Source organism: Hyposmocoma kahamanoa, unplaced genomic scaffold (genome assembly GCF_003589595.1).
Source record: "Hyposmocoma kahamanoa isolate Upper Pololo Valley unplaced genomic scaffold, ASM358959v1 92, whole genome shotgun sequence".
NCBI classification, from domain to species: Eukaryota; Metazoa; Arthropoda; class Insecta; order Lepidoptera; family Cosmopterigidae; genus Hyposmocoma; species Hyposmocoma kahamanoa.
In genome coordinates this window covers 5,351,191-5,423,279 of record NW_020654748.1, presented here as the reverse complement: position 1 = coordinate 5,423,279, position 72,089 = coordinate 5,351,191, and the positions used below count along the sequence as shown (strand labels likewise).

Genomic DNA, 72,089 nt, shown 5'->3' with positions numbered 1-72,089 from the left:
TGGCCAAAGTATTTAAATACGTAAGTACCCAGAGAAACACAACTACAATATTATTTTTTGAGAAAATAATTTGTAGCAAATACTTAATGAGAAATAATAATTTATCGCCAATGTACTAAATATCATGAAATAATACGCATATTTAAATTTACTCATTCCGAGAAGTCCCGGGATTTGTAGAAGGGAATGTCCACATTATTCTTTAGTTTAGCTAAATTGACTCCCTCAATTCCGATCACTGATTATTTATTACAAATGTAATTTCGCTCCGAAGGCGTAATTTCGACACCGTAGTTCTCATAGTATGGAGAATCTTCTAGTATGATTCCAGGTAATTGGTTTCTTAAAAATAACCTATAAAGTTCAATAATAGAATTATTGAAGCAACTATGTCGCACACCAGCTTCAATAGAGTTATAAGTATTTTTACAAAAATAGTATTTCTTTAGTTTTGTTAGAAACGCGTACAAAAACTACCCTACATTTCGGTAAAAAAGTGGGTAAATCATGACACCATTAATCAGTCTTAAGTCAGTTCACTATTGACGACTATCGACTGGTTATTTGTTATAAAACGTATCTGTCACATTTTCGAGTTGAGTCAGTGTTGAAGCCGATGTCCGATATAATCCTTCATATAGGACAAGCAAACTCACTCTTTGCAAAGCATGTCCACAGTACCCTCCCAGGTGCGCGCCTAGTGAGTGTCCAATAAAATGGAAGTTATCCAGGTGAGACAACCCTAGTACATCCTGCAACATAAATAACAGATTGTTATTAATAGGACATATACATTACTGTATCTGCTAAGGGCAATACTACAAAAGATATAATACCATAATTAGCAATACTCACGTAAATATTCTTAATCAAATGGGCAGTCATAACCCCGACCAGCCTGATGTTGGCCGTGGCTTGCCCGTAAGGTGGCTGTGAACCACCACGCCAGTCCACAGCCAGAACCGTTGCAGGTTCGTTGCCTTCTAGATTTAGGAGGGCATCGACCATATTGTGGATCTGATTGAAGAATAAATATGTCAGTAAGTAACTAAGTAACATAAGCTTAAAAAATCCTAATAAGGGTAAATTTAAATTGACAAAAAGATTGGACGAGAAAGCCAGCGACATTGACGGATGGAAGAAACTGCCCGAGATGGACTAACTGCCCGAGGAAAAACTACCAAAAATTCATTTATATTTCAATTAAGACCATGGCGGCCCTGTATGAAGAGTCCAAGGAAAAAATTATCAAAGTCAATTGAGTATTTTAGGAAAAAATAATTTTTAATTTGAAGAACTTCTAAATATTGGTGTAAAGGCACCCGCGGGCAAAGCAAGCGAAAGTGTGCCGTAAATAAATCAAGACTTTCTCGCACCCATCTTCTTACATATTTTTTTGATTTAAGATAATTTGGTGCTTCTATAAAGTTACGTCTGCTCTGGTCGTCGCTTAGTTCAAAACCGTAATATTCTGCAATACTGCTTTATTAATACTGCGTTATTGGCAGCGATTTTTGAGAAAGTTTGTAGCACCCCTGGCGATTAAAAGAAGAATTAAAATTTTCAGTACAACTATTTTACTGCGCCCATCACCCTGAGACATAAGTGAAGTCCCATGTGCCTGTAATTTTAACAAGCACCCTTCAAAATCGGACCACAATAAAGCTGTCGTTACTGCTTGGCGGCAGAAATTGGTAAGGTGGCACTACTTCCCTGGACGAACTCTTTCACAGGGAGCTCTACTGCTGCTGAACTTACGCGCGATTAGTAACAAAAATTATTATTACTCCAATAATCGTGAAATACAAATAATATTTTCTTATATTATCGATGATCTTATACCTCTATAATATATACTCGAATATTTAAATAATAAGAATTGCCACAGAAATTAGGCAGAGAACACTAATCATAGTATGGACCCGTTGGGGTACACAATATTATGACCTCATCAAAAGTATAACTTACCCAAGTTTTATGACCACCTTCAAGGAATCCATGGGAGATTAAGTAGAACGGTCCTCGAGCATCGAAGTTGGCATTCTTGATCCTACTAGTATCGTCTGCCTGAAGGAGAACTGGTATTTTCCGGTTTCTTCTGGTAAATGCCGCGTATCTGTAACAATAAAGACATTAATAATAACACTTAGTATACTACTGAGAACATAAATGCATACACGCTAGCTTAGCTATTTCTGCCGACAAGCAGTAACGTTAGCATTACTGCGATCCGGTTTAGAAGGATAAGGGTGCTGATGAAATTACAGGCACATGGGACCTGTCAACTTATGTCTCAGGATGATGGGCGCAGTGGCAGCGCCTCTCAGATCTTTGCGATTTAAAGCTCTCAGTGGCACTGCAACTGTTATGGACAGGTTTGTAGCCTATTACCAGGCGCACGACTTATTAGTCACTTGATATTATAAAAAATGTCTTTATAAAAGCTTCATTAGCTTCTTAATGAATATGTTTCACAAAATAATATGTCCTTTAAATATGACCCTCTCCAAAATTCACCATAATGTGCCTTATAAGGCCCCTATTATTAAATGGCTCCTAAGTTCGGTGTCCATAGGCAGAGATATCACTCGGATTTTGCGGTGCATCTTAAGTTTTCTGTTACTGATTGTAATCATCGGCACCTTAGATGATACCATCTCAAGTAGAGGTAGGCGTTTAAACGAAAAGCACTTTTAAAGTTTGCTATTTAAAATAAGTAGTTAAGCACGCTTTTTTAAATAGCTACAACGTTTAAACGTTTAGAAAAACAAGCAGCTTTTCCCATCTCAAGTGACCAAAACGCTTCACTTGATTGATGACTTCATAACTTCTACTAATAGCAGTAGAACTCCGTGTGAATTAAATTGTCCTGGGAAGTGCTGCCACCTTACCTATTTCTACCGCCAAACGGATTACCGTTTGGCGGTAGAAATAGGTAATAAGTAATTCTTACATTAGTAATTTATTAATTACTAATGTAATATTAATTACATTAGTAAGAATTACTGCGTTCCGGTTTTGATGGGTAAGGGTGCTAGTGAAATTACAGGCACATGGGACATGTCAACTAAGGGTATCACCACACTTATTAATGCAGAATCGCATTAAGCGGATCAGAGAAAGCTTTATGTCCATGAGCGAAAATGATTTGTGCATTTCGCATCGGTTCGTAAGAACGTGACTCGACACAGGTCGACAACGAATCTGCTTCCTGCGAATTTCCGGTCCTGTCTTGCGACTTGGGCTTTTTCAAGACGAGAGTAAATAGGATTATTTAAGTGTGCATGCTCCATCGTCGACCTCATCGTCACTTCCCATCAAATGAAACGGAAGTTAAGTAAAAAATAACCTATTTATATAAAGTAACAGAAGTATACCAAGTAAAATAGCACTCGATATAAGATAAGTACGTAACGTCTGAAATTTAAAAAAATATAGAAATAAAAAAACATGGACATAATCGCGTATAAAACCGTTCGTCAATTTGTTTTCGCTTAAAGGCATAAACGTCATAGTGCAATTAGTGGACATATATAGGTACATATTTGTTTTGTCTCTGGGCTGATTGATTGATGTCACGGACGAGCCCCCAGTCTTATCTCTAGACATGACACGGGGTGAAGAGAATTGGACATCTTTTTGTTGGACATGTCGGGCAAAATTAATTACGTACATTGTCGCTCGATGTTTTTAAAAAGTAACTCAGAAAGTTACTTAAATATACTAAACATATTTTAGTATTTTTGAGAACATGCCACACACGATACGTATCGTGTGTGGCACGTATCGTGAGTATATAATCTTTCATATTAGACACCATGCCAGACAACCTAAAGAGCAAGTTTCACCAGTCGCATACGTATGCGGTAATTTGCTCTTTAGGTTGTCTGGCACGGTGTCTAATATAAAAGATTATATTTCAAAGCTGTTCTTTGCGTGATGGTATGAATCATAACATATTTGGTAGAAGTAGGTATACACAGCTACTCGCAATATAATATTGGCTGACATTAGATAACCAATAGAAAAATAATCTATCAAACATGCAAGTACGTAATGCTAAATAAGCAATATCATGTCATGAACAATTATGTATTTTCCTGGGCAGCCTGTATAAACATGAAAGCGGATCTCAGCATAAAACGTGGACTTTGATGTCAACAACAAGGGCAATTAATAATATCAGTACAGAATGAGAAAAATAACATCTTATCTATGACATATGCAGTTGCTTGCCACGCCCCCCAAGTACCATATTATTATCATATAATAAGGGTCTCTATGAATTGAAGCTTTAATCTAAGACAGTTGGTATATATGTATATTGACTTTATTTAAAAATGGGTTTATTTACAATTAATATAAACTTACACCCCAGTTTTTAAATGTGAGATTACTCAAATGATTTTTTACTTATTTAAATGTAGCTACAAACAATGATAAACTAGAATGGCGTATATTTTTTTGCAAAGCTTAATCGAGCCATATGATATAATTAATGATATGCCATAGCCTGTAGCATGCTTATCTCTTTTATTGTTGCGGAATCATGTTACCAATTATTGTGAACGTATGTGCTTATTACGCAGAGATAAAATACTATTTTGGAAATAAGAGTTTTATTTAATGTATGTGCAATAATTATAAAATTTGTTATGATACGTAAAAGAGACCGCTCGCCCGGAAGGTGGGTTAATGACACCTATTATTAATGAGAAACTAAGAACTCGATAAGTAAAAATAGTTAAAGTAAATTTTTATATTTGTGCAAACGAAACCGAGTATTGATCATATGAAAGCGTGCACTTAGTGAGATAGCGGGAGTACCTGGCCAAATTATAATACTTTCCAGCCTATACATACAACATATAGCTACCGCACTAAACTTGAAAAGCTCTACTATAATAGTATTAAATTGTAATTTCGATTTAATGTAATTGCTAATTATTTACTTCATTAATAATAATAATAATTTTCCGTTAATAAAATTCAATTTAATTGTTATGTAATGAGTGTAATAAGTAATGTTAAATTTATTAATGGGTATATCCTAAATAAAGAAACATTTTTTTTACCTTAAACCTTATTAAAACCACTTTAATAAGGTTCAATACCTATTAAATAGCCAAGCTAAACAGTCTGTGCTACAAGAGTACCTACCAGTATATAACAAGATCTTTATGGTTGCAGCTTCCGCTAAAGAGGTCTAGAAAACTAACTATAAAACCAATTTTACTACCTATAAAATTTCTTTATTAAATTCAATAACGTAAAACTTATTACTATATATATTTATTTATTTTATTAGGTTTTTTGCATAATGTAGACCCCGCGACTTGATTTTATTATTTTTTTAACTATTTACTAGTATTAAATGATTTTATTTCGATTTTATTTCACATTAATCATCGTACCATCATCGTCATTCTACGTTCTATTACTGCTAGGCCCTTAACCGCCACGCTACCTCAATGCGGGTTGGGGCACTCGACATGTCTTTCTACGTGTTCTGAACTTTCTCCTACAAGCAGGATGATGTTTTTCCTTTACAATTTACCGAGAGGTATTGATATTAATCATACACAAATGTAAGTAACACAATAATTAAAGCCATACATGACGCTACAGGGATTCGAACAGTCAACCTCTCGATTGAGACTAAATCCGCCGTTCTCCCATTAGGCTACCAAACTGGTGCATATCAAATATGTACTACGGGCATGTTTTTACTAGCAGAAGAGTACTAGTAAAGTACTGCCAATTTACCTATTGTGAGCGTTTGAAGGGTAAGGGTGCGGCTGGTGAAATTACAGGCACATGGGATTTGTCAACGTCTTCAGGGTAACAGGCGCAGTAGTGTCCCTCAGGACTTTGCGATTTAAAGTTCTGAGTCGCACTGCAACTGTCATGGACAGGCGTGTCGCTTACCACCAGGCGTACAACTTGTTCGTCCCGTCACTTGGTATAATAAAAAAATACTAGCCAAAGTGAAAACTACCTACTTTGCCTGTACTATAATAGTATTAGAAAAACAGTGCAAACTCACTTTACGCCCATAGCTTCAGGTGAGACAGGAAAGTAGTTGTCAGGTCGGTGCTCCAACCAAGGATAAGCCTTGCTAAAACATCCGTACTCGCCGTAGCATCGTTCCATTTCCGCATCGTCTAATAAAAGAGGAATTAGCATTAGTCCATTGGATTTGTGAGATATAATTATATGATAATGATGTGTAGACATAATGATAACTAAGCATTGAATAAATAAATAAATAATAAAAGCATCAAAAATAAGTTTCTTCTATTTAAGTAATAATCACCAATCACATGTATGACATCAATTACACAATCAGATGTAATTCTGTCTTTTTCTTGTATTTTCTTTTAGCTTTGACTTTTCTTTACATTTTACTTGTTTTGGGTTTACCTGAATTTATAAATACCTACCATTGATATTGTTTGACTTATTTTGCGAAAAATCCTAGGATCCACTCAAAGGGAGGATGGCAGGTAAAGATAAAAAATGGACTTGGAAATCGAGGATGTCCGAGCACAATGCTACTCGTACAAAGATCGGAAACATGGAGAGAATGGTAGTAGATCGTGCTGGGAAAAGAGCATACTTGTACTGTACTGGTGAGCACGTGCAGAAGCGAGGGGCGTAACGAAATTTGATGTCGGCGAAGAACTATAGGCAATTGCGCTACCGAAGTATAGGTAACGTTTTTGCCAATGGTGATTATGGACATCACCATACTTACAATCACAGAATCTGCTTAAACCATGGGTTCTGAAACTTTTTGCCCACCACCATAAAAAATAATTGAAAGAACGTATTTTTTATATTAACATATCACAATAATCTCAGTACTAAAAAACTAAAAAACGGACCTCAAAAGTACGTGGAATTACGTCTATTTATCAAGTTTTATTGAAATATCCCCTAGTTCGCCACTATACGGGACTTGACACAGGAGATTATAAAAATCGGTTCTCACTACTCAAAGCATATTGAAAGAGAAAAACGCCTTGAATTGGAGAATAGCAAAATCAACCATTAAAATAATTGCTCCTTATAATAAAATGAAGGCGCTATTTATAAAAATGAATCTTTTGAAGTTACCTATATTATATTAGAAGGTGGAGTAATATTGGTATCGTTAGTAGAACCAGTATTTTAAATTTTCATCCGCATGGCAAAGATCATTAATAATAAACAAACAAACAACGTCTTACAATCGCTTACAATGCAAAAATGTCATTTATGCAATTACGTGTAAATACATTTATTACTTAGTAAACATTCGTCTGAAGTTCGTGTAAATTAAACGCATCTTTGTTTTTGAAATTCTAGTAATCTTTTATCAGCAATTCTTAAAACGTAAATTAATTTTATTTTTTCAGTTACGTTAAATATTTTACTTTTCATTATTATAACATAGATAAATAAGATTTTTTAAAATTTAGTTTAACATTTATAGTACCTCTTGTTACATATATTTCTTTTAAAATTCTATTGAACATTTCTCTGTAAATGTTGTAATATGTTTTTTTATTATGTGTGACTATATGCACAATTTTAATTTATTATTACAATGCTTATAGTCAGTTTTCTCCGGCAACCTACTGGAATGAACAGTCATCTTCAAAATAAGTTTTCAAACACTTTATTGTATTAAGTATAAAATATTTCACATTTTTTAAATTTAGTTTGACATTTGTCAGTATTTACCTCTTGTTACATAATTAAATAATTCTTTTTAAATTCTGTTAAGCATTTCTCTGTAAGTTTTGTAATTTTTTTTTTACTGTGTGACTATTTGCGCAATTTTGTATAAAATATATTTGTCGAATGTGTGTGTTTTTTTCCCGACTACCTACTGGAAAGAGCTGTCGTCATCAAAAAAGATTCCGATAATCAAAAACGCTTGCCAGGCGCACTTCGTATGGCTTCAAATGTATAGTATGAAGAATAGCATGAGTAGTCTAGAGGGAAAAAAGAAAAAAATACTTGCATTATAATTACTAATGACAAATTAAGAATAAACTATTACTGACAAATATTTACTGAACAATAGCCAAGTATCTTTATAAATGTTTCAGGAGTGAGTAGTGCATGACAGGACACATATCGTTTTCAGTGAAATATGAGCCGGTTTCATTTGCAAATAACGTTAAAAATATGTACGTGTGTGTAACACCAAAAATTATCAAAAGCGCAAAAGTTGGTGAACAGTAAAAAAATACTAAAACCAAAATACTAACCATATCCATTTGGAAAATTGGTGACATGCGTAGAGTTCTGTTTATCCATCAAAACCATAATGGTTTGCAGCATCAAAGTCGCACTTGTAGTTCTGTTCATTTTTATCAAAAAACACGTCTCACTGTTAGTCAATTCCAAACCTCACTTTACAAGGAAATAAGTGTGTGCTGTACAACAGTGTACGTCAATGTGTTATCAAATTTTGTTTTAGTCTGTAATATGATGTTTTTAACCCGTTAGACAATGGGACGTTCGCGCTGAAGAGTTGAATTCGTAATGCTACTGCTAGACATGTTTACTCGCTTATATACTCTTTATAAAGAGGGTGTCAGATAGATCTATACAAAATATATTTTTACGCGCGAATGATTATATAGACTATAGTGTAATTAGACTTTTAAAATAATAGGCATACATGATATATAGTTCAATAGAATAAGTAATCAAAATATGTATCGCTCGTTGAGAATAACATTGTCACTAAACGTAACTGACCTTAACCCAATAGGTACTTCACTTATTTCTTCAACGTGCGTTATATGTAAAAGTATATTATTGTATATTGTGCTTCTACTACTTTTTTCGGCCCTGGACTTATTCAATTGTTGAATGACTTTGTAATAAAAGTACCAATAAGTACCTAGCTGAGTGAAGAAAAACTTTCATTGATTTCTCACAAATGGCGCTATGGAAAAAACAAAGATCTGCAACAATGTAACAATCAAATGTAAAATTCGTAAGGTCGGGTAGTTTGTTCCGTAGCTTAGTTGGGAGAGCGTCAGGTGCGGTATGGCGAAGTCGCTGGTTCGAGTCCAGCCGGATTGGATGTTTTCATATTATTCGATATTTGTAATTAATCATTATAACAGAAAAAAACACGTCAAAACATTTAATAAAAAGAACACCACGCGTTCAAGTCTATCTACATATTTATTTATTCCTAGGTGAAAAACCAATATATACCTTCATTACTGTTCAAACAACCTTTGAACATTCCAGTCAGCAGGCAAACGACCCAAAAATAGACTGCAAGAAAGTGCTTCAGCAGCACTACTCAGCAAGACGAACGACCGAAAACCAGGCTGAAAGATAATGCTTCAACGGCATTTTACACCGACGAGACACTTCGATTTTAGAGACTTTTTTTGTAATAGTGTGGGTTAATGTAAATTTGTATATATATAGCAATTAATTTATTATTAAAATTAGTATTTGAATAGCAGTTGAGTTTAATTTATCTCCTGCTAGCATCCTCTCACTGTGGCCAAGAGACCTTTAGCCATCAGTAGATCGGTCTTGTGAGTCTGTGTGACCGGCATTGAGAATATCCATCCCAGTACACCCTTATTTCCTTCCCCAAGTCCGTCTGTTGCCTTAGGTCTAACGGCGCAGATATCCCGTACTTATCTATATATTTATTCAGCACACTTACATGGTCAGGGCTAGGGCCTGTTAGGGTACTTAGGGTGATAGGCACACACCTAAGGACGCTAGGGTTCTTCTTGCCATACCTTATTAAGTTCATTCCTGTACAGTTTGTCGACAACCACAGACATGCGCTAGTCGACAGTTTGTACAATTACTATTAATAAAAATAAGAATAATAAAAACATTCAACCAATTATATAATAAGAATTCCGATTATAGTTCCATAAAAATGAAAGAGGAGCGCTAAATATGAACAAACAAAAAACACATACACAACAAGGACTAGCATAAAGAGCAATACCTGCGTCAGAAGAGTATGAATTATTCAATAAAATGGCTGTGAATTTTCGCTTTATTACATTCACAATACCATTGAATACGTCAAAATCAAGATCATGATTGCTCATCACACTGGCCAAGTCTTGCTAGCTCTACAAAGAAAACCTATGTACGCGCGAAGAGGGGTGCGGGTAACGTCTACTAGAACCCCGTAGGCAGGTATATAGTACACAATAAGTCTGGGCAATCAAACTCACCATGTGTAATGTCAGAATATATGGACAATGTCAGCGAATATTTAGGGGTAATAGATGCTGATCCGTATCGAGACGTAAGTACTCGGATTCGTCTTCTTATCCTATCGATAGCATACACTATAATTGCCATTGTGTTGAAAACAATTGCCAATCGGCGTAAGCCGTTGGCCAGGGAGTACCAGACCTACAAGAAAGGGATGATCCGTCGTGCAGGGAGGCTTCTTTGGTGCACCCCATACTCGAATTAATCACATCACTTACTCATTGTATAGTATAGAGGAAGTAGTTCAATAAATTATTTCGAGATAAAATTAATATCTCGGATTCTCGAATTTGGTATTTATCTTTAGTAGCCGGACTTGTCGTCACATTCTGTTCATGGTTGACCATCTCCAAACTTAGTGAAGCTGCCGACACAATAACACGTGCAGCTACCAGTTTTTATCTGACCATTATTGGTTCAACATGAGACGAAAACAAATTTTTGTTCTCCTCGGCTTTACTTTAAAAGAAACATTTGACATTGTTAGTCTGTCGGCTTGACTTGTCAAGGTTTCCATTCTTAACTTTTCCATCTTCTAAGGTTCTTAAATGCCTAAACATCATCTTAAACAGTTGGCCATCGAGCTTTGCAACAACTATAACCTCATTGTGTTTATAGAGTTTACAACAATTTCTATCAAATAACATTTATAAGCTTTTATCTAGCGCACTCATTGCAGAAAAGAGATTAACTTTTAGGTCTGGAACATACAAAACCGATTTTAAATTAACGACTTGCCAATCAGAGCCATTATAAGCCTGCAATCGGATGCTCCCTACGCCAAGGGCTTTTATACATGTTCCATCTCCAAGCTGCACAATATGTTCATAATCGAAATCCTTATACTCCGACATGTTTTCTTGGTTTCTGCACATATGTTGGGTGCAACCACTGTCTATATACCATATGTCGTACGAACTATTATTATCAGAAACAATTAAAGCTTGTTGATCATCATTGCTCTTATTCTTTATTTTATTTTTTCTGAGGAAGCAAATTTTAGTCGGATGACCCATCTTATTACAAAAACTGCACTGTTTAGTTTTGTAGCAGTCCTTTTTAGAGTGGCCCGTTTTGCCGCACACTACACATTTTACTGGCACTTGGCTTCCATTGCTTTTGCGCTGCGCCATAAGAGCAACTGCTACATTGTCTCCAGCGTCAGCTCGTTCTTCTTCCAATAGCAAACGTGGAATCAGCTCTTCAAGTGTCTGTCTTTCAAATGGGGCAGACTCCCATGCTGAACGAAAATGTTTAAACCTCTCAGGTAAAGACATCATCGTATTTTGGTGATAACCATTTTCATCAATAGGATGACCAACTTGTTTCAGTCTTACACGAATGTCTTCAATTTTTGACATAAATGTGGAGACAGAGTCAATGCCAAAAGCAAGAGAAAAAAACTTCTGTTGAAGTAGATGGACGCTTACGACAGACTCTTTGTCATATACTAGCTTTAACTTCGTCCACATCTCCGCCGACGTCTTACATCACTGGATGTGGGCGAGCGGCCTTTATTGCATTCGCGTGACAATAAGCTCTTGGGCCTAGCTTAGGCAACCAACAGATCCCACTCATCACGTTCTTTTTCACTGTCGTCTTTACTTCTTTTCCTTGTCCCCGAAACAATATTAAATAATCCTCGATCTTTTAATAATACTTGACTTTCAAATTTCCATAACGGCCAATTTTCGCCGCTGAATTTTGAACTGGTTGACAATGAAACCTCCATTTTGTTTTTCATCCGTTGCTCACAACATAATACCATTGCTCACAACCGTCGCTCACAACGTTTTATTTTATTGAAGTCACGGTTTTATTTTTATTTCCAGTAATCCTAAATATTGGCCTGGGCCCATAACCAGTTGTAATTTAGGGAAGATTTAGGATTACTTGAATGAAAGTGGAGTTTTAATAATAGATTTAAATATAATTCTAAGTAAAGATGTACATTATGTAGCTATGTAAGAATGACAGAAGGATATTATTTTTCTTATTACACTATTGTCTATTTATAAACTAAACTACTTTTATTTAAATTCCAACAGTAGGCATTTTCCAATATACTAAGAGCATACGCACAACATAGTATTTGGAAAGTTTCTTGGCCTTCAGAAACTGACTAAGTAACGCATTATGGCTCCAAGCGATTTAGTAGCCTTTGAGACTGTCTCTTGGATTCATGGATCATGGATTACACCCAAATTTTGTAAGATGAGGAGGTACATACAGTTTTGAACTTACATGAAAAAGCCATTGAAAAATATTTGGAGGGGTTAGTCTTTGGTTATTGTACGGCCAGTAGTCATCTAATCGCCATAGGTTAGATTTCAGAAAATTAGATCGTCAGTAAAGTGGTTTTGGCATAAATTTTTTGGCATCTTATCATCAGCAAAGCTAAGCAAATTAAAATAGCTTTAACAATTACCAATGCCATTAAAATATATATTAAAAAGTAAAGACCTTAACATAGAGCCTTGGGGCACTCCGCTGGGTATGGTTACCCAACTAGATACATTATATTCAAGAGCTTTAGATCTATTATTTATGTACGAAGAAAATCACTTGAAGGAATGATGAAAACCACAAGATTCCCTAAGGAACTTCTATCCAATTTGCAAAAAATAATATTTCAAATTGTGCGAGATGGTTGTGGGTGTCATGAATCAAGTCACATTATGAAATTTCAAATGTATTTCTTTCAGCTGTATAAAGGTCGGCAAGGTTCGTTCACATCTTTAATGCTTTCCAACTCATGCGATCTCAGCAAACTCGAATCTAATTCTAATTAAAAAACAAAACTGTTGCTATAAATTAACCCTTACGAGTTGCAAGAAACATGAGTTACCTAAGAGGTTCTAGTTCGCAGACATTCCGGAATACGCAGATAACAGGGGTTACGACGTTATCAAGTTATTTGTTGAAAACCGATTGACGCACGAACAGTCTGGCCGATTGTTTCATATAGAAGTAACTATGTACGTATTATGTACATGTTATAATTAGTCTGATATAAACACAAAAAAAAGTTATATTGTACAGTCCGGATATAAGATGTTGTGTCATGATTAGAATATTGTAATAAAAAAATTCGATTTCTATTAGCAATCAGAAATAGACAACATTGATGACAACCTTAATGCCGCCATGCCATCGCCATTAGATCGTTTTACTAAAAAGGGACGAATTTAGATTTATTATCTTCAGCATGTTCATACGAGCTGATTTGAAGTATTTTTTTTTTAAATCACAACACCCTATTATACTTTTAGTGGTATCTCCGATTAATCAGGACAGAATTATTTTTGCAATCTTCACATTTCTTCTACTTGTGCTTTTTTTAACTTACATTTATTTTTATGCACAGTATACTTTTTTTTATCAACATGTTTTACGGATTTAGGTTTCTCGGTATGAATATCCAAAGTATAATATGCTCTTAAAAAGTGAAAATACGCCAAAATGTCAAAAGGATAGAGTAAACAAGATTTGGACTTTGAGCTCAGTGTCGATAAGTGACCAAGACAAAGTAATTAAGTAAATATTTGTTAATTACTGTTTACTACTACGACATTAAAGGACAGATATAAACGGTAGGCGATCAAATTAAACAGAACCTATAACCCTTTAAGATGATCTATGACATAAAGCTGCAGACATACAAAGGCGACGATGCGATATGACCAACGTCTGTAGAAATAAAAGTGTAGACCGGATTAGCGTCCAGACGTCGCTTACATCCTGAAACGTCGCGAGACTTCGCAACAACTCTTATCATCATCATCAACCCACCTATACGTCCCACTACTGGGCACAGGTCTCCTATCAAGCGAGGTCTTAGGCCATAGTTTCCCAAAGGGGGGCCTAGGGGGGCTAAGGGTAGGGGCCTCGGAACTAATTGGGGGTGGGATGCTGTCCAGGTGGTACTGTACCGCATTTGAAAAAAATAACTCGAATTATCTGTAATATAAACTACATTGCAAATATATTTTAATTTCCTTGTGTTTTGTTCTGTTAAATTAATATAAAAAATACGTGTTTTCAATTATTTTTTGTGGTGATACGCGTTGAAATTTTTTTATCTAGCTTTTATCTAGCGGTGAGCCAAAAAATCTTGGGAATACATTGGGAAACCTTGTTTGATGTCACGATGTTTTCCTTCACCGAAAAGCGCGTCGTAAATTTTCAAATTAAAGCATCGATCTTGTATTAATAATTATACCAAACTAGTACTAGTTCCCATAAAAACTAATTTAATATCAATTCAATAAAATTTAAATACAATGAATAGCGACATACCTAGCCAGAGCAGGTAAAGGTATCTAACTGGGTGACGAAATATTTTCTCATAGATGGAGCTACGGCTAAAAAGTCGTTGAAAAAATCAAATACAAAGACACGATAACAAACACAGAAAAACTCGTGAGGTCCGCTAGTTCATTCCGTTGCTTAGTTGGTATAGCGTCTGGCACGGTATGCTAGAAGACGTCGGTTCGAACACGGCCGGATCGAAGGAATTCGATCTTTGTATAAATAATTAAAGCAATAACTTTAGTCTCTAGTAATCATCTCCCAGTAATGAATTTAGGGTGCATGAAAGCAGCTACCCCACAATTACTTACGAATCGTAATGCCTGTATGTCTGGCGCATCTATATAGGAAAAAAGGGGAGATTTGGTATGGGGGCGTGGTTTGTGTCGTCTCGATATTATCAAAATGATCACATCGAGGTGACACGCCTACAAACATCGCCCCAGTGACATGGCGATCGTTGTACATACAAGAATTTGAACAAAAATTTTAAAACCAGTGAGATAACATTCCACCGGCTATTTGCATTTTTAGTTACTATTTCTATTATTATTCTATTTTTTCTTTTTGTCTCCATAGAAATTTCTAGACTCAAATATAGTGATGTAGTGTTCATTTACGATGACTGATGTTTATCGACAATAAATTTTTACTGAAATGTTTGAATTTCTTACTATGATTTTTGTAATTAATGTCCCTAAAATATCGAAGCGAAAAGCATTCACGTTAAATTGATTTCTTTTATTTTATTATTATTATCACTAAACATTTTATTTCCAGTAACTTTAACAGAACTCATATTTCGGAAAACCGTTTCAATTTCATGTCAATTTGTATGTCGCTGTTGCTTGAAGAAAAATGTATGTGTATTATTGATTTAGATATTTAAGTTCCATTATACTCGTAGATTAAACGTAGAGTATTTTTAATATTAAAGTTTTTCCAATGAGTTCAAAATAAAAGAAGGTTGGATTGAAGCTGCAGGAAAATCGAAAGATTGGTTTTCTTATTACTAATTCTGACTTTGTTTAAATTTCCATAGCAAATGCATTTCAAAAATTAATAAAATAAAATCGGCTTTATTTTGCATGTGCATGCAAAATAAATTAGAAACAATTATAGAAAATTACATAAATCCTTCATAAAACAACAACATAATTTAATTTATTAAATTCGTTGCCGGTTCGAGTTTACAATTGACAGTGACAACCTCACCAACCCGTGGTAACGTGTAATGGAAAACTGACACTGGCGACAATCGCCATATTTTTTATAGTATTCTTATAAAACCGACATTGGCCCAAGGCTAGTGGCCGCCATTAAGAAAATAATAATAATTGATATAAATATATTAATTTAATAATACACCAGTACCAGTGTAGGTATAGTATGAAAAGTGGAATATTTTTTTAATATTAAAAACAGCCACATGGTTTCTAACTATCGATTAGGTAGGACCACATCCCTCGTTGAGTAGAGTCAGTTTAAGGTTAATATGGTTAACAATTCGTGGAGCGGTTTCCATCTGCGCCCGCCGGTGCTGCTGGACAGCGGTTTTATTTCAATACTCCGACCCTGCAAGTTTGTGCGGGCACGTAGCCGCCACGATTGCGGGCACGAAACCGTTGCGATTGCGGAACGGACCGCGAAGTTAGTGGGAGTTAATCGCAAGTCCCGCAGTTAACAGAAAACTAACCCCGCGTGCGCCTGCACCACATTGCGCCTGAACTGACCGCCCAAGTGCGCGGGCGACGACGGCCGCCAAGCGCGCAGGTGATCGCGTCCTGCGCGGTTCTACTAGTACCCCGCCGCGGCAACCGCGAGAAACCGTCACCACTACAGGCGTAAAACGCGCCGTGAAATGTGCTACTAATTTTACATACTTAACTATTACATTCTACAGATGCCGTGGTCCCGCGGCAGACGCGGGTGAAAACCGCTCCGTGAGTTCTTAGCGTAACGGAAAATGAGTTTCAGCGCTATCTAACGTGTAATAGTTAGCTATTATATACTAGTAGCACTTTTCCTAAAACGCCACCTGATGGTGAATGGCTGAACCAGAATGAAAAAAAATACTGAAATATTGTAATATAACACTTGCTCAAGTGACTGTAATTTTAATTTTGTTAAATTTTAAAATTGTATTACGTCGTTTTCACATTTTAAACCCCACCCAATCAAAATCTTTAAGTCATGGTAGTAGATAATAGACCGTAAAGTTTGAATTGCACACAAGCTAAAAAGTGGCGACATCGGTACCCGATCTTACATAGCGTCGTTAGATATCTCCCCTTTTTTCCTATATCTATGCATTTGGCCGATTATCAAATCCTTTCAACACGATGTCAAACATATCTCATGAACAGTTCAGCATCGCGGCTACTACGTGACGCGGTCAGTGTGGCCAAGTTCTGTGTCGCGATAACATAGTGTATGCTATCGATACGTTAAGAAAACTGAGTTGACGGAGACTTCAAAATAAAACAACAAAATCAAAATAAAAACAAATTGGGGATGTCTGTAAGATACCTTTCTATTGATGAAATGTTCAAGAACAACGATGTGTGTTTGTATGTTTGAAAAAATTTCGCGTGTAAAAAAGGTGGGAAAAGGCTAGCCTTAAAAAATCCGATTACACAAGTATAAAATAAGTAACTTTATGAGACGTAATAATATCACTTACATACAACATAGGCACCTAGACGTCGATTTGCGGACACCAGCTCTTTTACACTATATCTACGATAACAATATAATTTTGATTTTGTATATAAACTTTACAAGACAATGCTTCCCTTTTGTCTCCATCGTGAAAAATCACGCAAAAGTAACTTAAATTTTGATGACAAAAGTTATTTGCTCAGTTCTAATCAAAATGTCATATTCTATGATGTGAATTATTAATTTTCGTCAATTTATAAATGACGCCCATTTGTCTTGTAAGGGATAAATTGTCAGAGATCATTTTACGTTGGACGTTGACACGTAGTTCCGTACTATTATTAGCACGGGTAATTAATTTTAACAAGTCGTTTAAAGGGAAGCAGAATTTATTATCGTGATGAACGGCAATATTGGCTTGCTAATTAAACGGGTCATAAGACGGCTAAGTACGGCTACGCAAACTATGTTACAACACGTGACAATACAGCTACAAAAGTATACACGATACAAAAAAAATTAAAACATACATAGTGCAATTATGATGAGGATGGATTGTACATATGCTAATTGAACGAAAGAAGAAGCCGTGGTAGCTTAAGGGCGCGTTCCCATTATATCGTGACGTTAGATAGTCGTGCAGTTTAAAGTGTCGTGGCTCGTATATTTAAATGAAGTTGTTCACATATACTACAACACGATTAAATGTCGTTCACGACTTTTTTGTCGTTACGACGACAGACTGTCGTGACAATGAGAAGAGCTAGAACGAGGTCGTCTGACGGTAAGTAAGACATCACGATAAAAATGTGTCGACAGGTAATCCCAACTTTAAACGATTCTCTTGTACAAATGACAAGGCGGCTGAATAGTCGTCACGATCTAGTGGGAACAGTTAGACACCACAGTCGTTCGACGATAAAATAAACGTCCACGACAGTTACTCGTGACTTGCGAACAAGCTAGACGCGACAGTCGTCCAACAATTAATAAAACGTTATGACACACATAATGGGAATGCGCTCTAATGGTTTGACCTACCGACTCTCAAACAGAAGCCGTGGTTCGAATCCAGACTCGCACATCTGAGTTTTTCGGAATTTATGTGCAAAATTTAATTTCAAATTTACCATGAGCATTTCGGCGAAGGAAAACGGTATGGAACTTGCACGTCGAAGGTTCACATCCCTCGGAAAACGTGTGAAGTCCCCAACCCGCAATGGGCCGGCGTGGCGGCCTAAGGCCTAAAACCTCGCCTGAGAAAAGATCCGTACGATAATGAAAGAGGAAAAGAAAGTGGAACAAGTTATGTATATGGATTCTATGTTTGAATGTGATGGAAGATATGAAAGTGATATTGAAAATCAAGGGAATGCCTTCATGAGCAGCCGGAAAGTCTGAAAAGGCATGACTAGCTGAGCATAGAGGAGTGCTGGTTCCAACATTTCAAGTATTGTGGTGAATGTTGGGTTCGCCAGAAAAAGCACGAAAGTAGAATTTGAGAAATATGGCCGGAGCGACTCTGGTGGATAAGTTACGGAACAGTGTGATAATAGAGCGTTGCGGTGTGGACGATGCAGTGCTTAGATGGTTTGGACATGTAGAGGGGATGAATGAAAAAAGATTGACGAAACATAAGGCGAGAGTGAGCGGGAAAGTTGATAAGGGCCGACCAAGGCGAACATACCATGACCATGGATCGATAAATCAAGAGGATTATTAATCGCGATACAAGACAGCGCAGTCGTGTATTTAATACCTTTTTGTATACCAGATGTCGCGACAAGTGCCAAATTTGACAAGTGCCAGTTTTACATCGACGACCTGCAATTTATATGTATTTGAATAATATACAAGCAAAAAACTGACTACTTATATTTCATTTTAAATAGGAATTAATTGATATCCATGGCCATTTACATAATAAACTACTTGCAGGCTAGTGATCAGCGGAATTTGACCTTTTTCAGAGTTACGATCTGTATTATGGAGATTAGCAGTCCTCTTGACTTACTGGTCTATGCCATGACCAAATTGAGGAGGTTCTAAAAAAGGCCAGGTAAGACTAGCATGAAAGCCCTGATACGTGTTGACGAGTCGTAGGATGTATGACAAGACCGTAGCAAGTGGAACGCTCTTGGTCTCTATCTAGCCCGATGGGAAAAGGGCTTGTTATGTAATACAATATCAACCCAAACAATGACCCATTTCACTCAATAAAGTTTTGAAATATTCACGCGACATATGGGACTGGATGGAAATTTTTACTACAAATCCCTTGACGTAGTGTCAAGGGATTTGTAGTAAAAATTTTGTAGAGAATTTTTTTGACAGTCGATGGATTACTAACAATCTTATACAGAAAACATCGCTTCAAAGTAAGATTACTTTATTAATTTTCACTTGCCTCAAGTACAGCAAACAGGGTATCAAAAGTCATTGACTTACAAATAAATGGACGACGGGTCTAATACAAAAACCACGAAAAAAATGTCCCAAGTCAACCTATTCGAAATTTAAATTGTAATATCATCGCAGTATCGCGCTGTCAGTCGAACAAATGAAGACTAAAGCGGAGTTTGGCGCTCTGTATAGGATTTAGCGCCTTACAAGTGCGGACACTTTTTAGCGCGGACCCGACGTCCATATAATTGTAAGTCAATGTCAAAAGTTATAAAAATAATAATTTCATGCAAAATATTAACTACTTAGTCATACATACCTAATTTAAAAAAAAACAAACGTACATAATTCTTTAAAATTGCCTACAATATAGCGTCAAAACAGTCTAGCCTATGTAAATGCATCTAAAATTCATAAGTCTTATAAAAAACGCACTCTATCAAAAACATAGTCACTCATAGGCATTTTCGAGTTTTATTTTTGGAGGGAGTCGACGAAAAGTTGCAGTTGAATGTCATGTCGTCGGAGAAAATATCAGACATAGACATCGTTTCGTTTTTACCACCGGCCTGAACAAGGAATCTGTCAAAGTTTTCCGTTGCCACATTCTCTTTGTGATCCAAACGTGCTTCGGAAAAACGGAAATTATTACCAGCCTTTAACGAATTCTCATCGGTAGAGTAAAAATGCATACTATCTGCTGAAGTTTCGTCTTTGAAACCGCTATCGACTCTCATCCAAGGTAAATTAGAGATCTCTTTCAAGGCAGTCTTACTTGAGTTCAACTTAGAAACATTAGTTACAGTTAGTTCTGAAGGCTTTATGGCACTCTCGTAATAGCTTGAAGCGTTTGCGTAAAATGTATTTTCATTGAAACCACTGTCAACTCTCTTAAAACTAGTTGAGCTATTATTATCGACTTTAGTTGTGTTGCTAGTAAATTCAAAATGCGACACATTATCAGTCAAAAATTTGAGATCAACGGTGTTAAAGTCTATCTTCTTATCTTCTAAACTTAGTGGATTGTCATTTTCTATACTATTATCTAAAGACATGTTCAAAGGACTCAATGCGGGCGCACGAATTTTTGTAATATCACGTGACAGTATTATACTCTTGCATTTGTTCTTTACGGGTGTGTCTTCAAGGATGTTTGCATGTAATTTTGTAGACGACTGTATGTCTTTTGGGATGCGTAATTCTTTTCCTAAGCTGGTCTCTTCTACGATAGACCACGTGTCCTCTGGTGAAGCACTTTTTAGGTTCCTGTCTTCTATAGGGCTGGATTCCGAGTCGGCTGTAAATCAAAATATAATAATTAGGTATCTCTTTCCATTATGGTGAAAACACGATTGTCAGTCGAAGACATTTGATTGTTGTTGTTGCCATATAACTCAGCTGTGGACAACGCACCCGATTTCTTACTATGACTGTTGTTAAAAAGAACTAACAGGTATATCCATCATGATAGAGAACGAGATTTATTGTATTTAATTAAATAATTAAATATACAGGGTGACCTGAAAAGATTACGAGATTTATAAGGGGTGACTTTATTCATCAACACGAATCACTTTTACTCTTGTGAAATCTCCCAAACAAAAACAGCTTTTTTTTAACTAAGTGACGAGATGAACAAGACGTGCACCTGATGGTAAGCGAATCACCTGTCCATAATAGTTGCAGTACTACTCAGAGTCACAAAGATCTGAGGGGCACTGCCACTGCGTCCGTCACCCTAAGACATAAGTGACAAGTCCCATGTGCCTGTACCTGTGTTTCACTACCTCTCACACTACTATTCGGCGGCAGAAATAGGTACGGTAGCAGCACTTCCCTGCATGAACTTTTCCACAAGGCGCTCTACAGCTGTTTCATATTAAGTATGTATACGTACTCGATCCAAAACCGCCATTGTCAATTCGCATTGCCTAGCGTAGCAATTATTGCCTTATACTATTATATATACTCCTATACTATAATAGTTTCATTGCCACTCAGAGCTTTAAATTGCAAGGACCTGAGACGCTGAAACATGAAGTTGACAACAGCACGTTTCACACGTTCAGCGCCACGTGTATACCTTGATATACACCCAATATTTTTGTCGCAGGCCAGTGTATCCCTGACTATAATACACAGATAAGGCTCGCCTCTTTTGGCCGGCGTACCTCAGTGTATACATAGTTTCGAACATTTTGTATGAGCGTTTGAAAACCCTGGCCCTCACAAATCGTTCAGTGTTTTTGGGACATAAATATCTGTGATAGTTTTGAAGTTATGGTTCAATAAAAGAAAAAAGGTAGATATATTGTTTCAAATACCTTTTTTTTAATTACTCAATTTATTAAATGAGATCAAATTTAGTACAATAAACTTAATTTATAAATTATTATTTTGTTGTACTAATTAAATATTCAGTGCTTATATTTATTATACTTTAGCTACATTTATATCATTTCTATCAGTTCATAATATTAATTCCACACACGAATACCAATAGAAACTATATAAGTAAAAAAAATGTGATTCCCACGATTTTTGCCTCGGAGAGCCTTGGCGCTGAACGTGTTCACCAACACCCTTAGTACTGTAATACACACATTATTGTACAAATAGCTATATTGGCATTTGTATATTAAATGTAGATGTGTAGGATTACTTAGAATAAAACTTACCATGTGAGTGATCATGGAACGACCCATCAACGCTCATATCCATACTGAAGTCGAGTTTCTGAACGGAGCGACTGCGATTCAAACTTGACATACTAAGGCTTCGTTTCTCAGCAAAGGAAAATGAACCTTTTCGACTTTTCGGTGGGGATTCCTTTAGAGACGCACTTCGCTTGAGAATAAATTTGTTTGGTGTCTTTTTGCAGAAGCATGGCCCTATCTTTTCTTCGCTCTTTGGTTCTATGCAATCAAGGCAAGTTGCCATCGCTTCCGACTCGGGGGATGTGAAATTGTTTTTCTGAAACGAATAATCAAAATCACGTTTACATGAAGCAGCTGTTATAAGGAAAATAATTTTAACGCTAACAATCTAAATTTGATATTCCGAATTATTTCTCGTTAAAACTATCTTTTTTATGATATCAAATGACGGGACGAATAAGTCATGCTCCTTGTGATAAGCGACATGCCTGTCCATAACATGACACTGACACTGCGCCCGTCACCCTGAGACGTAAGTTGCCAAGTCCCATGTGCCTGTAATTTCACCAGCTCCCTTACCCTTCAAAACCGGAACACAGTAATGCTGACATTACTGCTTGGCGGCAAATAAGTAAGGTGGCAGTACTTCCCTGAACGAACTCTTTTATATAAAACGCGCATGCGAGGTTGCCACTCTAAGGCGACGATGAGTAGTATTCTATTTGTATTATAATGTTAATTTCTTATATTATACGAATCCCGTAGCAAGCGGTCCGTGTGATTGTGGCTATTAAAACATGCATTGCTTGGCAATTTACAAGCGGTAACGCGATCTGAAGCGGAAACTAAAGGCAATTAAGATGGTATTTGGTTTGTTACTAAATTCTTAATCTTTCGCATATTATCATAATTCTAAAAGTTTTATGTAAATCTGACTGACATAAACTAGATCTTCAAACAATAACTTTAAAAAATCTATTAATTCTATACCAGTTCATTTTATATAACAACAAAAGATATTTTTTTGTTAAAATAACACTCAATGGATATAATTAATTTATGGTTTAGAGACATTTGAAATATTCTTGCATGGTATAAAATATAATAAAAATAATAACGCACACACTCAACATATCACGGTGTATAAGAAACGATTGATGTAACTTTCAGTATTAATGAAGTAGAGTATAATAATGATAATAATTATCTTTTATTTCAAACTAACGTTCATATTTTTAACAGACTTAAAACAAGGAGTTCTCAAAACGACTGTATTTTTTTGTATGTATGTCACGCGATAACTCTGGTATTTGTGAACCGATTTTGATGATTCTTTTTGTTGGAAAGAGGGTACCTCCATAGTGGTCCCATTTAATTTTAAAGAAAATCATCCACCTCTAAGGGTGGCTGTTCACGCATGAAGATTCACTTTTATAAATATCGCCTAAATTATATTATAAGGAGCAATTATTATAATGGTTGATTTTGCTATTCTCCAATTCAAGGCGTTTTTCTCTCTCAATATACTTTGAGCAGTGAGAACCGATTTTTATTATCTCCTGTGTCAAGTTCCGTGTAGTGGCGAACTAGGGGATGAATCCGGGTTTGCGCACTTTCCGGTAACCGATTTCAATAAAACTTGGCAAGTAGATGTAATTCACGTACTTTTGAGGTCGGTTTTTTAGTACTCTGTACTGAGATTATTCTGTATCTAATCTCCAATTGCAGAGGTTGGGGTTATATTTTTCTGTATCTAGTGGAGCAATAAACATGTTTGACGTAATTCCACTTATGCCATTCTTCCATGAGGCGTACGATTCTCACTAATAATTCAAAATAACTCACTTATATGAGCACATGGACAAATATATTACAATGTTTTTTAGAAAGCGTACAATGACGGTAGTTTAACTATAAAATAATCCAGTTTTACCGGCATTCTAATATAATAACAGACAACACGAAAGATAATAGATAATAAAAAATGTATATCATTACAGGTGGCATGCTTTTCTTTTACTAGTGCTAGTACTATTTTATTTTTTATTCATTATTTAAGCCTTCATGGTGGATGTACATTTCTAACATCAAAGCCAGAAAAAGATTTTCTTTATGGCGATATCAAAAATACTTTAAGCAAGACGTAACGTACGTAAGTCGTAAAATGCATGCTACCAAAGCGTAACAGCTATGGGATATCCCCCTTTGCTTAGAAACGTCTGTTTATAAACTAGGCAGTAAACTATTCTAAGCCAGGGACCTAAAAGGGAATATTCCGACTGATATCAGTTTTGGAATGGTCTAACATGGAACATAAAAAGCTTTGCAATGAGGTACAATTTACAACAGACTGTAAATTTCAACCGAACACATTGTAAATTCTACCTTATCTGCATGCATTTTTGTATTCTATTTTGCACGTGAAACGACTCCAGGTTTACTACGAGGCCAAATCAATGTAATAATAATGTGCCAGACAGTAAGACTATCTGGTCTCAAACCAAGAAATTCCCTGTAATTACCAGAGCGAGGAAATTCACTCCGAGGCACTAATACTAGAACCAAATTCTCGAACTCGGAAGCTTCTCATCTGGCGCCCACAGTTTTAGCAGATGTGATATCGAGATCGTCGAAAAAGAGATCATCAGCCCTTTATTATCAAAATAGCCTCATAGGGTCCCGCGTACATCAAAATGTAGGTACATATTATGTCTGTGTATCCCACCCCGGCCCTGCGGGGGCAGAGCCGAGGTTTTGTGGGATCGGGCTGAACCCTGAAGCCCCCGGGGTGTTCCTCCTCTCCGCTGCAGGTGGGTACGCTCTCGCTCGTCCGTGCCTCCACCAGCGGCTGGCCGCGCCCAGCTCAACCCCTCCCCGAGAAGAGAGACACAACGATCCCCCGACTCTAAATGTAAGGCTCGTCGAACACCAGACGAGGTTTTAACCAACTTAACCTAACTTAAGTAAACTTGTGAACTGTAAAATTCATATTGATAAGAGTTCATGATTGCAGCATTAGCGAATGACGTTTTAAGAAACTTTTAAGCCAATTTAATCTTTAACGTATGAGCTGGAATTCCTTTAACATTTTTCCGTTCAATGCGTAAAATGGCTCTCAGAATCAAAAGATCGGCAAGAGCATCAAGTATTTTAGAGCATCAGGGCTGTACATCGCGTGTTTTAGCGCTTTTCTCATTGCAGTTTGCTGGGTGATTAAATCCCTAAAAACTTATGAGTAACTCACCTCTTCATCACTAGAAGTCTTCGTAACAGGCGAAATAGAAGTAGAGGCAAGCGACGATGACGTAGCAGTATCTTGGTCTCGCTTCGGAGTATGAAAACCAGTCGTTGTCCGAAACTCAATAGGACTGAAACACGGCTCGCCCAAATCAACGTGGTCCAGAATCTTGTTGCGGTACGTTTTGGCAGCACCGTGTTTGTTGAGTGGTGTACCAAATGTACGCTTCATACCTTTTGTTACTACATCTTGGCTCTGAAATTAATGTATTTTTCAAATCACTATTTTTTATTCTTGGCTACAAGGACATCAGCTTTAAAAATATATCGCCGCTAAACTGGGAAAAACAATTATTTCCCAAAAAAAGCGACTTAGAAATAATGCAAATTAAACTTCAACGAATATTTCTTATAAACACCATGATGATGTTAATTTGTAACAAATTATTCACATTTTATTTTTTACTAAACTATGTTAAATGTTGTTTTTTAATAGAATATACACACGGATGGCCGTAGAGTAAACACGTATGAAGTAAATGTCTAAGGTAAGGTAAAGTAAGGCAGTAAGTTAAATCGCGATAGTAGATTATAGATTTGTACTGTAAATTTATTTATTGAAATACCTTTTATTAAAATTTGCATTTTACATAAGCAATTTTGTCGCTTTTCCTAGTGTCATTTTCAGTAAAAAAAATCAGATAACTGGTTTAAGCCGTATAACGACAACGTACATAACAAAGAATCTGATATTACATTAAAACAAATCAGCACGCCTGTTTTACTCCGGTCAAGGCCAACGACGCGACGGTAGCGGCGTGGAAAAATCGTCGGCAACGGTGACGCAGCGCACATGCCTGGTACGGACGCATGAATATTATCTCCAATTTAAGTACATTTTTTATACTTGTCAAATACCCTACTTTAGTCATGATGAAACACATCTTGAAATGAAAGGATTATCATGTTAGGAGATTTCAATGGATGGGTAGGAGTGAAGCGTGATGGATATGAAAATGTGCTTGGAACGTTTGGAGATGAAAGAGTGAACGATAATGGAAAGTGTCTGCTCGAAGTATGTTTGGAATGGAATCTTTTAGTGACAAACACCATGTTTCAACATAAAGATCCACATGTATACAAGAGCAGAAGGAAGTTTGAGGAGTGTGATAGATTTTGTAATAGTGGATGAAAGATTAGGAAAAAAGGTGCTTGACACGCGAGCATACCGCGGAGTTGGTATCGACACCGACCACTTTCTGGTGGTTAGCCGAATAGGTGGTCTTTTTACAAGGTGGCGGCATCGAGTGAAGGAACCTGTTAGTGTGCTAGAACGAATAAAAGTTGAAAATTTGCAGAAGACAGATATGAAAAATGAATATGTTAATAAACTGATTGAAAGGTTTGATGGACTAGACGAAGTATGTAGGATTGAAGTGTGTGTGGAGTATCCAAAAGGAAAAAAGAGCTGAAGACGAGGAATGTTTGTTTGGACAAAGATGTCTGGAGTGTTCTGTCTGATAAGAAGAAAGCTATCTATGAAAACTAATGAAAGAATACAAAATGCAACGAAAGAGGATGTAAACGAGGCAAGGAAAGAGTATAAAAGAATAAAAGATGTAGCGAAAGATGATGTGGGAAGGAAGAAAGAGTGCCAGAAAGACGAGTTTGACAGAAGATTATCTGATGGCTTTCAAAGCAACATTAAATGGTTTTGGAAGTCCTTAAAAACAGCTAGAGGCAAAATCACAACCTCGCAACTGGAAAAAATCAGAGGTCACGATGGAAGTATAGTGAAAGGAAAAGAATGCGTATTAAAGAGATGGAAGGAGTATTTTGAAAGTTTGTTTGAGAAGGAACATGTACAAATGCAGGCTCAGATCGCCATAGAGACGAGCGGAAGTCAAAATGAAAGTATACGCATGGAAGAGATTATGAAGGCATTGAATACTACGAAATCTGGTAAAGCTGCGGGACATGACAGAATTGCTGTTGAAATGCTGAGGGCTGGACAGGATGTGATCGCTAGTCACCTGTACCGCCTTTTCAACCTTTGTTGGTCAAGCGGCCGAGTGCCAGGAGACTGGGGCAAGGCTGTCATCATACCATTGTATAAGGGAAAAGGGTCGCAGCAAGACTGAAAAAATTACCGCGGAATCAGTCTTCTCAGCATTATCGGCAAATTATACGCAAAGGTATTGATTGAGAAAGTGATGAAAGAAACGGAAGAAAAAATTTGGGACGTGGAAGCGGGATTTAGAAGAGGAATGGGATGCATGAATCAGGTCTTCTCCTTGGGAAACATAACCTAGCTCTTGGCTAAAAGACAAAAAGTCTATTGCGCTTTTATAGACTTGGAGAAGGCCTACGACAGAGAGTTAAAGAAAGAATTGTGGTCGACATTGTCTATGTATGGGATGGACGGCAGTCTAGTTCAGGCACTGAAATCTCTCTATGAGGATTCCAGTGCCTGTGTCAGAATAAATGGTGCTTACACTGACTGGTTCGATATCGGGAAACGTGTTAGACAGGGATGTGTAGCATCGCCATGGCTGTTCAACCTAATTATGGACAATTGTTTAAAAGTTTTCAAAGAGAGTACGTGTGGGCTGAGAATGAATGGTTTACTCAAAAGTGCCTCCTATACGCCGATGACCAGGTGGTATTAGCGTCGTCAGTAGAGGAGTTGCAGGAGATGGTAAATATTATGCATGGTGCTCTTAAAAGGAAAGGAATGAAAATTAATTTGGGAAAGACAAAAGTAATGGTTTTTGAAAGAGAGGAAGATATGACGAATTGCACGATATTAATTGAAGGAGAGAAAGTGGAACAAGTGAAAGAGTTTGTGTATTTGGGTGCTATGCTTACGTGTGATGGAAAATGTGAAAGAGACATTTTAATAATAACGCACGCACACACTCAACATAGCCCCGCACTAGGGAAATCCTGTGTCGCGGGTGCCAGGACACACACATAGACAACCACATATTACACCCAAAGTCACGAGAGAAACAAACGTAGGCCATACAAATATTTCTCCCGACCCGGGAATCGAACCTGGCACCTCTGCGTGGCAGTCCGGCATGATAACCGTTCGGCCACGGAGGCAGTTACGACACTGAAAGAAGAGTGAACGCAGGGAATCAGGTGAATGGTGCCTTGCACACCTTCATGGGCAGCCAGAAAGTGTCTAAACAGGCACGAAGAAGATATAGTGACAAAGATAGAGAAAGGGATGCTTAGATGGTTCGGACATGTAGAGAGAATGAATGAAAGAAGAGTGACGAAACATTTATAAGGCGAGTGTGAGCGGGCAAGTTAGTATGGGCCGACCAAGGAGAACTTATCATGACCAAATTGAGGCCATCCTAAAGAAGGGCCAGGTCAAGACTACCTTTAACCGACGAGCGAGTATGAAAGCATTGATGAGTGTTGATGAGGCGAAAGACGTGTGTCAGGACCGTAGCAAATAGAAGACTGTTGTCTCTGCCTACCCCGATGGGAAAAAGGCGTGAAGAATATATATGTATGTATGTATGTATGAAACACATGTTATGTGCAGACTGTACAATAACATTTCTTATACAAAACTAATAACAACATGTCTATGTGAACAACGGGAGAGAGTGTTCGTGCGTTAATCGTTTTTCAAAAATAACTTTATAATGTCGTAACCTCTGCTATCGCAACGTCTATGAACTAGACCCTCTTAAGTAACTCAAGTTCCTTGCAACTAAGTAAGTATTGCTATATTAGAAAAACTGTAAACAAAGAACCAGTGATCGTAAACATTTTTCTTCAGAAAACAAATTACAATAAAGGAAAATATCGTGAGAATTGATGATAAATGAGACGATAACATTCCATTATTTTATAAAAATAATATACAATATATATATAAAATAATATTTTGTAAAGACAGAAAATCTTACATACTTATCTTATATATTAATCTTACGTAATAATTACATAAAGGTAGGTAGTAAATATGTTTGCGATTTTGTTTCACGATAATTATTAAATTATTTTGCTTACAAAATAAATGAATGAAATGGTGCTTAATAAAAGACTCTATAATTTCCTTCTATCTATTGCTACAAAAAAAGGATAACAGGTACAAGTACTCGTAAGGTTTAATTTAAATTAATGCGTTTTTCGTTATTAACAAAACGTTTATCACAATCTCAATTTATTGAAATTTGTCTCTGATATACACTTCCGTTTCGCTATACATCGACTTTGGTATGGTACAATCACAACAAAAACGAATAGTACTGAATAATGCTCAAAAGTTATTTATGTGATTTGATATTCATAAGCATTAGACTATAAGCATTCTTTTGTAAAAATACTCACAAAATACAAAGTTTTATTATATATTTTTATTATATATATTGAATATTATAAAATATTTTCTTTTTTAATGAATAATTTTAAATATTTTCATTGTTTAAATTACTCACCTAATCAAATGACTAATCACTTCAACTGCATTAAAATTTTCTTTTCCGCTATTCTTAAACAATTCTACGTACAGGGAATAACAGCGAGACAATAAACTCGACATATCGTATCGGGGGAATAAAAGCGAGACAGCTAAAAAGGCAAAAGGACTAATTGGACCAATTCGTTGGCGTCATAAGTTTGTGACATCACAATAAAATGCTATTTCTTACTGATTCCAGATTCATGAATCCTTGCAACTACTTCGTTTAACGAATTCCCGTGTTAGGAAATGAAACTATTTTTCCGGATATGCTTTACAGTCAACCATGATCATGGGACATGTAAAGATTCCCTACCTGCAGATTTATTCCCCGAACGCTATAACTTAGACCTTTTCAAAGCGAGAGCGAATAGGCATTATTTAGGATTTAGGTGTGCATGCTACATCATCGACCCCATCATCACTTTGCATAAGGTGAGATGGAGGTCAAATGCGCACTTATTTAAAAAAAAGGTTCGAAACGTTGGTTTGTTTGAAAAAACAAATATAGGTACGCGATTTAAATCCGTAAAAATAGTTTTATTTCCTATGTGTAACAATCGCTAAAACCTGAGGTTTTAACTGAATTGCCATTTTGTTTTTTTACTTAACCGTGAATTTATATCGATATTGTTATGTAAATAAAATAATTTAATTTTCATAAACAATATCACTACGTTTCAGTCGAATCGAAATCTTTACTCGCTTTTCTGCATTTTCTGGTTTCTGAAAGAAAGATATTTAATTTTCGACATCGAGTATATAACCAGAAATTTTAGACTATGGAAACTAAAGGACATGTTATGTTGACATATATAAATCAGACGTTACATGTATATGATGCACTTCGACGTTGAAAACATACGCATGTTATTGTCTTTGTTTAACTATTGCGTGCCGTCTTAAGCCAAAAGAGATAGCATTACACTTGTCTGTGTCAAACATGAGAATCGAAAACACGTAACGTAATCATAAATGCCAACCGTGTCCATTTCGCAGTACATGAGGTACATGATACGGTTGTCAAAGGGAAGTGCATCAAATGTCAAAATAAATGTTTTTCCAAGTGTTTTAATGAATTATTCGCATGTATTGTAATAAAATGGACAAAAATATTGACAATGACAGACAATTCATTTATAGGCATTCTCAGTTCCTGAAAACAAAATTATCCACTCATTTCCAATTTTGTCCCACTGACAACTCTAACTACTAAAAATTCTTATTTCATAAAGCCAGCAATACAATGACTATATTGGTCCAACGTTGCCGAGTGAAGGCCAACACCAACGTACAAACAGCCTATTTGCCTTGCCTTGCCTTGCCATCGTTCGGTGTCACTCGCCTAGCTAACCGAGTGAAGGCGAGCGCTAACGTGTTCGTTTGACGTGGCTTGTCACAACTTGCAGTCGCTCGTAACTACTTGTCTCAGGTCGTAGAAGTGTTGATTTTTCTGTACAAATCAAAGGCGCTCGGCCAATAGTAGTCAACTGCCATTGTATAATCAGACATTTGCATGCTATTTAATATATGCGAAACATGTTTATACTAACACTGTCTCTTGGTACATGTCCTGTTATACCATGTTTTAAGCAAATAAACGTATGATAATAATATTATTATTGATAATATTATTACTTTCATTTACTTCCAAAATTAAACGGAAGTATTAAAAATTCACTTAAATCAGTCACTGATAATTAATTATATACCAATGCACAAATACAAAAAAACCTACACTATTTGGAATCTGTTTCAAAATTTTTCTATGAGAATATTAATCTTGAGGTTGGAAACGTAAAGAAGTTATATTTCAAAGTTTTCTCTTTTTTCTATACTCTCAAATTACATTTTTTCTGTGTAAATATTTGAGTATTTGTAAACGCAAAACAATAAATTCAAAATTTCATGTGACATTCCCGGATATTCCCATATAACCTAAAATATTCCCAAATGGAACATTGATCTGCTTCAATTAAATGTTTGCATGTCGATAATGACTTATCGATAGATTATGGTACGACACTAAAGAAATCCGCCATTTGTTCGTTCAATTGTTGTTTAGGTATGCACGTTCATTCCATAGTTAGGGCAACGCCTTTCTTTAATTTTTTTTCCATCCTCTAAGCCAGAAATAGAGACGAAATGTCATTTAATTTGTTTGAAAACTATTCTGCCATATCATTACTGTGACAACTGAGCTCCGATTGGCTAGCCCGAGTTCGAAACAATTGACGGGTGTCGTCAACTGTTTCACTTCAATCGACCAGTTAACTTGAGCTTTGCTATAATGGACGAAAATTGCAAAATTACATATTTAATATTTAATTACCGATGAAACGAGATTCCGTTTGTTTTGTAATTAGATGGTTTGCTGTTTTTCCTACACCACCGAATAGAACAGCACGGCATTGTTAGAGATATATTCTTTATTACAATAAATACAGAATATTTTTTGGAATATACGAAGACGCACACACAGGTCAGTAATTGGCCTGACTATATTTCAGTGTAAACGAGAGTTGATATTTATAAGAGCTGTATCGCTAATGTGTTAGCAGGAATATATGGCCCTTATTTCGTCTCTATTTCTGGTTATATACTCGATTATTTTCGATACTTGTCAATCGCGGTGATATACTAATGGTTTCTCATGCCACCTATCAAGCAAAGGGTGTTATGCGTGGTTGCATATCCGGCCTTGCACCTATGAATTTTTCGGAATTTGTGTGCGGAATTTAATCCGAAACTCACCTTGACTTTTTCTTATATTATACATAATTATATTATTTCAGTGAAGGAAAACAGCGTGAGGAAACCTGCACACATCTGCAAAGCAATTTATTGTTGTGTATGAAGTTTTCAATCCGCGTTGCTTGCTCATCGTGAGTGGAGGCAGTGACTTTATATGGGCTAACTACTTTTAATATTATTATACTTGTCAATTATAGCCAAGTATACAAGACCATCATAGCGTGGTGGTAGACTATGGCCGAAACCCCCCTGCATATATGTGTACGGAGACCGGCATTGGGACTATAAATTTCAGCTAATATACAGCATACTTACAAGGTCAGGACTAAAGGCGATGGGCGTATGCGCCTCGTAGCTAGAAAGCGGGCGTTCTGCGTGATTCTCGTCGTCGGTTTGCTCCGAGTCATAGTGCTCCATATCACTGTGTTCCTCGAAGAACAGTTTCCGCCGCAGCGATCCGTTCGCCGTAATCTCATATTCGCCGGAGATATTCTGCTCCTGCAATCACGAAAATGTTCTGGAAATAACGCAACTGAATAATTATTACTTGACATCTACGTATAAAGCGGCAAGTTGTGATTGATAGAAATATAGTGCATACTTTCCAAAACTTTTACAATTTACTTTTATAAAAAAGAAAATAAATGACGCTCGGACGAAAAACAATCCACAACTCTTGAGAATGCCTCGTAGAAAGGCAAAACAGTCAGGTATATTTTTAACCGACTTCAAAAAATAGAAGATTCTTAGTTTATTGGATTTCACCCACTTTCCGTTAACCGATTTCAATATAAAACTTGGCAAATAGAGCATTCCACAATTTTAGCAGCATTAGAGCTTGTTGTGAAAGAGTTCGTCCAGGGATGTACTGTCACCTTATCTATTTCTGCCGCCAAGCAGTAATATTAGCATTACTGCGTTCCGATTTAGAAGGGTAATGGTACTGGTGAAATTACAGGCACATGGGACTTGTCAATTTCTGTCTCAAGATGACAGGCCCAGTGGCAGTGCCCCTCAAGATCTTTGCGATTTAAAGCTCTGAGTGGCACTGCAACGATTCGGCGCACGATTTATTCGTTCCGTCTCTTGATATTGCAAAAAAAACCAACTTTAGAGGCCGGTTTTTTTTGATAAATAAGTTATAATTTATTAAAGGTATTATTTGTGATTAGTTGAGCTTGTGTTATTTTATCAATTGTTTGCGTAGGGAGGGCGGGAAAATTAACTGCATGAAAAAATATTCAACACGAGCGCTGTTATAATGCACGATTTAAACTTCACTGGATTTATTAATTAGTTACTTTTATGTTTGTTTAAATATTTATTTTATAATTTTATACTAACGCGTGACAGTGTGACGTGCGTGTTTAACTACGTGTTTATGTCGTGTAAATTGTGTGTTTAGCTACGTCCAATTAGAAAATGATATTGATATTCCAGAAACAAAAATCGTTTTACACGGTCGGTGTGACTGTTTCTTAGACGCCGTGAACCGTAAGAAAATCATAGTGACGTTGCCTGTGGCTGTAATTGATTGTGAAATGTAAATGAGTTGGAGATCCTGGGTCTGAAGGTCACCTTTTCCAGAAGCTCTCAACAAGCTATCGAAGAAAAGTTATTAATTTATGTATAGCGTCACTAACATTGTACGTTGAAACCGAGAGTTGGAACCCGTTTGACACAGAGGACACGTAACTAAAGTTATTCTTGAGGAAAATTAACAACGACATTGTCATTATACGTCTAGAACTTCAATTCTTGAAGATTTATACTATAATGGAAGTCGGTGTGCACTTTTCTCTTGTTCTTGGTCGTGACATACCATCAATCGAGATTGCGGTCAAACTCTTACCTAGAACGAATAGAAATAATGTTTCATTCACCTGTGTAAAAGTGCAGAAGGGCTGCAGTATTTTCTCGATTTCAGGAGGCAGCTCCGGCGGCAATGTGAGAACAGTTTGAGCTGAAACTTTATATTTAAAATTTGTTTAATAAAATGCAATGTAATTTTTTGACGACTATTAACAATGCTTTCTTATTCACGGTGAATCTAAGTTTATTAACTAAAATGCAATAAATCAGGCATTAAATGGTTATTTGCTATGCAAGGCCGCAAAGTTACTAAGCTAAGATTGAACCAAGAGCGAAGAAAGTGGTTTAAAAATAGATTCCTGAGCGTAGCGAGGGTTTAAAAGCACGAGACGCAAAACTACTTTTCACCCCACTATAGCGAGGAAAATGGTAGATGAAAGAAAAACAATTGAACTATAAAGCATCAGTTTTATTTAAGAGAAAAAGTTTATTTTCGGATGCTTTCTGAATTTACACCTACTCAATTTTTATTCTTGCTTGTACTTTTATTTTGAGCGATGAATTCCTCCGACAAATTAAAATAATTTAATAAACACAATTAGTTGTCATTGTCAATTTAATGTCAACAAGAATAAGAATAAAATTTACCAACGGATATAAATTACATAAATAAGTAATGTACGACAAATCGCGTGGTTGAACGTGTCATTATCTTTTTTTTATGAAAAGAAAAAGTTATGTGCACCATAGTCCACTGTCAAGTTCGAATTTCAAAATCCTTTTCCACGCTAGCGTGCGAAAAACACTTTTGCGCGCAAGATTTCAAGAGAAGCGGCTTCCGAATGGGGAGATGCGAAAAGGTCAGGTTTAATGCGGCTAAAACACAGGCGTGTCTTTTCACAAGAAAACGGGATCTTCTTTTACGTGGGGTGCACTATAATTTTCCGGAATGAATAAAAAAATAGTATAAATGGTCAGAAATTAATTTATTGTTTCTCTAAATATTCTCCGTTAGCATTAATGCACTTTTTCATACGAATGAACCAATTTTTAAAACGTTTATGCCACTCCTCCGTGACAATCTCTGAAACATATTTTTCATACTCTTCGACAGCCTTTTCAGATGATGAAAATCGTAGACCGCGTAACTAGTTCTTAATTTTTGGAAATAAATAAAAGCCACAAGGTGCCAGGTCGGGACTGTACGCGGGATGGCTCATAAGGTCAACGTTGTTTACCTTCAAAATTTCATTTGTCTGTCTGGCCGTATGAGAACTGGCATTATGGTGGTGCAAGATGATACGGCGTTTACGGTTATTTACGGAGTTTGTCAATAACTTCCGGCAAACAAATGGTCGTGCACCAATCACTATTCGCGGTACAACGATTCTCTAAAGCAACAGTAGCCACGTGTCCAGTTTTATTAAAAAAGAAGCAATCATCCGCTAAGAGGCACCTTCCACGCGCGCCACTTTGTTTGGTTTCGGCTAATTTTGAAAGACCCATACGCTCGATTGCTGCTTTGTTTTGGGATCGTAACTATAAATCCATGTTTCGTCATCTGTTATTATGTCCCACACAAAATTTGACGCCTCCTCGTTAATCTAGTAAGCATGGCATTGCACCAAGTGACGCGATCCGTTTTTTGAGCCTCAGTCAAATTGTGTGGGATCCACCGAGAGCACAGCTTTATCACACCCAAATGAAGTTTGAAGCCGAGTGAAGCTCCACTGAGCTCTTAAATTACAATTAAAGTCGTATAAAATCATACTACGAAAATTTTGACGAGTGAAATCCATGGTGATGTAGACAACCAATTTGTAAAATGACGCCACAATGTAAAAACAAGTGACAGTCAGATGAAACAAACTATATTCTACAGCTAAAGAGTACCATTTTCAAATGTTGTAATTACTTTTTAAATAATGTTTATGTAAGTGGCCAGTTCCGGAAACTTACAGTGCGCCCTACGTATTAGTATTTTACGATGTGGTTGAACACTAGCGCCCTACTAGTTTTATAATAAAACTGTACGACAAACGCTAAGCCTGTCCCGAATATATTTTACACGTTTTACATAACAAAAGTAATACAAGGTAATGTATGACAGAAAAATAAGGAGAAAAATGTGTTCACAAATAAATGGACGACGGGTCTAATACAAAAACCACGAAAAAAAATGTCCCAAGTCAACCTATTTAAACGTAGTGACATGTAAAGGAATATGAAAAAGCTAAAACGTTGAATTTAAATTGTAATGTCATCGCAGTACTGTCTAATTGTGCTTGCTTCGCTGTCAGTCGAACAAACGAAGACTAAAGCGTGAATGACGCTCTGTATACGATTTTAACGCCCTATTAGTTCGGACACTTTTTAGTGCGGACCCGACGTCCATATAATTGTAAGTCAATGGTTTACACACATGATTAAAAACTGTTGATGATTGCGTTTATGTATGATTTGATTGGGTTGTATATGTGTAACGTGACCATTATTTTCTTTTCCCTCAGAGCGGGACGCCTGTAAAGTTATTATTGTTTTAAAAATAAAATGCATGACTAGAAATGTTTATGATAGTTACAAAATGTTTAATGATAAAAGAAAATAAAAAGAATTAAAATTGTTTCAATGAATAAATTAGAAATTGTTTTAATTTCAATGAATAAAAAAAAATCCTGGTCTGGTGCTCGATGTCTGGTTGGCTGGCTTTACATATTTTTCATTTGCGCCATTCTTTAAAATGTATTGTTACGTGTGTTCTGTTTTGTAAAAGCGGGACAGTCTTAAGTATTTTGGGGACCACAGGACACGAAACCTAAAAGCGAGACGTCCCGCTCAATGCAGGACGTATGGTCACATTATGTATGTGCTCTGTGTGTGTGTGTGTGTGTGGTTGACACCGACATATATGTCTGTGGTGGTGGGTATATGAAGTGTGTTTAAAGTAGTGTTTAGTTGTTATCGGTGCATTTAGATTTTTTTTTGCTCTTTCTTTATTTACCCCATTAGAAAAACAATATCACAAGAAAACACTTAATAAAATCCAGAGAGATAAAAAAGTATTTCATCTGGGAAATCGTCAAGACGATCCACCTGATGAAAGATCCTTTATATGACAAATGCGTTGCCGCCCTTGAGATAATATATGTCTTATATGACTGGCCTTTCCATCTCTTCAATACGGAACACAGCACATTATTACTGTGTTCCCTATCGATCGACGTCGATCGGTTGGTTTGGTAATGGATCGATGCGATCGATTGACGGATTTAACAATTTATACAGCGGGGTCTCCAGTAGCTCTTAAAATGTATACAGAAGAGTCTAGTTCGATCGTGTATTTATATAGTAACTACTTCAATCTTTATGAATAAGACAATCTCATTTCTTGTAAACTACAGCGTCATATCCATGTGTATCACAATGCAACCAGCAGAGTAAAGTCCAACTCTATTGTGATATCTGACTCACAATACAATGCAAATTTTTTTTTCACACAAGAACGAATTTAAAAAACAAACCGTGACAATTTCTTATATTATTTTATTTTTGTTACTTATGAAATGTAGTAATTTTGATTTAGATTGTTTTGATTCTTACCTTCCAAGTATGAATAAGTAATAGAACCTTTGATGTTTTTATTACCTTTATTTACATTTACTTTTTATTTGCAACCAAAAAACACGCAATCTTTTAATTTGTACCTTATGTTGTGCTAATTGGATTTTAATCGTTACGTCAAATAAAGTTTTATACACGAACAAACATACGCACCCATAATTTACACAAATGTATGGCAGATCCTATGATCTCCTTGAAGCTCGTATGAGCTTTCACGCGACGATGCCTTATGTTCTGGCATACGTTTTTGAATAACCGACTAAAAGGACACCGATTAAAAGGTGAGTTAATTTTTTAGTTTTTCTTATAAATAATAAAGTTTTTCAAAGAAAAAAACGAACAGTACCACCAAGATACTCACCTTCCCTTGTGATGACGCTTTCCTTGGCAAAACTTATGTAAAGACTAGAGCCAGTAGAGGTTTGCAAGGGCTTCACTTTCTTGGAAGACTCGAGAGGACTAGGCATTACCATTTCTTGAGAGAAAAATCTGAAATAATGAAAAAAAAAATTATAATAATTACATCCACTAAACAACTACGATATAAACCAAAGGTAGAAGATAGAATATCTGAAATCCGGACCCAATATTGCTGAAGAAACGTGTCACGTGGACATAATAGGAGAGTTCCCCTGCCTCGAAGAGAGCGTACTTAAGACGACCGAGTGCACGTCGACCCGTCGGACGGCCTAGGTACCGGTGGAGCGATAGCGTCCAGAAAGGCCTGAAGAAGTTCGGTAGTAGTGACTGGAAGGACCAAGCTCCGAACCGGGAGGCGAGGCAGAAACTGGTGGCCAAGAAGACCCTCTTTGAATCACAGTAATTAAGCCTGAAATAGTACCTATAATGCCGAAACAGGTGGAAAATTATGAAAATTTTATGACTTGGTAGTAATAAACTTTGATGTGTTTGTGTTTCAACATTTCCTTGTGATTGCAGGCTATCCAAAGCACATCAATATTATATATATATAGAGCTACAAGTTATTATTATATATATAAGGGTACAAATTTATATATAAAGCTACAAGTTCTTACTCGCTAATATAAATAGAACGCGGCGATATGGTGGAAAAAATATATTTATACCGTTGTACGCGGATAGGCTCCAAGGCAAAGAATCAAATATGAGAAGACCTGAATGTGGAAAATGTAAACGAGTGATCAACGGCCTGCAAAAACTATAATAATACATGCTATAATACATGGGCGGAATTTTTGTGCATTTTTATGAGATACAACCTGGTGAATTTCCGCGGGAAGTAAAAAATGTTCGAAATTCAAGTAAACAAGAATGCCGCCATACAAATTTCAAAGCCTCCTATCACGGAAACTATTAGAGATAGGTAGGAGGTGCTCGAAGGAATGTCATAGAGGGTAACACTGGTCAACTGCCTAGGTTAAAAATATTCAAGATGGCGATTTCAAAATGGCGGCCGAAGAAAAACTTGCTTCGATCCGGCTGAAAATTGAAAATTTATTAGTATGGCGTTTTTTTCGATATAGCCGTAATTTATTTACGTAACTTGCTTTGCTCGGACTGAAAATTAGCACGAAAAGATTTCTAAGATTGCTTGATAATAATTAGTGGTCATAATATATTTTTGTAATTTTTAAATAAAAAAATTTAAATAGCTCTTTAATGGCGGCCACGATTAAAGAGTTATTTTAATTTTTTTAAATCAAAATCCAAAGCGCCGAGGCCGCAGGTCGAGGTCCGCGGAGGGCGAATCCCGAAGCTTCCGCACGCCTTCGTATGGAGGTGATTATATACGAAGTCGTAATAGATTACGAGTACAAGATCTCACAATTGTAAAAATGTAAGGCGTACTTCCCGATGTAGTGGAAATGAGTTACTTATTATAGCGTTGTTGTATCTCAAACATATCTGTTAGATTACATTTTCTTGAAAGCTATGCCAAAGAGAAGTATTTAGGGGGAAAAAATACCAAACTACTGCCGAATTTCCTGTACTATGAATACCAAAACAACGATAAACCAGAATACTCAGACCAAAACCAACTTAGAAATGTTCGTTTCTTAAATTGGCCCAAATCGGGAATCGACCTCCTCATCAAGCTGCTGTGCCACCGAAGAGCATGAGCGCACCCCGTAAACTGAACCAGACCACACGCCGCAGGCCGAGCCCGACCCCACCGTAGATGGGGTACAGGGCTCGTAACCTATATATACTAGACCTATATAACCTATATATATATTTCTGTAGGTGTCATGAAATATAACAAATAAACGAGAAAAAAGCATTCAACTAAGTTAAGGTTTTTTAATGTGGCAGACAACCACAACAATTACCTTGTCACCCTGACCGCAACCAATTCAGAAAAGTACATTTCCCAAATAGGTGCTACCAGGAAATCAGCTCGTGACATAATTATCTAGCGCGCAACTGCCAGCCAACTGTTGAGCCACTGAGGTTGTCTAATTTATCTCTGATTAACTCCTACAGTGCTAAATACTGTAGAGAAGCACTGGCACTAGATTGAAATGGTAACAGAACGCGGACCAGGGCTCTAACCAACCATATTCTGTCAGGAACTCCTCTGCAACTCCTTACCCAATGCTGCCCCTTGATAGTCGCACAATACTTATAATATTTTAGTAGCAGTAGAGCTCCTTATGAAAGAGTTCGTCCAGGGAAGTACTGCCATCTTACCTATTTCTGCCGCCAAGCAGTAATGTCAGCATTACTGTGTTCCGGTTTTGAAGGGGTAAGGGTGCTGGCGAAATTACAGGCACATGGGACTTGTCAACTTATGTCTCAGGGTGACGGGCGCAGTGGTAGTGCCCCTCAGATTTTTGCAATTTAAGGCTCTGAGTGGCACTGTAACTGTTATGGGCAGGCGTGTTGATTACCATCAGGCGTACGACTTCTTCGTCCCGTCACTTAATATTATTAAAAAAAAATACTTTTTCGCCAAACAAATAGCCTAACCCGCTAGCCTAGCACGAGAGCAACATAAAGTGTTGTTATTGCTATTCTCGCAGACATTTCGCGCTTTATATCGCTCTCGCGCAAGTCGCGCCCTGTCGTGCTAGCTCTGCTGAAGTGATCAAAACAATCCAAGCCAGTATCCTTCAATTTTCAACATTATTAGCGCATTTGCGCACTGCATGTGATTCGCATTCATTCCAAAACCGAGACTATACAAATCTAGAAAACCCAGACCCACTTCGGATGTCGCTTGTGCACCTAGAGATAAAAAGGACACTCCGGACGCCTGTGACATTTCGGACTATGCTCTAAGTTTCGGACTGTCATTTCTCGGATTCGGAACTGAGGGTCTACTCTAGATCTCCGTCTGACACCCGTCCGAAACTATTACTGTCAAATAAGTAATATTCGACAAAATTAAAAGACAAGTATCAAGATGAAGCTTCATTCGCATCACGCGTCTTTTCATTTGGTCAAGGATTGCTTATTTGGCAGTAATTGTTTCGGACGGATGTCGGACGGAGATCGAGAGTAGACCCCCTGATACGAATCAGACGTAGTGCGCTCTTAGACTTAGCCCTAAATTATAATGAATAATGATCACAATAGATCATCAGCTGGTCATAGCGATGAATTGCTGCACATTCCCTTAATGAAGCCACCCTAATAGTAACAATATCTACCTAGCAGACAGCAAAAAGACGTTTCAATGCAACGAAAGATACCAATATAAGTATAATAAGACACTGAATAGAGTTCTAGAATACGACCCTTAGACACACAAGATATGGTAACTCCATACAAACGTAACATGTGTGCGCGCGAGTTAAGGATGCAGCCTCAGCATCATCAGAAAACGATGTTTGTTTTACCTAGTTTAATTAAGATTTAGAACCTTGCGTAATTTTATTAATTAGTTGCAGAATTGCAACCTAGATTTATATAGTTGTTAGCACTTCTTTATTACTTTTAATTTGTATTTAAACCTCACGAGGTTCTTCTTGTACAGACATCAGACAATAAACCAGCTCCCACCGCGTCTCATGTACTGACACACACATTCGCATAATCTTGCGATGCACTCGCGTTGCATAACGTTGGTTTATCCCAGGCACTTTTCATGATTATGCAAATGTCTGCGTCCGTACATGGAGCGTGGCAGGCGTACACACACATAATCCGCACTGCTACGATTCTTTGGAATTAACTTGTTCTTATTTATTAACTTCCTTTCTGTATATGTATTATCATACAGCTGATTAAATACAGTGGTCGGTCTACTAGTACGGTACGGTAATACGTCAGTCAGTATATATTTCAGTAATTTTCAGGTAAGTCTGTTGTACTCAATTTCGGTGACAATTTTTATTATTTAATACTTGAATATATCATTGTGAAATATTAAAGAATATTTCAGGTTACCACTTGAATATTAAATAATACTTCATGATGATATTCTACATATATTTAAATAATTACCATACCATATCTAATGACTGCATAGACCCTCACTTTAAATTTTAAAATGGAATTTTCAATAAGAAATCTCGAAACAACTTGTAATAAAGGATTGGAGGCTCATAATAATTTAAATCCATGATATACTGACCCAAGGACTCTTTCAAAAATAGATTACAATTAAAAATAGACAAATCTTTAAAATTAAACACTAGTATAGTCAATAGCACACCAAGAGTGTCACTTTAGTTTTGGAGTACATTGTAAGCGGCATAGATTTGAATTTAAATCTTAAGTGTCAAGCGGTAGTCTCGACCCTGTTAGTCATTGTAGTATGTATCACACATCAAGCTCGACCGCCAGCTACACGTGTTAAAATTATATTAATAATGAACTCACTTCTCTGTTGCTTCTTCAGCGATTCTCTCCAAAGCGGGGTCAGGGGACGGTTCGAATTGGCTGTTGCAAGCGACGATATCGGCAGGAACCAGATTACAAGCTTGGTCTATTTCCCAGCGGAACGAACCGCTGCTCTTCTTCTTGTAAATCTTGCACATCCCCGGACTTTAACACACAAAAACCTTATTGCGAAAAAACAATACCAATATAGCTTCGATGACATATTAAACAAGTAATTTACCTGCATATCGGCTTATGTAGCCTATCAATCAAAGCTTTATCAAAAGGATTCCGCACTTTCCTATTTGTCGGAGGCGTAGATTTATAACAACTACTATTTTTTGGGCTATCATTATTATCACACATTTTAAAAATAACGTTCCAAAATTAATTCATAGCACAAGCACAATGACCTCACCTCGCCGCTCTGTCAAACACAGTCGTACCAGAGACAAAAGCGTAGATGCCTGTAATTTTTTTTTAAGGTCACATTCGAGTTATATTCTTATTTTATTTTTCGTTCATTTAAATTAGGCTCTATGCATCATACCACACATCAATTCCCCTGCGGGTCATACACAGTGAACGTGTCTGCTGATACTAACATGGTTAACGTGTTCGCAAATAATGGTGTGTAGTAATGCTCATACATGGTAAATCTTATAATGCAATCGCTTAACGGTCGTTTTGATGGTGTTTCTGCCAGTCAAAAGCTGAACTTCTTTAACTTAAAACAGTGATGAAATTGAAAATTTGGAAGCTTTATTACTCTATAAAGAGTTATTTCCGTTATATTTAGGTGTAGCAAACTTTTTCATGTGACATTTGTTTGTGAACACGTTGGCTAACTTGGTCTAATAATAAATGCCATACAATAACAACATTTTTCATTAAAAATGTGGGATGACATGTCGGTTAACAATATTATTATTTATAGCGAACACGTGTACTCCACATACTAAAAATCAATACCTCCAATGAACACTGCGCCAATAGTATTTTTTGCTTATTTTCCGTTATTTTTGTAAACAGCTATATTTATTTACTAATATTACACTCCCCGAATTTTGTGAAAAAAAAATAAAGAAACAAAAACAAAATAAAAACAGTACAAGTTCAAAAATTAATATGGTAAAATATATGGTACCTCTTATGAGGTATCGAAATATACTTAATTATTTTAATACTAACACTAGCATAAGTACGTACATTTTACTAACACTTATAAATTGTAATAATAATAATAACTCTTTATTGCACAAAGAAAAGATACATGAAACCCAAGTTATAAAGGACATATTATACAAAGGTGAGCTTATCTCTAGAAGAGATCTCTTCCAGCCAACCCTAGCCTAGGTGAAAAATGAAGTCTGCGGGACTAATTATTGTACAATAAAATTAAAATTTAAATGTGAGTAAAAAAAAAAATTAATTAAAACATATATATTGTATTGTGAATGTTGAAAATAAATGGTTATTATTAGAAGTGGTCATTATTACAACATTAGTTAATGTAATGCATTATTCTTACGCAATGTATAATTCATCATCGAACAACAGTCTGCTGCTATACTGCTATTCTGCTATTGCAATTCAGTCGCGCGAACAAGCAAGTATGCAATAACCAAAAGCTATGAGAGAGAAACGAGAGACGATATTCAAATGATTGGACGATGTTACGATTTGCAAATCTCACGATTATAATATTTCAGTGTACAACATAAGTTCTCTTTCTCATTTTATATTTTATTCTTATGTATTATCTTTTTTATGCGTCACATATTTGAAACTACAATATTGTGCTTTATGCAATTGGAATAATGTTGATTTTAATATTTGATGTAGACAGGCAGCTAATATCAATAAATTTAAATACAACTGGTGCCAAAACAACCATTTAGTTTGGTATTGGTTAGCGATTATAGTCAATAACAACAACAGTTTTACAACAGTAGCAGATTTAATTTGACTGAACTACAAATAACAGATTAACATGATTGTGGACGCTGATGTGTTGCCGTGGTGTCGCCAGGGCCCTTGAGTCGAGAATTACATGTTATTACCCAAAAAGTCAAATATTTGTGTGCAAAAGTTACATTTAGAACTTCTTTTTTTTATTCAAAATGCTTACTGTAATGGATGGATATACGCCTAAATTCTAAAAATAAAAAAGTAAGTAGGCTCAAGAAATATTAAACTGTAACCAGATTTTAGTAAATTTTTCATAAGAGTAATAGTAATTAATTTGGGAAGCGTTTGTAAATTATTTAGGATTTATGACAAACAGCCGTTATTGCCATGTCTAGTTAATACTATTTTTTATCACCTATATGATTTTTTTTCTTCTTTCCATAAAAGAAAAGACAAAGGTTTTACACTATACAGCCAAGTCTTGGTACATTATTTTTTGAGGCATGTCTTCGTTTAATTGTTTCTGTAAATATGCCCGCCACAAAGAGGATAGGCAATTTGAGGCGGCGTGTTTGGATTGACTCGGGATTCTTTAGAACGGGCCGATACGGGTATTTTAGTTCGAGATTCGTATAATTTCCCGTTTTAATCTTCGATTAAGGCACAATAGCACTATCCTATTCCACTTTAAACTAGATTTCACAAAATAATTGAAAGTCAAAATAAAAACGACACTTTTTCCTCCAAAAGATCCAGAGCGAATCACTCATCCTATTTATATGAGTTAATATTATCTCGGAACTCAAATAATACGAAGGCGAATGGGTCCTTTCTTTTATTCATTGAGCATTGGCTACGAGACAATCAGCTTAAAAATGCAGCAAAACAAATAAATTAACAATGGGTCCTTAAAGTTGTATCGCTTTTTGGATTTTTATAACCGCGTTAGAAAAAAAGAATCAGCCATTATTGTTTGCGAATACTGTATATATCGGTCTCTGTCTACTACGACAAATAATTCTAAATCTGTCAAAAGACCATAGACAAGCTAAAAAAAAATTATGTGGTATCGTTTGTTTTTCAAATTTTGTTACCAATTTTGTTTAGTAATTTGTCATGGTTTTTTGTTGTTTTATAGAAAAATAAAATTATTTTTTCGAATGTTCATTGGTAGTGAATATTACCGACAAGTTTTTATGTGATAATATATTGATAACTCAGGTAAATATGTAATTTAAAAGTTCCATGTTCATCGAGAACTTTGCGTGTTTCAAAACTGTTTTTAACTTCAAATTTAGATTTTATAGAGTACAGCCTATAAACGTACAGGACTGCAGTTCGGTTTACATAAATTTTATAAGAATATTCCTAAGAAATCAATTGTACTGTAATTTTTGTTATAATGACGAAATTTGGTCGAGAAACCTAACCAAAGTTTTTACCATTATATAGGCAACAAACATAAGCGCGCCATGGATGAATACGAGCCCATGGATGTAGACGTCACCGGCAGCTCAGCGTCTAAAATGGACGTTTCTTGTAATGATATTGACTTAAGCATTGTCAAGAAAGAAAAAGATTTTGATGATTCTTCTACAGTGACAAGCATTCTTGAACGAGAAATGCAGTACAGTAAGATGTCCATCTTGAAGAACTTTATCAAACAAGAACCGGATTTTTATGACACATCATCAACAATGTCAAGCGTTGTCAAGCAAGAAAAAGAGGACAATGTCACATTTCTGAGCAACTTTATCAAAGACGAACAGAACTCCCGTGATACATCTATGCTAAAGTTCACCGGGGCAACAAGAACTCCAGTATCACTGACTTACACCAAAGTAAAAAGATATCACATCAATCTAGACCAGAAACGGAAACAAAATCAGAAATCACTTGGTCTTAAAGCTTATTGGTGCATAATCAGTTTAATAATATTAATCATTTCAATAATTACGCATCAAATTATTGGCTACAAATGTTTAGAAGAGATAGACTTGGATATGATTGAACACAAATTGTCTAAAAATTTGTATGGGCAGGTGGAGGCTGTCCAAAATATATTGAAAGCTTTAGAAACAAATGAAAAGACTAAAATATTGGTTATCTATGGTGGTACAGGAGTGGGCAAAACATTTGCAGTATCTATGATTTTAGAGAACATCTTATCATCTTCTAATGTCTACCACTTTACAATGCCAAGTTTTGCTGATGACTTCTCTCCAGAATACTTATTTGGTATGACTGTATGTAACAATTCCTTAGTAGTAGTGGACGATCTAACAATCAAGGACAAAAATATAAAAAAACATATAGAAGAAATAATAGACAAAAGCAAAGACTTAGGCAAAAGAATGACAATAATTTTAATTTACAACTGTGATATTGTTACCAAAGGGTTCATTAAGAGATGCAATGAAGAATTTTTACATGTATTGAAACAAAATCTACACGGTATTAAGACTGCGATGTATTACATTAAGTTTAATAGGTTGAAACTAGACCATTTGATTCAATGTATCATCACAGAACTTAAAAACTTGCAACTACCTTTGGACGAGATGATGCTGGCTGAGATTTTAGTACATTTCAATGTAACACAGGATGGCTGTAAAAGTGTTTATTCAAAAATAAATTTCTTAACTGACGGCTGAAAGGTATGTTTTATTTTAAATTGTTTTTCTTATGATTGTGCATGTGATGTAATATAAAATAGTATTTTACAGTAGATTAGTGCAGCTATTGTTCTATTTTCCTTGTAAGTAATTTGCTTTTTCCTTATAAGATGTGTAATTCGTACAGTACCAACATTAGGATTATTAAAATGCTATTTTAGATCAAAAGAACTTTATTTTAGAGAATGTTACATGACAATCGGCAATGCAGAGGTCAAGAAATTATGTTGAATACAAATTTACCGATAATTCTTTAATACAACTACACTTTCACATTTGAAAATTATTCTACAAAAACTTAGTTCTCTTAACAAGGAGCGAATTCTAAATGAAATAATGAGGTGCGTTTGAAGTACACAGGTATGAAATACTTTGGTTTTAATATTAAAATACATAAAAATAATCTCAATCACAATCTAGATAGGTGCAACTTTGATATTAATTTCGACTAAACAATTCAACACACCCTAAAAAGTCCTTACATTGAATAGGTTAATTAAATAATGCCCTAATATATAACATATTCTCCTTTAGATAAAAATTTAACACAAATCACATTACAATAACTCTAGCTGAATGGTCAAGATTTTACTATAAAGAAGTACCAGCAAGTTACTACAATATAATGTTTTAAATTATACAACAAATTTATTATGCTCTTTACTATAAGTAGGTATCCTGTGACAAACTGTTAACATATTGCACAGCACCCATATAATACATAGGTAATTTTATCTAAGATATAACAATTTCAGGAAACCATTTGAGCCACACGGTAAACACTATGGTCTTATATACCAAGTGAGGTATGCAAATGGTAACCTGGAGTGTTCAATTTAAGTACATTTATTTAATTATGTATACTTTCGATTTAAAACAATTTAAATTTATTGAAGTTATTTATTGAAAGATGTAATTAAAATGCAGCCAATAGAAAAATTTCAATATCATTAAAAAAGCCCTCCTAAATGTAAAAGCCGGTGAGATAAATGCATGCAAAGGGTAAATGTGCACTATATAACAATTTGCGGAGAGCTATTTTTTAATATTTCAAAGAAGTTTAGTAAGTTTTATATTTGAAGTTGATTCGGAACAATTTTCTTTTTAAATTCTATTGGCATTTCTTTGGAACACTGTTGAGGGAAGACGTATACATAGTTTGTTTCTGGCTCAACATCCCATTTCACGGTGTTATCTAGAAGAACTTTAAATAGGTACATTTGTGCATGTCACTGGGAAGTTAATCCGGCCATTGGTTTTGTTTAAAATATTAAGTGCATCATGAAAACAAAAATGATAAATAAAAATTTGATCCATAGATATGTTTTTTTGGACATGAAAATTTTTATTTGAATATGATGTAAATATTATTATAATTAATGACTTTTACAAGTAGGTAAAAAGTTTGAATTAATTAACTGTAAATGTACCTATACATCTTAACGGGTCCATAATCATATAAGACTGAAAAATAGAAACATTTTAAAAACAGACATTGATAAATTGCCTACATTTACCATTCAGTTAGTAGGGCCCACTAGGTTCTAGTGCTTTCGTTTTTAAGGAAGCGTTTGTCTAGTTTTAGCTGGATCGACTAGCTAATTGTTACTTGACGTTAGCGTGGTACATTACACATTTAAGAGCTAGAATTCAGGGAACTAACGCGCTTTTCTTTTACGGTTAATATACTTCACTGACGTTGCTAGAGCCCAAAAACATGTCGAAAGATACCTATTAGCATCCAGTGAGCTCATCCCTTAAGGACTCGTCAAACAGGAGGCGATCTCGCATTTACACTATTCACGTTCACTTCTGTTTTTGTAAAATCCCATACATTTACCGAAGCCGTCGGAACGCCTTGTGCATGCGTCACGTTTCAGACGCAATACATACCAAGAACGTTTAACGTGTGAGCGCCCTCTGTTTCACGAACTCCCTCATAAATTCGATTGCAAAACGCTATATTACATTGGAGAGCCAAACTATAACAGGAGTAAATAAATAAATTCAATGTGTTCTAATAACGAACATTATAAACATTAATAAAGAAATATTCAATATTTAGCTTACTTTGAAAACAACACTTTTAAACATGCTGTGTGCAAATCAATATCTATGTACATAATGTAAGTTACTATTTATGTATATGTTCAAAATTAATTAAAAAACGTTGATTAAATACTAAATATGCATAACAATAGGGACTAGAATACAGTTTTTTTATTATTACAGTTATTGGCACTAAATTCAATGATAATGGCACAACTGTGTTCTCTCGGTATACTTTGTGAAAATGCCAGATTTTCCAAGTATATATAAGTTAATATTATGCAATGCATTTTACAAATACAATTCCAACTTTGACGTTACAAATCAAGTTTTTGCTAACTATATTAAAATATGTTACAAAATTGTAAAAACGTGGTTTAAAGGTCTTTTACAATCTAATTATATTTCTAAGAAATACTGAATTTACTGCAGACTTAGCAATATAGATCCAATAGTTTAAAGCACATTTCAAAAGTGAAACTGTGCAAATACACCTTACATTACACATTAATATCACTGTTGACAAGCTCCTCTTATCGTGAAATATAAAAACCAACTACCGTCACCCGTCACCACCCTTTGCACAGTTATCACTTTAAAATTTATTAGCTAGGATTAATACGTACATTTGTTCAATTATAAACAATTATGGTACTGAATCAGGTACAAAACAAATGTCGCTAAAGAAATCAACATATTTGGAACAATTAAATATAACAAATACATCATGATCACGCGGAAATAAAGCATAATAACATTAACGTTAAAATCTAAAATTGACGAAATTGATATAATTCACTTAAAATATTTAAAACGTTACAATAAATCCGCTCTAGCTACAATACTAGTTGAGGGAATACTAAATCAGTAATATACTATAGGTATTTAGAAAGTTACACTACTTTGAAGTCCTCTCGTTGGGTGCATAGTGCCAATAACTGCATCATTAGTTACTTAAATCTTACTAACTAGGTATTTGATAACAAATAGAACACCATTTTAAGCACGACAAAACATTCATAGTTAAAAATGTAGAGAGACTTACTGAGAAATGTGCTAATAATTCTAAACCTTGAAAAGTTTACTGATTTTATATAGGTAGGTACTTACAATGTAGATTCATTAGTATCAGATCTGACAGTACGGTGAGATTTCTTATCTTGCTGAATAACAGCAATTTAGTTCGACTTTCGTTGACAATCTTCGATTGTGCCCGAGATCAGGTTTGGTTTACATTCTAATAACTAGCACAAAGCATTGGATATTTAAACGGTATCACATTTTAGCCACATTGTTATGCTTTACCTTAGGAGTTTATAAAGTGACGTTATCAGAATGAGAGGTAACTTTCGAATTGCTTATACTGGTGTAGAATAACATTTACCTATATGTAATTAACTTAATTCCTTGAGATTACAAAGAATTTCTAATAAAATTCGTGTAATTTTATAGCAGAATTGGATATTAAATTTTTTATATATTTTTAAGTCGCTGCCGAAGGATTGTTAGCTATGAGGTCTCCGAATCTATTGAATATTTTGAAAAGTTACAGGATTTGCAATGGTGCCATTACAAATAGCTTGATTCGGGAGACCTCGACCCTTTGGCATTGGGCACAGCGTTAAAGAAGGGACTAGTTAGGAGCGATGGAAGTGTACCGCCGTCCACTTGTTGTGGCGTTTGTGCCATATGCGAGTCTCTTGTGTCTGATGTGTAGCTCGTCGGCCTTCTGCATCCACACTTTGTGTCACGCAAACGTATGCTATTACAGCTACGTCATCCCCAAGGAGATGAACTCTAGGGTTTAGAATGGTTGTATTAGTTTTGACATGGGTCGGGGTGTTGTCGATGAAGAATTTGTGGAATTCTACACCTTCCACCAAGTTACCTAATGCATCAGGATCGAATGCGGTCAGATTAGGATCGCATAGCTTGGAATACGTGTCATAATCTCCGTTGTTTATAGCATCTATAAGAATCTCCGTGACTTTAATCACTTCAGCACGGCGTAACGAAGCATTACTGTCTCCGCGAGTTTTGCCAAATGAGTCTGCTTTTGATAGCGCGTCGTCATCATGCTCTTTAGATATAACAGTGCACGAACGATCCACACCTTTCTTGTCTTTGTCCAAATCATCATCCTCCAAAGTAGTACTGCTATCAGTCGATTCCTTGACTTGCGAACCGTCGCCTTTCTTGGTCACCATGGATTTTCCAGAAAAGTTGCGAGTAGCAAGCATTGTGGTTAGGATTGCGCCTTTGAGTTTGCGACGGGCATTGAATTTCTTCAAACAGTCTACAGTCTCCTGCCTGTGCATCATGGAAGCTACGCGCTCGCGGTGACAGATCCATGGGTGTTTCAGCGCTTCAGACGCCGTAATCCTCTTGCTGGGATTTACCGTCAGCATTTGATTAATCAGGCTCTTAGCTTCAGGAGTAACTGTGTCCCATTCCGGAGATGGGTAATCGTAAGCCCCGGCTTTGATCTGACCGTATAGTCGGTGTTGATCTTCATCCCAAAACGGTGGGTAACCTACAAGCAATATATATAAAATGACACCACATGCCCAAATATCCACTGGCTTGCCGTATGGCTCTTTTTTAAGGACTTCAGGTGATAGGTATCCCGGAGTACCAGCGAATCCAAACCATGCTTGTTGATCACCTTGAACTTCAATGGCCAATCCAAAATCAGCCAATTTCACAGCGGCTCCTTTAGCCTTGCTGGCTAGTAAAAGATTTTCAGGCTTTAAATCTCTATGCACAACTCCATTGTGGTGGCAGTGGTGTACTGATTCCAATATTTGTTGTATACAGTGTGACGCATCAGCTTCAGAATAAAATTCTCGAGCCACAATATCTTCGAACAGTTCTCCTCCAGTCACTAAATCAAAAACGAGGTAGTGGAAATGTTCCTCTTGAATAGAGTCATGCAGTCTCACAATGTTGGGATGTTGTAGTTTCCGACAAATTCGAGCTTCCCTTTCCAATTTTTGGAAGTCTCTAGATGAGAGTTTTTTAGTGTTGATTATTTTGGCAGCAAATTCAAATCCAGTCGATTTTTGAACAGCTCGTCTCACTATTGAAAACGCTCCCTTTCCTAGTTCTTCTTTCAGTTCATAATTATCGGAGAAGCGAGTGCTAACACCGTCACGGTTTGGGTTGGCCATTCTTAAAACAATGTACTTACGTTACCAGCTTCAGTAAGATAACTAGCTGAGTAGACTTGAGCACGGATCTCGTCTGTCACAGTAGATAACTGAAACAAGAAAAAATCGAATAAAATTACAATATAATTATCATAACGATGTCACGACAAATATAAACGTCTTAGCATTATCATTTAAAATACAAAACAGTCATGTGACAGTGGAGTGACTCTTGGAGCAACGTTTTGAGCGTTATTAACTTTTTGCTTTTATGATTGTTTTGTTTTCTTTTTTATATAAATCACTATGATCGGCACTGCCTAGTTTGCTAAAATGAGGTCGCACCCTCGCGGTTTTTACCACGCATCTGAATTATAAAGATTGAATTTAGGATTCTTGAAGCCTTTCAACCTATGAAGTCAAAGCCTATAACAAGGTTTAGAGCTTTCAATGCATTAGGATACGCATTCGTATCATGTAGATGATGGTTTTAGATTAAGGTCACAAAAATAGAATTAAAGATTGTATTATATGTATATAAAATCTTATTTTTTCTTAATTTATGTGCGCCAGCCATATCGTATCTAGTTCATATAATATGCGCGGAATTAGGTCAAATACAAGTAAAATTATTATTTTAACGTTTTCAAAAGGCGTCGTTTAAGATGACGATTACGTTGACGCACGAGATGTAAATCATCTTTAGATTAAAGTCAGAAACTTCCTCATAAAGTCCACATTTTATTAATAATTATGTGCGCTAGTAATATCATATCTGTTTCAAATCTTTATGGAATTAGCCCGAATACATTTTTAATCTTAATATTTTCAAAACACGTTGTATCAGATTACGAGATGTAAATCATCTACCCACAAGTTATCTTCCTTGAATATAATAAAAAAAAATATGTTTCGATTCAATATTTGACCTAAATATTTTATTTATAATACAGTAGTAAAAATAAGATTATATTTAAGATATACTAACTTAGCAAATAAAAGAAAAGGAACGAATAGTTATTTGCTCGGTGCCTTTAAATAATGTATAAGCTCTGATCAATAGTGAGACATTTTTACATTGAAAATTATGATGAACAAAATTAAACTCTCAACCTCGTAGCAGTTGAACTTCTCATTTTAACGAAGACATTTACATGTAAACACATTTCGTGTTTGTTTAGCGTAGCGTATATTTTTTATAAAGCTATTTATATTTTCCTTGAGCAGTGACTATAATAAATTCCACTTACGAAATGCTCAAAAAATAGATATTGTCAAGAGCGCACGAGTTTTATCCGTATGAGATTCTTGGTCACTATTTTGGTCACTCATTCTAAATTGAAGTTCTGCAAGCTCAATATAAAACGCGTAGATACCTAGACAATAGTAATCGTGGCCACAAACATAGACTTCTAATATTAACACTACGGCACCGGGATGACATTTCGTTAGCGCAAAATAATCGATACACCATTGTCTCAACACATTCACCAAAAACCCGAGGACATTTTATTTAATCCACTTAATGCTTATGATCTATATCCGTACCGCACCCGCAATAGCGACTTGACAAAATCACAATCATTAATTTAAAAATAACACTGAAATTGAATTATACAGCAATAAAATGATCACTGCACGAATTTCAACGATATTCTTAGCAGTTGTATCCCGTGTGGACTGCTCGCGGCGGCGATTAATTCTAACGATTGAATTAGCTTCTCAGAATAAACCATCAATGAATGGAGCAAATCGCTAAATGTTAAGTTATTTACCTATTATGTGCCCATTTTACACAATTTTCAACACGGTGAAGATCAAAAACGAAGGGCCTACGCCACACTCTCCTCTGCTCGGGACACGAGCTTCGGGGTCAAATTCATAGACATTTCGGTGTTGCCAAAAACGAATAAAGTGAGCGATTTCTTAATACTAAAAACAAGCTTCCTTATATGCCAAGCGGTTTGACTTCGAAGAACTAGCATTGATAAACACGTGTGTGTTTATTTTTTGTTATATTTAACTGCTGTCGATAAGTTTTTTGCCTAATTTTCTCGGAATGTATTTTTTCCCTGTGTAATACTGAGCAGCGACGCAAAATCGATACACTAGCGCAGCGCTAAAAGAGGAGTGAACTCAACTTTGACGCCATCTATCAGTACGTATACGAACTAAATATTTCGTTCAGGAATCAAATCTCTGATCTTGCTTTCATGCATATTTTATAGCATTTACTTAATTTGCACAGTTAATTATTAAATGAGTTTCAAGGTAATGTATCGTAACCACTAAATGTGTCCCTTTTTGTGTCTTTTGTTCTTTCATTACTTTTGGCGAGCACGTTCGCTTTGATTTACTGAATCAGTTAATTAAAATAGTACACCTATTTACTTTTGCGCACCTATTACATTATGGAGCCATATGATGGGGACGCGCTCATTTCATATATCCAATGTAATTGGTCTGAGTACTGTATATAATACAATTTAAGATGCGTACTGATATCTTAATTCAATCGTTAATAAGTAATTGTAATATCACAGGGTACAGGGTGATTTTATTCTTATTTATTCTGTAGGTAAACAGTGATTTTTATATCACAGTCTAGAGTTAGGATCGCTATACATAGGTATTAATTTATTTCAAAATTATTTGTAACATCAGCAATTTAAACGAAACGTGTTTTACTGTTCTGTTGTTAATATAAATCATTAAAATATGAGTGTCAAATACCAAGACTATTTAATTTTTAACTGGTTCAAATACAAGTCACACATGATTTGAATATCTCATGGTGGACTGCAGACTACGAATATAAAAGATCAATAAAACCCTTTACTTCTTTATCATTAATCCCTGACCATTTATTTGTCTTTAATTCACAACGAGTAGGGTTCGAAATCAGGTTTGGAATTTTTTTTAGAATTTTGGGTCACACGGAGACGGTATTTATTACCTATTCTAACGGGGTGACCGCGGTGGGACGAAAGACCCCTCATGAACGGGCCAACTCCACGGTTAATTCATAAAAATCAAAACTGGTTCGCATCTTGCGCAAGTGCGGGGGGAACAAACAAGGGCTTTTCGATCGGGCCCTTCCGAAATTTGCCGGTGCACAATGCACCCTCTGTACCATCCCCACGCGAGGACTCTTATTATTACGCGATTCTTGTTCCTGTCCCCATATTGTTCATATTTGTTGGTACTCGCCTGACGCGTCATAAAATCTCTGTGGGTCGTTATTTTCAAAAATTGCAATTTTGTCTCTTAATGAAATATTTCAATTATCTCTTGGACTGTGGGTGCCTAGGTAGTATTTTTCGTAGTATTAATTGACTTTCTAAGTAAATTGCAAAATATTAACGAAGGCATTTGATCAGCTCTGTCGTAGGCTGTTATCCAATATTTGCAGCGAAGGGAAGTATTAAGGTTTCGAACGTTGCGGTCGTCTCAGGTTGCTTTTCTCATGAGTGGACGTGTAAAATAATAACTTGAGATTAATTCGTGATGTGGTAGCGTCGGATGCACGGCGTGCCCCGTGCAGCTGCACCGTTTTGTGTAGTGGACTTGTGTATCGATCGCGGAGTACCTCGCTGTTACAGAAATGCGTGTGTTCGGTGCTTGCTTCAAATTGGCGGGACGCTCGACGCTGCGGACATCGGTATCTGTATGAACCATTGGTAAGTTCGTTTGTTTCGCTTCTATGTTGGAAAATGAAATGCAAATGCAAGTTTGATTGGTAAATCTGTATTGAATTTCTACAAACAATCTGTCAATCAAAATTGACATTATTTTTGTAAGAAGAGGTTAACGACCTCGAGATCATATAATCTCTAAATCATCGCTATTTTTCCTTGTTTTCTTTATCTACTCCACAACGGAGCACATCTCCTTGTTATCTCAATAACTTTGTTGAAATAAAAGAACCCGATCCTGTGACAAGACAATCTTATTAGTGCTCTTTTCATATATGTTTATTATTAAATTTTCTGAAAATATTCTATTTGTAGGGCTTGGATTCTTCGTATTGGTACTTTTAATCGTGAATTTAAATTGAAATGACAGATTTCTAATTAACTCATACTCTTTATTGTGGAGTCTGGATTGGGATATAAGCTGAAATGCTTTGGTATACCAAAACGAGAAATCATTTCGAAAGTTAAAACAAATGAACCGTTTCTGTTCATGACTGACATCGAGTCTTGAAAGTGATATCGGTTGAAGTGTTTGCCTGAAAATTCAACTTGTTGGCTCACTTGGGAAACACCCAGATTGTTGCGAAACTCTATAACGGTATCAGATAACTCAATTACGACCAAATAAGAGGAAAAGATAATAATGTCAACTAGAACGGATGTTCAGTTTGCATATTATTATTGATTTGAATAGTAAAACATTCAGTACAATGATTTCTTAAATTGATTGCAAGCGGGTGTCGTCGGCAAGCCAATTAGATCAATGTTTCAACCAACAATAACAAAATGGTTGGATAGACTCGACCTTGTGCCCACAAGTCTATCAAAATATTTACAAACTGTTACAGTACACTTTGCGTAAATTCAGACTTTGTCTCGTTCACACGTTGAAATATTTTGTACACTCCAATAAAGTAATATTTAAATATTATATGAGAATCTACTTTATTTACTTTCATTACGTATATTTTATAGCAATTCTATTATTATCTTTTAACCTAAAAAGTCATATGGTCTAATATGACCAAACTTGAAGAAGTCATACAATTCTTTTGCTTCAAAAGCCTAACACAAAATCGGTTGTTAACGTTCATAAAACAGAATCATAGATGGTCTATTAGGTAATCAACGAAGAACTTTCCGTAATATTCCACGAGTTCTGCTCTGCCAAGACAACGAAGAAGGCGCTAACTTACACTATTAGCTAGAGATCGCAAATTATCTTCGATTTAAAATCACACCAGAGTGCTCTCCATTAGAGTTAAACGAATTTTCAACCAGGACTATTTAAGATTATTTATTATGCCTCAACAGGAAAGCTGGTGTCTACTGATGAACGTCACGTGGAAAACGGTAGTTATGATGTTACGTACGTTGCTTACGTGTAGGTATTTTCAGACAGAAAGGCAGTAGAAGCCACGTGATTACCTACAAGCTAACAAACCTATTGGCCGCGTTGACGTCACGTTCTGAAGAGCTTTTTCTCTGAATGCGAGTACATGTACTAGAATGTGTAGTCCTTCACTCATTAGGCTGAAGAAGAAAGTAATTGATATCTTTATTTTATTTCGTACTATTAGTTAAATTGATAAAATGGACAGTGGTCATCAATACCTATACAGTGTATCGATTGGTCAAAACAAGCTTACTAAAACGAAACCACAACATGTGCTAGACAGCATGACAATCTAATGATAAGCTTATTTAAAAATGTTATTGTGTGAATATAATTTTCACACACAGGAAGTTTCAGTCGCATTTTCATCCCAACCCTAAAAAGAAGTTGTTAAGGTTAAATTTTCCCTGTTTTCCATCACGGTGATCAAATTTCTGTGGGCTTTTGTCATGGACAGATACGGGATGATGTACGGAGCAGGACGCGGTTCAGCCAATATAAATGCTAATTCTATATAAGATGGTTGCCTCGATTACTATCTACTGTGTTGTTGTAGTTGTGATAATATGAAAGACACGTGATAGATCTGCATAATAATCTTGTTGTCCCGCAGCTACTTAGTAAATATGCATGTTTTGCCACAGCGGGCTGTCAGTATGTAAATTTCCATATTTTCTCGGTAATATTATTCCAACTTGCCGTTAATAGCATTATCGATCTCACCACACTATTGGACGCGAATGTTATTTGCTGTACACGGTGATAAGTGTATTTCAAGCGGTCGTCTGTGTATGTGTGCGTATGGAGGTTGGCCGACACTGGACACCGCAATCTCTGGTTACACGCAGTCCCTTGCCTCTTGCACGCTACGCAACAGTTGATTAGTACTCTTGGGAGTAAACAGATATAGGTAAATCAAACATAAATCTATCTGAAGATATTTGAAGTAATTTTTGAACTTGAGAAGAAAACACGATGAAATAATTATGTTAACTCTGAAAAGTGCAATAAAAATAAATATTTATGTCACATTTAAGTATAAATTCCTTGATTTAAAAATTTTCGAGAAGTTTAGACTGACCTTTAACCTAACCTAACCTTTTTTGTTTTTTTTTACGTCAGACAATCGGATACCCTCCCCGGGGGAAGTGAATGGTTATGTCGGACGCCTACCAACTAAAATTTGACGGAGTTCCATCTCCTCATCGTGACTCCAGCACACGCTGGAGCCACGGGGAGGCTTTCGCATTCTTTCGCGACTCCGACGGTGAGTGGTTCGACTGGGCGCCGAACCCGATCTCGCTTCCTGGGGAGAGTTCTTGTCTCCCCGTCAACAGTCTCAAGAGGCAGACGTGGAACACGTACGCCGCCATCTTGGGTCCAACAGTAACGAGCGACGGACTCCCCTTAGTCTGCCCCTAATGGATCCATGTCACAGGGGCTTTCGCCACCCGTTACCCTCCTAAGTCCGCAGTTTGAGACCGTCTGACGGGGTTACGTGATACTGGGAAACAGCCCGACCGCACTAAACCCACGGGGTGTTCCTCTTATCCGCTGTAGGTGGAGATAACGGGTGCGCTATTACTCGTCCGTACCTCCACAAGCGGCTGGCTGTGTCCAGCGCAACCCCTCCTCGAGAAGGGAGACACAACGAACGGCTCCTCAACTCCAAATGTAAAGCTCGTCGAGCACCAGACGAGTTCTCCATCCCAGTCTCCTCCACGCTGGGCACCGAGCTCCTTCGAGTCCGCCATTTAGGGGCCATGGGGCCCAGTACAACATCCCCTCAACTGTGAAGTTCAGAGGATGTTCCCTCAGCCGCCGCAGCCGGTGGATCTGTTAGTAGGTTCTGCCGCAACACCCTGTGCGCATCCGCATGGACTCTCCGAATAGAGTCCTTTGGAGCGCCCACCGTACGGTCCACGGTTACTGGAGCCCCCCGCCACGACAAGGCGAGAACCCGTTCGGGGGAAGACTAACCTAACCATTTTTTTAACCTAACTTTTGTTAACACGTTTCCAACTACACAACTTCGTGAGTAGACGCAGGTGGTCGCATCAACACGTGCGTCAACAAGCGCGTCACTTGCGTCTAACGCTTGTCGTGAATCGGTGACCTTCCTATAGTATCACTTAAGCACCAACATCGATATAGTAACCTACAGTTCGCAGACATAGCAGCTTTCTGGGCTTTAAACGCATTGACTGAATGCGCAAAACAATGGTGCGCTCGATGATTGGCATTGCTGATGTGAAGAGCAAAACAGCCACGCTCAAATGAGGTTGGGCAGGTCACGTCAGTCGGATGCAATACGAGAAGTGTCATTACTTCCTGGGTGCCGACTATGGAATCTCCAAAGGTAGCAGAATGGAACTTTGGGGGAGTCCTTTGCCCAGTAGGATAATTAAAGTAAAAATATAAATTCAGTGTTTTGGACCTCTTAGAAGGTCTAATTTTTTTTAGTCCTGGACTATAAAGATTAGCGTTTATAAATCGGCGAAACTTTTCCTGGTAAAGCAGAGAAAGGTGCGGACCACTAAACTATATAGAGAAACTGTAAAAATACAAGTTTGTCCTTCATGAACGGTATATGTGATGACTTATTCCCAATGAATAATTGAAGAGCGTGGACGCGTTAAGTATTAGGTACGTTTCAGAAAAGCTCTGAAGCGAACCGACAGATTTGTGTTTGAATTTTTCATGGCTTATTTCGATGCTACTGCTGTATTAACACTTTTTCAGTTTTCTTTGGCGCTCTTTCTACGGTTTGAGTCTGCACAGACACTTCCATATGATGAAATTGATTTAATGATTGTTTTATTTGTAGGTAGGATAATAACTTTCCTTTATTGTTTATGCATAATACATATCCATCTTTCTTGCTGTTTTATATAATTGTTTTGGGATCGCTAACAAAAGAAATATATTCCAAGCCGTGTTACGAAATATCTGTCTACAAAGCGTTCCCGTGCGCAAAGTAATTCAACGGAATAACGTAAAATGTGGTTGATTTAACGCGGATTGTGGTCTAGCGGGAGCCGGGACGCGTCGCCCGACAATCATGCCTGATTCGCGATTTCTCAACTTTATGTTCAAAAGGTTTTCTTTTATTGATTTCTATTTTAGAGAACGGTGTCGGAATTGGATTACATTTGCCGAAATTTCGCTTCGGAATGAGCGCAACGTTTACTAGAACCCGTATTGAACCCATGCATGATAAAGCGAACCTTTTTTTATCAGGCATATTGTCGCACACGGTATTGCCCAATATAAATAGCTAAGCGTATCCCTAGACGAGTTGATTTGCGTGATTTATTGCTTTATTCCAATTTGCTACATATACGAACGTCGGAAGCCTCCAGCTTTGATGTCTTATGCTATTTCATGACGTATTTATGTCATACAGATCAGCCAAAGCCAAACGACGGTGTTTCATGTTACTAAAGCGTGAGTGCGAGAGATTCCGGAGTGTTATTATGGTGTTATATTATAATGTAGGTACATGTACATCGTCACAGCATCTGTTTATAACGCGTGATACGATGTTTGCCGCCACCGACTTCAATTAGGTCGTCCAACGACTCAACTATGCGTAATTTATACGTGAAGATTATACGCAACGAATTCGCATGAAAAGTGGACAATAATTATTATTTTATTCGAGTGCTTACGCGGAGACACGCTTAGCCTCTATTTTATACGATTCCACTTTTAGTAGTCCTGTTTTTATACCAGATTTAGCATCATAACTAGGTATACGTAGGTACGTGGGTATAAAAACAGGACTACTAAAAGTGGAATCGTATAAAATAGGAGCTACGCGTGTCTCCGCGTAAGCACTCGAATAAAATAATAATACTGTGCAAATATTTACTTTGCTAAGTCTGTAATCCGCGGTTTTCTACATGTTACTGTGGTTGGTTTCATATGTTTTAGGCCAATACACAACTTTTCTGGTTCTGAGAAAATTAATAATCTTAGGTAGTCATATCTAACCTTCCATGTCAAATCTTACTTATTTAATAGTCTCAGTATGCCAAATAAATTCACGTTTTATTATAACGAGTGTACCTACTGTAGTGACTGCGATGCCCCTTGCAAGCACTTGCTCACATGCCCGTCGTGCCCTAATATTTGTAATAGCAAAGATAACGCAGTCAAGGTGGCAACATACAGTTTAAAGTCAATATAGTACTAATATAAAAAAAATATCGACACGATAAGACAAAGTATATATAGTATCTAAAACATCGTCCATTAAAAGATAAAATCGATGTTTTCCCTGGCTCTCCTAACTGTGAAAGCCATAAGAAATTAACGTCAATCTCAGCTTAGTGTGATTAGCCCGTCGCTGAGAATGGAAACTTATCCAGCTGAACATACTCATTCATAATAAAAGTAGTAAATGGCCTATACGTAATTTTAGGGCTTAACAGGTTTTAGTTATCAGCTTTTTGTTATTGATAGGATGAGTGGCTGCCGACTTTAAAGCTTTACGTTTGTTATAACCAACGTCACATGTCGTCGACTATAGGCTTCAGTATTATGTTTTTTTTCGTGATAGACCGATTGAGTGTTCGTTTTTAGTTCGTACCCATTGACCTACCAAACCTTCGTGTCTTTAATAATCATTACATCGTTTTGGTCATTAATTGTAAAACGCTTTGGGCGAAGTTTACCAAATTCGGAATAGGCTCAATCCTGACTTTGGAAAACTCTTTAATTCTAGACAACAAGCATACGTTTAATTATTTTCTTATTGAAGTGTTCTAGCTAGTTCGTAAATGGCAACTTATCGTATACTTTTAAGTGCAAGTAATACAAGCATTGGGTTTTCGCCGATTCGGCACCCCGACAATGATAGAAAACAGTTAATACACATGTTCCAGGCATATGTTTGCCTATTTGCCTGGCGACAATATACCCGGCATTTACTTTTTTCGGCAACATCGCGTTTGTTTTTTTCTCTAAAGTAAATAAAGACGCGGGGGCTCAGCGGTGATGAAATTCGCAGTAGCTGCGTGCGTGCCTTATCTTTCTGCGACGCCTCCTATACTCCCATCACCATTCTTCTATAGATACTACCGTTACCTTTTTAAATGTTTGTATAATTTGAGGCATATAACTGTCTCTAAGTCTTAATGTGACTGATTTCCTTTTGTCGTGTTATTTTCAGTGAGGTTCTTATTTTCCTTGTTTACTTTATAAAACTGTTATCTGAGTAGGTAAAATAAATGTACATCATCTGGAATACCTTCTGAATATTATATTTTTTACCTTATTTCAATTTTAGCATTTGGCAACACCCATGGAAGGCTCACAAAGGCATAAAACGAATATTGAATAGTCGGCAGTCCATCCGCCCCGTATCTAATACATGCTCGAATTTGAATAACCAGATCCCGAATGTAAAGCGATTACAATTTCCATACGATTCCTGAGCGAATCGCGAACGGTAGATTCTGAAGGACCATTAGCTGCACACAGAATAGTTCCGTGCCTATTACTTTCCGATCTAATGTCAGACGTAGGTACTTAGTTCTATTAAAGTTTGTATTAGAAACGTGATCGTTTTCATAACTGAAGGCACTGCTTTGAATGTCGATAGCAGTGAGTCTAGTTTATAATTCTGGATAGTTCTAGATAAAAATTGTAAAAGATTTGAGTTTTTTTATCGACGACATTATAGCAAAGCAAAAAAGCGAGCTAGTAATGCTTAAAAGCTGATACTCAGTGACTTTGCAAAAGAAATGAATGTGAAAAGGCTTACCGTTTTCACGTGAGTTTCTTCGCGTGACCCTTTCAGATAATTTATTTTATGCAATATAAATTTGAGCCGTAAGGTACCCATATCTGAATAGAATTCCAGTATATAAGTGGTAATATTATGACAACGATGATGTAACCACACTTATGAGTACACATATGTACGGGGTTCTCTCTCCGTACTCAACGATATCGGTGTAGGCCTCCTTCCCATCCTAAACATCAACTTTTTTTGATTTCTGTATTTGGTAGTAACCTTGTAATTTCAAATTGCAAGTGTCCTCCTTTTAAATATTTTTATTTTTGTACGAAAGTAAAATGTAATGAATTGTCATAGAACAAAAGTTGTTGTTTTCAATGTTACTAATAACTAAGCTAAACTATTATCTACTAAACTAAATATTAATTAATATTGGCACTATTGCCCTAATATTAACAATGAAGTCAGAATATACCGCTAAAGGTGAAATGTTACAATTGTCCCCGGTCCACCCTACAAATAACCCCGTATATGTTAAATAGTTATTACATTTAATGGAATAAACAAAATGTCTTTAACAGATTTTCAATATACCTATAATTTACTTCGCATTATAAACCAAGTTTGCTTATTGGGGCATCATATGTTTTAGTAGCATTTAAAACGCTGAGTTTCCGCCAAGGCAATAAAAAAGCTTAAGGAAACAATAAAGATTGCTTTTCAAGATTTTATTTGGTTTACTGAAAATATGGCTCGTGTGATTGCTTTTTTCTGTTTTCTGGTATTTGTAATATCCTTGTAAACAAGTACTAAAAATATATATAGTTTTGAGGGTTCCCATTTCGATATTTTGTGCAACTAAGCTAAATAAAAAAAAATGTTCGATTAAAAACTCTATTGCGCATACAAACATACTACTGTACTTATGCAAACAAAATGCTCTCAGATTGCAAATGTCAATAAAACTACCAGAGATCCGGAGGCGGGAGAGCCATAAATTGCTTATTACGAATAGCGACAGCACCAGACCGCATGTCGCCTGGCTCTCGTCGTCGGCATATTGATGACTAAAATATAACTGACGCCAACTCGGAACGACTTCTAACCAGCCGCTTTAAAAGATGAGGAGGGTAGTTTATTAATTAAATGAAAGCCTGCTTTAGCATAAGTATATCTTTTGAATTATACTTATTTCACTCATAGATAGAAGTAAGCAAGCAATCAAGCTCTTCTTAGAAGAGAGCACACTCAACAAGAAGAAAATGGGTTGATGTTAATATTTCTTAGTAAGTTTTTTTCTCAGATCTGAGACCGTGCATCATTGTTACGCGTGAGTTATTCAGACGTGTCATGACACGTCTGAATAACTATATGTAGCCTGTAGTTATCTCAACAAATAACCTAAAACATAGTGGCATTTTCAGGAATCACAAAACTATTACCCTGAATTTCAATTGTTCACTCAGTCAAGGACAATACAACACTATTGAAACTGTCCTTAACTAACGTCAAGTAAAAATTCCTTAAGAAATCCCTCCCACTACTTATTCAGATCATGTAATCCATTTTTCTTTGGAATTAAATTTGTCACCCCGATCGATACACCGCAAGTTGCGCAAATAGAATAGAGGACGCGACCTGTTTTTTAATTAAATTTTTACGTAAACTGTTTTAAAACTTTACTATATTAACGCAATTCATTCTGCGTGTCTTTGTATATTAAGGCCAACCTTTAAGTTTTAGTAGTAAGTCAATAAAACTTAAACGAAATAGCAGATAAATTTTGAAGCTGAACTTATATAATACTCAATATCGAACATCTTCAAGCTCGTTTGTTTGTTTTCCTCTTTCTCAAATTATGCCGTTTTTGTCAAAACTTTTATAGCTCCGTTAATACATGGTTTATGACCCATGAAATGATTGGATACGATGCGGAAATTCATTTAATAAGACGACAAATGCGTAAAAAAGACGGGTCAGTTCCACCATTTCTCTTTTTAATCTAACGAGTGTTCCAGCAGTCCGGGGAACGTGCGAAACATAAAATATTTTCTCATTGCTGAGGAAAAATTTTCTGGTTCATTGAACTAGTAATGGGCTTAATCTTGTGGTTCATACGAATATACTGATTTATATTTAATGAGGTTTTTCGCTGAAGACCGCTCATTGAAATATTTGGAGTCGTACCTTTTTGAACAATATGAGCCCAGTTGTACATAGGTATATAATGAGCTCTCTTACACTTTAAGGTAAAACGGCACATTAATAACGTATACTTGTACATACACTTTATTCAATACGTGCGTGTTTCATAAGCAACATAGATGGTATACACGAGTGCGTATTTCGTAATAAGTCCTCAGTTAGGGGTATAAATAGCGGTGGGGTGTTGCGGCTGAGATCGATGAAACTTATTTAATAACACAAACACTCGGACTATAACGCTGTTATAACGCATGCTATAACGTGATCAGCCTCCCTAACATGTAAAGTATTTTTGTGCACAAAGAAACATCCTCTGTATTTGCTACTACAACAAATGGTTCACAAAAGATAACTCGTCTACATTCTTTCAAATGTTTCAAGCGATCCACTTGTAAAGGACACGAGCCTCATATGTTACAATTGTGCGAATTTTATCTATTGAATCTGGAATGCCTTTATTCCAGGCGTGCACAAAAGCCCACATTTCGTTTAACCGATGAATTCGAAGTATCCTCATATAATACGTAATTGAAATATATTTATGTATGGAATGCGGCACATTACAGCGTGATAATAAAAAAGAATGTTCAGCCCTCCTGCCAATAACTCGTATTTACTCGGGATACCGGGAGGTACAATTCGAGAAATGGAAATGTTGGATACTATGTGAACAAACGTCTTAAAGCTTTGTTGACTGGCAAATGTATTGTCCTTTTATCCAGAGCAAAAGGCTTAGGTTCTTTTGACAAAAAATATTCCTTTTTGATCTATGTGCCAGTTACGACTAAGGCTTGCAGAACCGGTCTCGTTCCTAAAATTTTGATTCCCGGTGCTGGACTGCTCGATGCCGGTACTCCCGGTATTCCCAGCATTTCCCGGTATTTAAACTGTAACAGGTAAAATAAGTTTTTTCCAGTTTATCAGTAGCTATTCAATAAATTTAAGTAAAAAAATACCATAAATAATAAAGAAAAACTTTATACTCTAATCAAACTAAAGGTTTCTATTTAAAATACCTATTTGAAATTACTATTAAATTTAACATAACATAATATCGTAATATCACACTGTAGTTAAGTAATAAGTTTAAGCATTATAATGGCAGTATCGTTATAAGTTTAAGCATTATAATGGCAGTATCGTGGACCCGTGCGAAATTACCAACGGGCCATATTATTCATAGCTCAGCAGGTAGGTAGGTACTTACTTGCTATAACCGGGAGTACCGGGAATCTACAATCGCGGTACCGGAACTGATTGCACCTCGCCAATACCGGGATTTCCCGGTATTCCGGAACCATTAATTCCCGGGAGCAAATCCTAGTCAACGTATCTATGTTTTGGTTAATTAACTGTACACATTAAGCCTATCGTGATATTTGTATTTACCTATCCTTTATTAGAGCCTTTTTAGAATTTATTTATGAAGGCAAGTAGGCAGACAACAATAAATTTGAGGTTTAACTATGCAATAAACAAACGTGTCTGGTTCATGCAAAATGCAAATTTGAAACTGTGGCTTAGTTTCAATCTAGGACAAGCCTAGCGTAGTGCAAACGTAAAAATCCGCAGTGAAATATGGTAATGTTTGAAAATAAAATCAAATATTTGAGTCGACTTGCCAGGGTTCAACATACTAACCGAGTTTAATCAAGGTGCATAGAATAAAAAGAGAATAAAATTATATATTTTCTGTAGTAAGAGCGAATAAAATAATTTCTTGCAACTGGTTTGCTAGTGTTTAACGTTGCTATTCGCATGGACGTAAGTTGAGTACGTAAATTAAATAAAGACAAGTTAAGCCTAAAACGCTATGGATTCAAAACAGTCACGAGGCCACCATAGCATTCAGGATTATACAGCCAAGAATAGTTGATGCAGATTTCATCGGCCTTGCATCGACACTTGGACTCCGACCGACTATGAAGTTTAAAATGTAGCGTGGCCCATTATACAATTTCCTGAAGCCCTATTTGTGTAAACTTAATTGCTTTTTAAAGATCAAACGAAAATTGTTTAAAGCATTTTGACTTTCCAATTGAATATAGTTATTGTTTCGTATTCTTTTTGAAACGACGGTCTACTTAGAAAAACATGCCTCTTGTGCATAAATTAATGGAAAATGAATCTATGTCAATAGATATCTAACATTGTTACCATAGATCTCATATTTTCTTTCTTCCGTGATTGTTACATTAGCGTTACAGTACATTTATGAAACATTTCATAGAAAATAGTGATTGGCGTTAATACGAGGAATAAGAGTAAATTGACTGCCTTGGACAGTCTTCTTCATAATAGGATATAAATTAATTTTTTAAGGAGCGATGTGTAAGCATCCCATCCCAACCACGGTAGCGTCTTTCTAGCGTCAGCGTCTTGCCAACGCACGACGACGCAGCGTGGTAACCGTTAACATAGACACCTCACATTTTATGTTAAACCTTTTTGAATACAAACTCATCAGACGAGTAAGAAATTGTGAAAAATCACAGTTATGACATCAACACTAATTTATTTTAAAAAAGTTATTGCTGTTGGCGTCCAATTACACGAGGCAAAAGTTATCGCGCGGCCACCGCGCGGCGACCGCCCAGTTACCACGCCTTCATGTGCGTTAATAGAGAATTTGAATTCTATTTACTAGGCAATAGGCCGCCGCGCGGGCCGCCCCTCATTCAAATTCAAGCCAGTCTCGCCCGCGTGGCCGGGACGCTCATTTAAGTTAAAACGTTAAAGCTAAACAATTATAGCGTATTTTGCCTTGACAGTTAGAAGCACGCGGTCGCTGCGCGGCGGCAACGCGGAGTCCGCGTTTCGACCGCGCGGCGGCCGCACGGGATTAGTGCGATGAAATTCGTGTCGAATAAATGCGCCCTAACTATGTCTGTGTAAGCGTTAGGGCCCTAACGCTTTCGATATTTTTAAGTTCCTAATGGAATAGTACCTAAATCGTGATTAACTGTGTTACTACACGAGCCCTCAGTCACCCTGTATATTGTCGTCATGTCAGATTTAATATTACTTAAGCATGCAAACATTTACGTACCTAATTGCAAGATTTAAAAGGTATATTTTACATTCCTAAGTGTGTTTGAATGCGACTTAATAAGCGCCGCGTTAAACTTGCGTCAGCATGTGAAATTCTTGTACACAGTCGTAAGCACCCTTTAGCAAAACGCGTGTTGAACGCGCGTCAAACGTCTGTCATGTAAACTAGACCTGATACGACACGAAACGTTCATTTATTATTGGGGGAGGAAACGAGCATACGAGTATCTTACTATAATGCTCCGGTGTGGTCAACTATCAAGGCGAAGCAACTTGGCGTGCCGAGGTGGCTTCCCCGCAGTCTTCAGCAAACTCAGAAGGAATCTGATATTCGCGGGGGAGCGCGGGTGTTACGATTTGGGGCCCTGCACCCATCATACGCTAAATAGGTGCCTACACATTAAGTTGCAGACACCAGGGGCCAAATTCTTCTAATTTTTGTTGAAACCACTGGTCACTGTAATTCCGTTGTGACTCCACTAGGTTTACATTGCAATTATGATAAATATTTGCTATTCTGCTCAAAACTGCAATGGCAGTTGAGTCTCAGAGGAATGGCAGTGATGCCATTCATTCATTAAAACACTAACGATTGATTTTTGCCTTACTAAAACTACCGTGGAAATTACTTCGACGTGCCATTGAAGAGCAGAATACAAAAAAATCTCAGTATCATCAAGTGACGGGTCGAACAAGTCTTGCGGCTTGATAGTAAGCTACTCGTCTGTCCATAACTGTTGCAATGCCACTCCGAGCTTTAAATCGCAAACATCTGAGGGGCCCTGTCACTGCGCCCGTCACCCTGAGACATAAGTTGATAAGTCCAATGTGCCTGTTATTTCACCAGCAACCCCTTAAAACTTAACCCTTAACTTAACTTACCCCTTCAAAACCGGAAAACAGTAACGCTGACATTGTTGCTTGGCGGCAGAAATAGATGAGGTGGCAGTACTTCCCTGGACGAACTCTTTCACATGGAGCTCTACTGCTACTAAATAAAAATAGAACATGAATAGTAGCTCGATGACAGGATACTGGCCAGCCACTGCTTTTAACTTTTAGCAGAATATCAATTGTATAAAATCCTGCCATTGACACTCTATGTGACACAATTGAGATGTTTTAAAATAAGCTGAAGGGTCTTGGGTGTTTACCCTGAGCACTTATAGCAATCCTGTTCAAGCCTGTAGTTGTATTGCCTGTCAAATTCGTACCTCCAAAGATTTTACGTCTATACTTATAAAAATCTTTGTTGACCCTCCCAAAAACAAGACAGGTTCCATGCACTTTACGTTGACCATTCAAAAACCGTTCTTTTTTGCTCGTAGTGAAAACGCAACCCGTTACACTATTCCACAATATACCATACCTACTAAGTAAATGATAGAAAATCTTTTCATTTTTCAAACTGAACAAAAAGGCTTTTGATTAAACGTGGGTATTTTGTCTTGCATTGTTTGCTTACTTTAAACAAAAAACCTGCCCTTGCCGATCGATTTTTCACTACAAATTGTCCTGAATAATTACTTACTAACGTAATTGCTACGGCTATTTACGACACAAAGCCTACAATTTAATTAAAAAGGCTTATTAAAATTTGTTTTATATTTTTTATATAATTGTCTGACGTAAAACTAGGGCAAGCCTTCGACAATGCAAAGTATGATGAGAACACTTAAAAGGAAAGTCAATTCTCTTGCTTGCCTGCTAATTCTTTTTGTCGCATTTTATTCAGTCTGCCTTCCTGGTTTAAAAAATGGAATATTATAATAATAAAGCTCTTTTACTTCTGACCAAAAGAAAAATGTCCATAGTATGTAAATAAAATAAACTTGGAACAAGGTTAGTAATACAATGCAAAAACAAAACAAATCATGACACAAATTATGCACCTTTGCTGTATCTAAAGTTTATTTTATTTTCTCTGATAATTATTATAGTAATTATCATGATAATTATCCATGCTTATATATAATTTTGTCTCTTTAATATTGAACTAAACATGACTAACAGTGAGAAAACTAAATGAACACCAAAAAATCTTCGGGAAAACGATTAGTTTTTTTTTTAGTTGGATTGACATTTGATACGTTTGAATACGTCTCTGATACAAACACAGGACACGAATTCGCTAGCGGTAGGTTTGTGTTGTTTCAATTAATTTTATAAATATTGAGATAATTATCAAAATTATCAAAATATCAAAATAAAAAAAAATCTTGATAAACAAGATAATTGTAGTGATAATTACCATAAGAACTATCAATGATAACCACTTCGAACCTTGCTAGTCACTATTTATATTGCAGCTACTTTAATACTGAATTGAGTTGTCTCATAAGTGTTACGTAATTCTAAAGGTCGTAAACAATAGTTGTAACAAACAAGTATAATTTTCCCATCTTATAATGGCGTATAAAAAGTTTACCCGTTAGATATCCAAGTCTCGGAGAGCGTAAAGAACAAACGATGATCTCCTTCCGTTGTTTGCGTTTCAGATTTTGCAATGTTGTACTTAAAGAAAAATTTTTGTATGATTATACTTTTTATTGACTTTGTTGCATAAGGTAAATACTGGAATAGAAAGCGCTATCTGTTTGTAGTTCAGTCTATACAATAACATATGGGCCATATCTATTTTTAATGCCAAACAGTAGATACCTCGTGCTTACTTTACTGATCCGATATTCGACTTATGAACTTTATGTCTCAGGATGGCAATGGCAGTGTCAAATCTTTGCTATATAAAAGTCTGATTGGTACTGCAACTGTTATGGACAGACGTGTCGCTTACCATAAGCGCATGAATTGTTCGTCCCGTCTCTCGATAAAAAACAGAAGGTAGGTGCAAAGAGTGGGTCAGCACATCAACAAGTCAGATGTACTGTTACGCAATATGTATAGAACGGAAAATCTGACGTAAATAAGCCACTATTACACCATCTACTCATAGTCATAGACACAACATCTAAACACCGGACTATAATATATTTAAAAGCAATTGCCGCCGCACAATATAAAGAGAAAGAGAAATGTAATATAACTTTTTTTAAAGTCATTCCATTCGCAGATGACAAGAAAAGCCCTATGAGAAATAACCGGCAAAGAACACTGTAGACGACCATGATAGGTTTCCATAGCAGTTATGTAGTTCGGTCTAATCACATTTTGTTTGAATTTAGTATTAGCTGC

The 72,089-nt window shown here is 36.4% G+C and overlaps 4 protein-coding genes across 5 annotated transcripts in view; 1 reads left to right on the top strand and 3 right to left on the bottom strand.

Annotated features, from left to right (window-relative positions):
- LOC113236569 (pancreatic triacylglycerol lipase-like) overlaps positions 1–8,528 on the bottom strand; it is a 20,971-nt gene extending 12,443 nt beyond the window's left edge. Inside the window, exons 1-5 of the mRNA XM_026472705.1 lie at positions 8,262–8,528; positions 6,047–6,164; positions 1,969–2,116; positions 856–1,017; positions 657–752 (exon numbers count right to left, since the gene is read on the bottom strand). Of these exons, the coding sequence (XP_026328490.1) occupies positions 657–752; positions 856–1,017; positions 1,969–2,116; positions 6,047–6,164; positions 8,262–8,361 (624 nt within the window). The 5' untranslated portion in view covers positions 8,362–8,528. The remainder of the gene's footprint in view (positions 1–656; positions 753–855; positions 1,018–1,968; positions 2,117–6,046; positions 6,165–8,261) is intronic.
- An 11,296-nt stretch (positions 8,529–19,824) lies between these two features.
- Positions 19,825–43,386, bottom strand: LOC113236557. The gene is made up of 8 exons (XM_026472691.1): positions 43,262–43,386; positions 43,021–43,185; positions 38,573–38,700; positions 34,662–34,747; positions 33,094–33,276; positions 25,546–25,794; positions 22,323–22,617; positions 19,825–20,941 (listed from the first exon to the last, which is right to left on the bottom strand). Exons 1-8 carry the CDS (start codon positions 43,384–43,386, stop codon positions 20,100–20,102), a joined length of 2,073 nt encoding a protein of 690 aa, XP_026328476.1. The 3' UTR covers positions 19,825–20,099.
- Positions 43,387–46,220: 2,834 nt separating this feature from the next.
- On the top strand, positions 46,221–47,585 carry LOC113236659. The gene has a single exon (XM_026472819.1). It carries the CDS (start codon positions 46,404–46,406, stop codon positions 47,583–47,585), a length of 1,182 nt encoding a protein of 393 aa, XP_026328604.1. The 5' UTR covers positions 46,221–46,403.
- Positions 47,586–47,803: 218 nt separating this feature from the next.
- On the bottom strand, positions 47,804–54,701 carry LOC113236448 (calcium/calmodulin-dependent protein kinase type II alpha chain). Of its 2 annotated transcripts, none has more exons than XM_026472516.1 (2): positions 54,580–54,701; positions 47,804–52,914 (listed from the first exon to the last, which is right to left on the bottom strand). In XM_026472516.1, the coding sequence occupies exon 2, from the start codon at positions 52,823–52,825 to the stop codon at positions 51,293–51,295; it is 1,533 nt and encodes a 510-aa protein (XP_026328301.1). In that variant the 5' UTR covers positions 52,826–52,914; positions 54,580–54,701; the 3' UTR covers positions 47,804–51,292. The 2 variants fall into 2 exon arrangements, with proteins under 2 accessions (XP_026328301.1, XP_026328302.1); XM_026472517.1 differs by lacking the exon at positions 54,580–54,701 and adding an exon at positions 54,181–54,493.
- Positions 54,702–72,089: the final 17,388 nt, after the last annotated feature.

Bases quoted from the DNA above. Each gene is read 5' to 3' on its own strand.
- LOC113236557 (XM_026472691.1), bottom strand. From the start codon at position 43,386: ATGTGTGATAATAATGATAGCCCAAAAAATAGTAGTTGTTATAAATCT. The intron at 34,748-38,572 runs GTGAGTATCTTG...TTAAATATAAAG, and splicing joins AAGCGTCATCACAAGGGAAG to TTTCAGCTCAAACTGTTCTC. The intron at 20,942-22,322 runs GTAAGTTTTATT...TTTGATTTACAG, and splicing joins GTTCCATGATCACTCACATG to CCGACTCGGAATCCAGCCCT.
- LOC113236659 (XM_026472819.1), top strand. From the start codon at position 46,404: ATGGATGAATACGAGCCCATGGATGTAGACGTCACCGGCAGCTCAGCG.
- LOC113236448 (XM_026472516.1), bottom strand. From the start codon at position 52,825: ATGGCCAACCCAAACCGTGACGGTGTTAGCACTCGCTTCTCCGATAAT.